At 40.6% G+C, this 72,089-nt stretch overlaps 3 protein-coding genes across 4 annotated transcripts in view; 2 read left to right on the top strand and 1 right to left on the bottom strand.

Annotated features, from left to right (window-relative positions):
* The window catches only part of LOC124255962 (ornithine decarboxylase-like), a 21,396-nt gene extending 11,433 nt beyond the window's left edge, over positions 1-9,963 (top strand). The window contains exons 9-11 of the mRNA XM_046689910.1: positions 7,692-7,798; positions 8,094-8,311; positions 9,689-9,963. Coding sequence (XP_046545866.1) covers positions 7,692-7,798; positions 8,094-8,311; positions 9,689-9,770 — 407 coding nt within the window. The 3' untranslated portion in view covers positions 9,771-9,963. The remainder of the gene's footprint in view (positions 1-7,691; positions 7,799-8,093; positions 8,312-9,688) is intronic.
* Positions 9,964-18,696: 8,733 nt separating this feature from the next.
* LOC124255969 (histidine N-acetyltransferase-like) lies at positions 18,697-39,416 on the top strand. Its single transcript, XM_046689919.1, has 4 exons — positions 18,697-18,899; positions 26,044-26,212; positions 29,032-29,271; positions 38,237-39,416. The coding sequence occupies exons 2-4, from the start codon at positions 26,051-26,053 to the stop codon at positions 38,759-38,761; spliced, it is 927 nt and encodes a 308-aa protein (XP_046545875.1). The 5' UTR covers positions 18,697-18,899; positions 26,044-26,050; the 3' UTR covers positions 38,762-39,416.
* Positions 39,417-39,783: 367 nt separating this feature from the next.
* LOC124255971 lies at positions 39,784-52,538 on the bottom strand. 2 transcript variants are annotated; one of them, XM_046689921.1, is made up of 6 exons: positions 52,409-52,529; positions 46,676-46,903; positions 45,228-45,385; positions 42,545-42,672; positions 41,986-42,148; positions 39,784-41,572 (listed from the first exon to the last, which is right to left on the bottom strand). In XM_046689921.1, the coding sequence occupies exons 3-6, from the start codon at positions 45,248-45,250 to the stop codon at positions 41,482-41,484; spliced, it is 405 nt and encodes a 134-aa protein (XP_046545877.1). In that variant the 5' UTR covers positions 45,251-45,385; positions 46,676-46,903; positions 52,409-52,529; the 3' UTR covers positions 39,784-41,481. The 2 variants fall into 2 exon arrangements, with proteins under 2 accessions (XP_046545877.1, XP_046545876.1); XM_046689920.1 differs by lacking the exons at positions 41,986-42,148; positions 42,545-42,672 and having other exon boundaries at positions 41,408-41,572; positions 52,409-52,538.
* Positions 52,539-72,089: the final 19,551 nt, after the last annotated feature.

The following is a 72,089-nucleotide window of genomic DNA, read 5'->3' as shown; positions in this document are numbered from 1 at the left end:
ATCCATACATGTGAGAATCCTATGTTGAACAATGTTTCTCGAATATCAGAATTCCAGTTCCTTTTTCCTACATCCTACATCAGCGAGTGACTTAAGAATCAGGTAACACTGATGTGCGTGGCGACCGGTTGTCATTCGTAGAACCTTTATCCAGTACTTGATGGCCGATACTTGTGTCGATATAAAAAACAAATGTCTTCAAGTGTCACCTAGAATTGCCTTGTTTGATGCCAATATTCAAACTTTGAGAAGGTGTTTAAAGGAGTTTACCTGGACTTTTTCAGTTGAAGCTGAATACTTGCATCCCCACACTTCTGCTCCATAGAGGAGTATTGGTAAAACTATGTTGGTGTCGAATATCGTACATGCAGTTGAAAACGTTATTTCTTTATTTTTCTGTAGGAATCTGTATATTGCGAGGCATGCCTTACTAGCTTGCTGTGCGAGAGTGTCACATGCTTTTGTAAATACTAGTCGTGATGAGAAGATAAGGCCATTCTATTTGTAGGATGTGACGGTGTCGATAGGCAGTCCTTTATAAGTCCATTTTTAATTCTGTGGTAGTTTCCACCGTTTCTAAAAACTACAATCTTGGATCTTGGAAACATCAGTTGTAGTCCTGATTCTGAGCAGTAGGATTCCAGTATGTTAAGCTGTCTCTGTAAGCCGATGATGGTAGACGAAAATAACACAATGTCATCCGCAAAAAGTAGGAGCATCAAGTCGTCAATATCGACGAATATGACGAATATTCCACTTGAACACGATCTATACGTGACTGTTACAAGTTCAACATTCCTTTCCTGTCCACAAGATCGAAGGCCTTTCGGAAGTCCATAAAACATCAATAAAATCTGCCCTTTGATCTACAAAGATATTTTGAGCATAGTGATTGAAGCGTGACTAGGTGATCTGCTGTAGAATATCCCTGACGGAATCCATCTTGACTTTTCGATAATATCAGTAAATATTTTACCCAATACGTTGAGAAGTGAGATACCCCTATAGTTGTTTGGATCCTGATTTGAAGATGGGGATAACCACTCCATTATTCCATTCATCTTGGATAGTTTCACTGTCAGTACTTTATTGAAAAGCATTTTCAGATGTTTCAGGAAAAAAACAACATTAGCCATTTTGAACAGTTCCGGGTACCATCTTGACCCGGTGATTTACCGTTGACAAGCCCGTAGATTGATTTTTGCCTTGTTTCTAGAAAGGCATCACTGTCGGCTAGACCATCACAGTCACATGAGTGTTGGTCTGTGAAGTGGTTTATAACACTTTGAGATTTGTCTCCTGTCGTGATATCGGGGTTCAGTAAGTACCTGAAATAAGTCTGCCATTCGCTTGCGTTTATCGTATTCCTTGCAAACGAGTCGAACTGACGTTTCAGAGTGCTCAAAAACTGTTTACAGTTACCGTTCTTGGCAGTGTATTCTACTTCGCCTGCTAAATATCTGTCATAAAGCTCCCTTTTGTGTTCACACACTGATTGAAATTTCGTTTTGCTGCTAAGGGTTGGTCAGTATTGGAAGCGCAGTTATATCGTCTCATTTTATGACCAATATGTATTTTTCGGATTTCAATTTCTGGCAATCCATATCAAACCACGCAGGTTTCTGCTGCATCCTTTTCTGTGCTGATTGCAGGCCAGAATAGATGGGTTTCCCATGTGTGGACACAATATCTCTTAGCTTACGTACTGCTCTGTTAACGTCATATTCCACAGAGCGATCTTCCATGAAGATCCACAAATTCACTACGCATATCATTCACCTTTGTTGTACTGTAGAGGTTGTAAAGCTCTGATATATCTTCTGTGATACATTTTAATTTAGGCACTTTATGGAGCGTAATCATACAAGCCTCTTTAACATGTGTAACATAGTCAATGACGTCATCCAGACTACACGACAAGGGTATATGATCAGATCCAGATCGTGGCATGACTGACATACCAGATACACTATCTATGAGCTTCTCCGAGACAAGCGCATAGTCTACAACACTGGTTCCAGACCTTGCTACATAGGTAAAGTTGCTCGGTGTATCTCATGGCGTACGACCATTGACGATACATAGGCTGAATATCATGCTGAGTTCCAATAGGCGCCATCCGTAGTTGTTCACATTAGTATCACTTGAATGACGTGGTTGACAATAGTCAAGTAATCACTGTTATGATCAATGCTGTTGTCTATCTCGTTTCCAGTCCTTGCGTTATAGTCGCTCGTTAGAACAAGATTAACATCAGGGCCATAACCATACACTATTTTGTTCAGTTTCGTGTTAATTCGTGACATTCTGTCACCTACTGAAGTATAATATTCAAGAGAATATTCAAAGATGAACATTAAAAAATCCAATTAACATCGGGGGAAGACTATCCTTCACACGAAACAATATCATACTTTGCCACTCATGATACACTCTCTGTACGTGTTCACTTATATCCCTTCTCACACAGATACTGCTCCCACCAGAGAATTTCCCACGAACACACACACGTTTGGCATCTACAGTATGGCACACAGCATCTCCAGGACTCGCCTCGAGTCTCTGGGATCCCGTGTATTATCAAGTTGTTGAGTCTAGAATGGGCTTCCGGTTGTCGACTTTATTTCCTAAATAAGAAACATTCTCTTGAAGGGTATTGTTTTCAGTCTTCAGCTGTGTTAACCTTTCGTCAATCTCGCACCTAAAATCATCAAACTTACGTTCAAGGGAGGAAAGCTGACTGTGTGTCATCTTCATCGTTTTATCGAGGTCGACTAGGGTTGGGGTGTTACTGTTGTCAATTTCAGTATTGACACACCTTCCGCTAACGCTCTGTGTCAACAGACTTGTCTGCATCGTGTCCTTGTTTGTGACAGTCAAAGTAAACTTGGGCTCAGTATTACTCGTTACACTGCTATACTAAATCTAACAAACCCTAACAGAAGGTCTGTTTATAATTGATAGGTTTTCCATCTATCTTTATATTGTCATTTAATCATAAGGGTTGGGATAAGATATCACATGCATTATTTGCGTTTTCTGCTTTTCTGTTTACGAATTTACCCCATGATTTCAAAGTGTCTTTCCAAAAGTGACTTGTTTCTTGTGTTATTACTGATTCAAGTATGTGTGTTTCGCATGTTTGTTTAAAGCTCTCGATGTCGCAATGTGTCTTTGTTTGTAGCAATTTCCTTACTTCTGAGTTGGTGAGTCTTTTTATCCATGATATTTTTTTGTGATCGAATAAGTCTTATTATCTCTGGGGCTCGTATTCCACCGTATTCGTAGTTATTTGTGATAGTTTCTCGACTGACTTTGTCTGGTTTGTTTTTCCCTATAAATTTATAGCAGAGCTGCTCAAGTTCCTTAATCCTTTGATAATTTGGGTTGGGTAGAGTTACAAATAAATGATTAAGCTGCGGTAAAAGTAAACTTTTCAATATGGTAGTTCTATCTAAGAGAGTTAGATCTATTGCTAACCATTGATTCATTGATATTTTGAGAGTCTTAGGTTTATCTTTATAGTCGCGTTCAACCATTTCTGCGGTGTTGTGAGTAAATACAATTCCTAATAGTGTAAACAAGCCTTCTCTCCCCAGTACTTAGATGACTCAAACTGTATTGACTTGTACCTGACATTATCTGTACATTATCTATTTAATGAATTATGCATGTTTATACATATAATAATACAAAAATATCACACCTGTACATCGGTACATTATCTATTTAATGAATTATGCATGTTTATAAATATATTAATACAAAAATATCTCACCTGTACATCATGTAGCCATATTACTTTAAGCCGTACGTATCAAGGCTTGGTATATCTGCAATATTGTAATCTTGGGAACCAATAAAAAAGAAAAGAAAAAAAAGAGCGTTAGATCTATTGCTAACCATTAATTCATTGATATTTTGAGAGTCTTAAGTTTATCTTTATAGTCGCGTTCAACCATTTCTGCGGTGTTGTGAGTAAATACAATTCCTAATAGTGTAAACGAGTCATTCTTCCAGTCTAGATTCCAGTTTCTGCAAAATTTTATTTTTGACTTTGTTTCTGAGCCTATCCATAATACCTGTGTTTTGTTTACATTTATTTTTAAGCCTGAAAATGAGACATGTTTACTAAGAATTTCTAATGTCGCCTGTAAACATTTTTCAGTGCCATTTAGTATAAATGAAGTATCATCAGCGTATTGGGAAAATTAGGTATTCTGTATCTCCAATTTGTATTGCTTTTATTTTGTATTATATCTAATCATTGTTGCCAAAATTTCTGCGCACAGTATAAAAATATAAGGGGAGATGGGATCTCCTTGTCTGCATCCTGTTGAGATATTGAAATAATTTGAAAGGAAGCCATTTACAACTACACATGATTGAATGTTATTAAAGAAGGTATTTATCCATCTTGTAATCGATGGTCCAAAGTTAAAGAATATTCCTGGTATATTCATATACTTTCCCAAAAAAGAAACGCATCATGAAAATAGCGATTTCATGTAGCAATGAATTAAAACGTGATTTATTTTACAAAAGGTTTTGCTCTGTTTATGCGCCCTATGGTGTTTATGTTTTGAAACATCACAACAAAACGCACCATCCGTAAAATATCCCGTATTTAACAGCATGATTTTCAATTTCGGCCTGTAGTGTCACAGAATACAGAATTCACATGCAATGCACGTGAAAGTTGGGGATCAGATAGTCTCAATGATGGGTATAAAAGGTTGATCGCTGTCTGTCGATTATTCACTGTATTTGGAATATTGTTGACGAACGCAAAATGCCACGTCTAAGTGAAGCCAACCGTCATATCGCCATTGGTTTGCTTGAAGCTGGACAGTCTCAACGTGCAGTTGCCCGACGCATGAATGTTCACCAAAGCACCATTTGACGGCTCTGGGAGAGATATGGCCGGCAGAATTCGGTAGCAGATGCCCCTCGTAGTGGGCGACCTCGAGCGACCACTGCGGCGTAGGATCGCTACATCCGGGTACATCACCTGCGTCATCGAACAGCTACGGCGACCAGTACCGCTCGACAAATACCCGGATTGAGGAGGCTGTCTGCACAGACCGTCAGGAACATGTTGAGAGAGGCTCGTTTACGTGCCAAAAGACCTTATTTTGGCCCTGTGCTTCGACAACAACATCGTCGACATCGAGTTCAATGGTGCACCAACGTTCAGGCCTGGAACCTACCGAATTGGCGTAGAATCTGGTTCAGTGATGAATCACGATTTCTATTGGAACGACGCGATGGAAGAATGCGGGTGTACAGACGTCGACGTGAACGTTTCGCCGACGCTTGCGTTCCCCAGGTGGACAGATTCGGCCGGGGAGTGGTATGATGTGGGGAGCGATCACCTGCCGTAGGAGAAGTGATTTGGTGATGATCCAGGGCAACCTGACAGCTCAACGGTACTGTGACGAAATCCTACGCCCACACCTCTTTCCAATCATTGATCGCCAGAGGGAGTTGTTTCAACAGGACAATGCCAGGCCCCACACAGCACGTCACACTAGAGACTTCCTCCAGAACCACAACATCAATGTGCTCCCCTGGCCCTCAAGATCACCGGACTCAAACCCGATCGAACATCTGTGGGATGCCCTGGACAGACGGGTGCGACGCCGTAACCCTCAGCCCCAGACACTTCAGCAACTCGCACAGGCACTACAGGCAGAGTTGGCTGCGAATGGGCAACACGAGATTCTGAGACTTATTCGTTCGATGCCGAGGCGATGCCGTGCAGTTCTGGATGCCCACCATGGTCACACGAGGTATTGACTTCAGCGCCACCACACCTCCATGTGACACTCAAACTGACTTTCCTCGCGTTGGTGCCAAAGACGGATAAGTCTGCATTCCCAGTGTGCAATTTCGCTATATTTCATTGACTCATAAAGCCTACAAGATGTTTCAAAATAAACATAATAATACAGTTGAAATTCCTATATGCGTTTCTTTTTTGGGGAGAGTATATATTCAGTATAGTCAATGATGTCGTATATTAGGCGAGTACATTCACCAATATATCCTTTTGTCATAAACCCTTTTTGATCCTCATTTATTATAGAGGGTAGGACTGTTTTGTTCTGTTTGCAATGGTTGATAATCCGATTTTATACGCTACATTCAGCAATGAATGGATTTACCTTTTTTTGGACAACAGGTTATAATGCCTTGCTTTTGAGTCAAAGACAATTCTCCTTTCTCGTAAGCTAAATTTAATGATCTTATAAGATACTCGTGAATATATGGACCAAAAAGATTAATACTTCTTCATATCTTAATTGTCCTTCTAAATTGTCCTTCTTACATCAGTAATGTAAAAGTTACTAGCACAACGCGATATCGTTATAACTTGCCACGTCCTTCGCCGTGCTCCCTGACAAAATGTTCTGATGGGCTGTCTCCATTGCATTATAGATATACCCATGTCGCTACGAATGTTCAGTAGTTTTTTATGTATCCATAGGTCTCAATATTGTACTTGGATTTTCATTCGTTCATGAGATATTTCAATTTCTTCATGAGAGATTGTCACATCTGTTTGACAACAGATGATCACGTGGTTTTGTTTGGCCAACAGCCGACTCTTTGATATGTGATATCAAAACATACAAGGGCGAGATTCTATTTATCATCTAACATCATTCTTCAAACTTGTGTAGTTTGCTAGTATAAAGGGATGGTGTAAATCCAGCTAGGGTCCATGCAGGTAGCAAAAGCAATGTAAGTCCCCATGGCTCCTAGTATGGTGATCTACCTTCAGTTGTTGGCGATCTATAGCCCCTGTTTTATATTGTATTGTCTTCTTTAATTAAGGAGTTGTAGTTTTACATGCTAGTTTTATATTCATATCTGTGCTGCTCTGGTATTTGTACTGTCCATCGTCGACAGGTTTTACTCTTCAAAATATTTTGATTATTTTATTGAATAAATTGTTTTCGTCACGATATGGCTGAGATATTGTCGATGCGACGATAAATATTAACTCACTTACTCACTCACTCACTATATGGGCCACGGTTGACACAATAGGCTAAGGTATGTTTTTTGCTTGGCATTTTAGAAGTGCAATAGAGACACACTTAAAATAATGGATAACCCTCCTTACTGAAAACGGTCTCACGTCGCACTCACACAATAAGGAAGTAACACAGTCGTTATCTATAAGGTTTGCCACAATTCACAGTATATAACATAGGACCCTTAGGGAATGACAGAAGCCAATGACCGTGTATCTGAGTCTTGTCTTCCCCCGAGCTCTGTTATTTGACGTGGTAAACGCCCCAAATATGCATCATTTGAGAAAATCTGACTCATTCAAAAAGAGGTTGAGTAACATCATTGTGATCTTCTCCATGCAGGAAGCAAATGTACTGTATGTCCCCTAGTATGGCGATTAACCTTCAGCTGTTGGCAATCAATAGCCTGTTTTTATATTTTATTGTCTTCTGTAGCTAACGTATTTTAGATTTACATACTAGTATTATCTTCATACCTGTCATATTCTAGTTGTTTTACTGTCCTTCGTTGACAGGCTTTTTATAATTTACATATATTTATGGTGAATTTTAAACTTGACTTAGTCACGATATGACTGAAATATTGCCGATGTGACTGTAAATCATAACTCACTGAGGAGTCACTCACTCACTCTCTGTCATCTTCAGATGGTGTTGAGGAAGAATTCCTTTACTTTCTGAATGACACTGTGTTTGGTACTTTCAACACCTCCTTTCGGAAATGCACTGAAGCGAAACAACCGTCGTTGCTAAAGGTAAGATTTTAATTACCGTAGCTGATTTATCACTTGAAGAAGATGAGACGAATTACTGATGTTTGCAGATCCTCAGAGGCGATAGCGGTCCATTCACATACCATGCCCTGTGACACAAGTAACACCTTGAACGTAGCTGCAAATTTGGCACGGTGGTGGAGCTCCTTACCTGATACATATTGTATTTACACTGCAAAGAAGAACACCCTCCACCCCCAACCCCCGACTTCCACACACGCACATACATGTTGCTGCACATGCTCCTTCCATAGAAAAACAAGTATTCGTGTTCCAGACTCCACTGAGTGAGGTGACTTTCAAGTGCAGTGTCTGGGGACAGACGTGTGGAGGTGACGACTGTCTTTTCAGGGAGTGTCATTTACCAGAGCTTGAAATCGGGGACCGGTTGTTTGTGGAGAATGTTGGCGCTTACCCAATGTCGTTGAACAAAGGCAGGGCATTTAATGGAATGCCACAACCGACACCAATGTATGTCTGCTCCAAACAAATCTGGTGAGAAACGTTCATTTTATGACTGAAAAGAAAGGATCTAAAATTTAGGATCACTTTACTAGACAATCTGTGTAACAAAGGCAGGTCATTTAAACGCCAAAAGAGAGCAATTCATACCTGGTTTCTTTAAACATCAATAAATGCGCCATCTTGTAACAGGATTATTGGTCCATCCATCTATTGTCTAGTTTGTTCAACAACATGTATTTACTGTATATGAAATACTTTTGTAGTCACGGCATGGCTGAAATACTGCTTATATGACTCTCAATTTTAACTCACTCCACTCCAGTTTGTTCAAATGTCGCCGTCACATGGCATGAGAACCACTGCGGCGGCGGGCAACAAATATACTTTTGTAACATATGATATATTTGGGATTACACTTTCTTAATAAAGTACAGATTCTAGTACTTTTGGGGCTGAGTCCCATCCGGGATTCGAACCCACACCCTCGGTGTCAGGCGCATAAACGCCAACACCAAAAGTCGCCTAACTGGCTCAGCCACCACGACTACCACAAAAATGGAAGTCGGACAACTGGTAGTCTAGACTGGGGACTTTTGTACCCCTCTGATAAGTGTAAATTGGCACCCACGGCCGAAAGGTATAATTACACAATGCCATTTTAGAAAGTGATCAAATGTAACATATGTTATATTTGGCATTACACTTTCTTAATAAGGCGGGTTAGGCGGCTGACTTTATTAAGATAGAAATATACTTTGTTATGGAAATTGTTTAAATGGGTGATGATCACTGGATTGTTTGGTCCAGACTTAATATTTACAGAGCGCCACCATATAGCTGGAATATTGTTGAGTGCGTTCAGCAACTGATAGCCAGTAATACAGTCAGATAATCTTCACTGTTGGTTTATGTTCCGTGGTGTAGTGGTTAGAGCGTCCGCCCGGAGAGCGGAAGGTCGCGGGTTCGATCCCCGACCGCGTCATACCTAAAGACGTTAAAATATGGTACTTGTTGGTTCCTGCCTGGCGCTCGGCATTAATGGGTACAACAAGGACTGGTCGGCTCGGAGTCAGTATAATGTGTCTGAGTGGGGTATTCATGCTTCACTGCGGCATGATATCTCAGTGGGCTAGCACTATAAAACCAGCTTAAGTCTGAGCTAGTACAAGCAGCCGCACATACACATACACACGCATGCATGTCGTCATATGGGCGAAATATTCTCAAGCACGACGTTAAACCCAATTTCACCCCACCTCACCCACTGTTTGTTTATCTTTTACGTTCGCTTCGCAGAATAACAAATCTCTGGGGATGACGTAATAAATTCCTGAAGTAAATGTGTCCAATGTAACAGACAAGACCAAAGATCTATTAAAGATCTTTATCGTTATGTCTGTCCACTAGGAAATCCCATTACTGTGAAACAAGAGGAAAACGCCGGATCAACAGCAGGAACGGGGACAGGTGTGTTCTTGCAGTAAAATGAACCAGTTAGCACGCGGATACACAGGGAGGGAGTAAGGATGCCGGATTGAAATGCCTCTGGATTGAAATGAACTTGTATTTGGAAATGAACTTTGAAATGTACGATCATACACTTTTGGATGTGCTACATATATGTTTGCAAAATGTACAATGTACAAGTTGTAAAGGTGTCGCAAACATATCAGGTTTTGTGATACGAACGTAATTTCCAAAGCAATTAAATTGCCAGATTGAGTTAGAGATTTTATGATAGTTTGGGCGCAAATAAACCCCTCATGTAATCAGAGTGTATTGATATCACCAAGACAGTAGCCAGTTTTACGCTTGACATACCCCTAACACCGGTGGCACACAACCGACAAATAAATCGTCGGTGGTCTTTCTTTCTGCATTTATATTTTACTTATCAATGTTATTGTTTCACAAGATGGAGTGAATGAGTGAGTTTAGTTTAACGCCGCACTCAGCAACATTCCAGCTATATGGTGGCTCACAAGAGGGAAAAAGTAATCGTTATCTGTCCGCTAATGGTTTGATCTGCTTTCTAGAAGCATGAGTCAACAACAACAATAAATAGCACGGGCCATGAAACCAGTTAGCAGGATGGATTTGGTAGTAATTACAAGCTGATAGGGTTCTAATAGAGTCTATAGCTTGACTAATTCTTCGTAATCCGATTATACACTCTTCAAAAATAGAAACGCACAGATGATTCTGAGAATATTGGCCTCATGTAGCTACGGTAAAAACAATACAAATATTCTGTTTCTTTCCGGGGCGGCTGTTGAAGGCCCGGGTTCAATTCCCCACATGGGTGCAATGTGTGAAGCCCATTTCTGGTGTCCCCCGCCGTGATATTGCTGGAATATTGCTAAAAGCGGCGTAAAACTAAACTCACTCAATCACTATTTCTTTCCAAAACGTCATCGTTGTGTGATTGTAAACAGCTTCAGCGCCAAATCGTGGCAATTCTAACTTTTTCCGTTAGACTTTGAAGAAATATTAGCCAAAACGTCACCAAAAAAAAAACAAAGCAAAATGCACGCGCAAGTAAGCGGGAAGCATGCGGTATCGATCATTATAAAAAGGCAAACGTTTTGTTTAATTTTGTCAATTCGTTTTTGCCTGGAAAAGAGAAAATCATCATGCCACGACAAAGTGCCGCCAATCGAGACGTGGTAATTGGCCGCCTTGAAGCTGGGGAGTTGCAGTCTGCAGTTTCCCGACATCTCAGCATTCATCAGCACATATTTTGCCTTTGGGATCACTTCCTGCAGACCAATTTCGCCCGAGAAGCGGCCGTTCAATAGTTACCATCCACGCCCAGGACCGCTACATTCGGGTTGCTCACTTGCGTCATCATCTTGCCACAGCCGTGAAAACTTCACAACACATCCCTGGTTTGAGAAGAATTTCCTACCAAACTGTCAGGAATTGATTCGAGAGCCTTCCATTGGCGTAATCACTTGCTGTGGTGTCGTTGAGTCCGGAACTGGAACCTTAAAGACTGGAGGCGAGTCTGGTTCAGTGATGAATCGCGATTTCTTCTTCAACGGCGAGATAGAAGAAAGCGTGTTTACCCCTAATTGCATTCGACAGGTCCACAGATTCGGTGGAGAAAGTGTCATGGTGTGAGGTGCGATATCCAGCACACAAAGATCTGATTTAGTGTAGGTTCAGGGGAATTTGACAGCAAATCGGTAATCAACGAAGTCCTTGGACGTCTCATGTTTCCGACCATGAACCAACAGAGGGAGTTGTTCCAACATAACAACGCTACTTACAGCACATACAGCACGCGTTACAGTCCACTACCCTGCCAATTCTATCGTCAATGTTTTGCCATGGCCTTCCCGATCACCAGAACTAAACCCGATAGAACATCTATGGGATGAACTCGATCGACGTTTACGTCAACGTCAAGACACGCCTCAGGCACTTCCACAACTGGCCATCGCATTGTAGGAAGAATGGGGAAGAATTCCACAAGAGTGACTTCGTCGACTTATCCAGTGTCATTCTGTGCATCGAGAGCTCCAACACCGGTGCCTAACAGTAATTGCTGCCAATGGTGGCCATGATATATATGTATGCATAATTAGTATGTAATAATGCAGGGTTTGTTGCAGATGTGTGTGTATATATGTGTTAGCATCTTTACTCAGAAGATGGATTTCACTTCTTGGGTTCCCTGGGCAAAAAATTAGATGTTGAAGACAGTAACTCTTCCAAAAAAAAAAAAAAAAAAACGCAAAAGCAAAACCCATGCTTGTCGTAAGAGGCGACTAACGGGATCGGGTGGTCAGGCTCGCTGACTTGGTTGACACATGTCATCGGTTCCCAATTGCGCAGATCGATGCTCATGTTGTTGATCACTAGATTGTCTAGTCCAGATTCGATTATATTTACAGACCGCCGCCATATAGCTGGAATATTGCTGAGTTCGGCGTAAAACTAAACTCACTCACTCACTCACTCAATTATATGTAAATCAACGAAAATAAAATTGTGTACAGCAATACATTGGTATCTCGTGCGTGCACATTTCACAAGAATGACAGTCATCAATATATTGTCCATGAGGTGGCGTTGACGTTACTACCTTGTATGACCACCTCGTACTGCTAAGACTGCACGAAACTTCGTTGACACAGATCGAATCAGTTGTTGGATGTTTCGTTGTGGAATCCTACTCCATTCCCCCTGCAGCATGTTGAACAACTGTTAAAGGGGCAATGGCGGATAACGACGTTGACGTACTCGTTTATTGATCTGATCCACAGGTTTCAGATCCGGGCATCGGAAGGGCCAGAAGAGGACATTGATGTTGTTATTGGCCAGGTAGTCCAATGTAGCACGTGCTGTGTGAGGTCTGGCGTTATCATGTTGGAACAGCTCCCTCTGGCGGTCGACAAGGCGATGCACGTGAGGACAGAGAATCTGGTCGTTATTTCGAGCGGCCGTTAGATTGCTTTGGACGAGCACCAGTTCCGATCTGCAGGTGTATGAGATGGTTCCCCACACCATGACACCGTCTCTACCAAATCTGTCCACCTGCCTGATGCAGTTGGGTGCAAAACGTTCATTGCGTGGTCTCCGTCAGACGCTTGAGGTGATACGCGATCTTCTGTCAGGTCGCTTTAGAGTTGTACAGTGATACCGCGATTCATCACTGAACTATAACTATATGTGCCTCCACTATCTGACTCGCGGACGTTGATGAAATCGTGTCAGAGAGGGGGCAACATTTGGACGTCTGGCACACATACCTGCCTCTCGGAGACGGTTCCTGGTTGTCTGGTCGGACATTCCCCGGGCTCCAAAATCGTTCTTGTGCTGTGTCCCGGCGGAACGATGGTAGTCACGTAGGTGGGTTACCCGGTTGTAGCGATCTTGGGCTGGTGTGGTGACTCGCGGTCTTCCTGGTCTTGTTGGTCATTTGTTGAATTGGAACGCACAAAACGATCCCACAAACGAGTTATTGTGCATTCGCCAGCTTGTAATCTCCAATGGCAATATTTCGGTAGGCACCGTTGAGACATCCAATTTTCTCAACCAGTATTTGCAAGGGTCTTGGATGAATTTGCCAGATGCATTTGGGTCTTTTATAGTCATAGGTTGTAAACTTGCTTTGCACGTGAAAAGCAATAATTGCGGCTTTTGGTTGTGTTCCATAATAGTCAAGCTCATCAAGTAGTATAGGGTTTGGTGACACGGGCTCAGGTCCCCTATAAGTGTTATTTTTGTCAAACTCCGTCCCCTGCGGGAGTTAAAAATTAGGTGTGAATGATGGCGTTCCATCATTCTCCGTCCATGCAAAATCGTTTCGATCACTTTAAAGGTTTTGCTGAACACCCTGAAACCATCGGATTATTTTACGGATTTACATTGATGTCGAGGAATCATCTCCTATGATCTTTTGGTTTGGGAAAGGAACACTTGCCGGGCCTGTTGCCTGCCCTGTTCTATGAGCTTTTTCTCATCTTCGCCGATGTCGCTCGTCTTCCGGACCTTGGTTCGAATCTCGTTTCATGCTGTGGTACTTGGCGAGTTCTCCCAAGATCAGACGGAACTCTTCCTCCGTGATCTTGCTGTCGGTGAGCGCCGTTGGTACGAGATCATCGATCGTGTTCAACTTGGCTTCGGCCAGAACCCTGATCTCAAGTGTTTTGGCTACTTCGTCCATGGCGGGATAAATCCCGTCTTTGTGTATTGATATCAGTTATGAAATAATATTTAATTGGTTTTCCGTCAATTTCTCGGGCGTATACTTTACGCTCATAAGGCCCATATGTTCGGATAAAAATAAAATCTTTAGTGAAAGAAGGGGAACCGATAAATCTTGAAAAACCCTGATCCCCTTGCGGCTTGTGAAGGTAGGTGTTCCTGGTCACACATAAATATGGCAACGTAGCCATGCATTGTTATGAATCCAACGTATTTTTAATCCATCCAGAATTTTAACATCTTCTGCGGGGGACGATAAAGATAGATTTCAATAATAAGTGTAGAAACTTGTATAACATTTACCCATTTATTGGGACTTAAATGGAGTTTAAGTGTGTTTTCCGGATGGGTGACTAACATTTTGCTCTTTTCGCCTACATATGTTGCATTTAGGAACGCTGTCTTCTTTTTTTTAGTTACTAAAGTACCGAGTAGAAGCCCACTGTTTTTTTATTTTGGTGACATACCCCTCATCATCTGTGACAACGTATGTGTGGGTGATGGTAATATTGATTATCCAGTTCAATTCGGGTGTCACTTCTTGTCGTTTGTAAACATGATTTTGCAAGTGAAATGCGTACAAGGCATTTTCCGTGCCGGGTTGATAAAATTCTCGCGTGTCCCCGAGATCGGAGAGCGCTAGTGCGGCGCATTTCATGATGCAATGTTCACCCATCATTATACATATTAATTACGAAATAGTTTTCAATTGGTTTTCGGAAAGTGTTTCGTGCGTGAACTTCAAGCTCATGAGATGTATATTCGTGGGTAAGAAAATTTTGTTGAGCGAAATATCCTTCTCCAACTCTCGTCACGATTTCAATGTCATCACCGGATGCCGGGGGCTCTCCGAGAAATACCTTGATGCATAGCGTCTTGGTCGATGGAATCCCTTGTAACATGTTCAATGATTCGTTGAATCCGGTCACCAGCTGCAAACTCGTGCCGTTTTGGAGGTTCGATCGACTTGATAGCATGTGGTCTGCTTTTCTCGGGACGACCCTCACGAGCACGCTCACGTAATGATCCTTAAACGACGTTGATGATCGTCACGTAATGATCCTAGACGACGTTGATATCGAGTAGCCAGTCGATTTTAGGCGAGATCATTCTCCATTGGTTATCATCGGTGCGTACGAGATGGTACAAGGTGTTTTCGGAGGTACCCTGTGTCTCGACATCGAATGCCGTGACCATCACCCATTTGTCGTTGTCGTTTCGATCGAGATTGTATGGAGTGTTGTTTATGGGTCCCCCGGTCTCTACATCGTCCAAATCTCTTAGGTTGCTGGCGCAACCGTCGCCACCGCTGGGCACTTCGGTGCGTTTGTAGACATTGTTTTCCAGTTGCAAGGAGTACAGCTTGCCTTCGGCTCTGGGTTCGTCGAATCCTCGTGTGTCCCCGAGGTCCGAGATAACTAGGGTGGCGCATTTTATAACGCGATGCGTTATGGTTGTTTTGGCATGTTCTTCTAAACCATACCAACAACAATATTCAACCCTCAAAACATTCTTAATTTGACATATACGCACAAACTTTCGATCATTATTTTCAAATTTCATTTTGCGTTTCTTTTTTTGACGAGTGTATGTTAAAGTACATGTACACAGAGGCGGAGGCCTGTTCTGTAACGAGGGCCCTTCGAGTTTCCAAGTTAGGAAAACATATGCGTAGAATTCATTCTTGTGTTTGTATGTCAAATGATTTCGGAGCTTGTATTTCAACAGCATATTTTGTTCTTGCAGGTTAATGACGGACTGATTCACAATGCAAGTTACTTAACAATGCTAAATCCTTGTAAAAATTAAAATAAATATACTACTACACAATATATATTGCACTTGCATACCCCACTTGTAATATGTACTTTTCTGTTCACTATGATATAATTGGTCTCTCCTGTCTTAATACATTCAGTTTACATTGACTGATGATTTGGCTTTATGTCATTTGTCATTTAATTACCCAGACACGAGTGTCAGTGTGTCAATTCTGATTGTACCGGTAGGTCTGATTTGACACTTGTGCATGCCAACTTCACGGTGCACGTTTGAGAGGCACGGCGTGAGAATTGGCTGTTCTGAATAGTGCTTTAAAGTATTTTTTCACTTTGTACAGTTGATGGGAACAAGTGAGGTCGAATGCACATGCAAAGATAAGATCACGTGTCCAGTGGCACGTGAAAAACACGTGTTAGCACTACTGTGGGATGCACGATGTTTGGACTGACTTAAATGTGCTTTGGTATACTCGGGGATTAATGTTATGGTACCTGAAAACTGTCTACTATACCCATATTTGTATTTACAAACATGAATTGTGAAGTTTCTATTTTGACTCAGTATATGTTAGCATTGTTAATAGAGCATTTCATTCTACAGTAAATATTGAGCAGTTATTGTAAATCTTGGAGATATGGTCCGTGATCCAACGACAGCAGCGCTAGCAACTGTGATACCATCCTTGGATCCATCAGTAAATATAGCTTTATAAACATCATAACATTTTCGTAATTGGTTATACACTTGCTGATAAATTAGTTGATTTGTATCTGACATCTTTAGCTTTGTTAATGAAAGATCTACCTGTTGCCACGGAGGAGATGACAGAATTTTGGCAGGAGAAAACAGTGAGTTCCATTTTTGCAGTAGACATTTCAGGTTTTAGTCTTTATTCCAAGGGGAGGGATGATGGATTGTTTCTAAAACTAAAGATCATCATATAGAGGATTAAATTACACATACAGTCAAAGACAGGATTAGATGGATTTGAAAACAATTTAGTCATATATTGAAAGGACAATTTGATGCGTGCGCCGATGTTTTAGGTATGCCTTAGCAGCGTCAACATATGTGCTATTAGCGAGAGATGTTCGAAGACACTCAGGACAAGCCTTAGACCTTGATGATACATTCGTCACCTGAAAACCAGAGTGTTCTAGGTCCCAAAAAACTATTTTCGAGAAAATCGATCGTAAAGTGCATTTGTAATTGTGTATATTTCCAAGTTAATGTACACGCAACAGAATTTAGGTTAAGAATCAATGAGCATCGATAGACTACTTGGACAATAGTTAACTATGACGTCATGCCATAAAGCAATATATGTCCAACCGTACCCTCGAAAGAAAACATGTGTTTACGTTGATTAGATGTGAATGGTTCATTACATTTTAAGACCTAAAGACGGAATATGCACCACATTTGACTTGGGGTTTCTGAAATTAATGAGAGGAAATACACGAAGAGCTGATATTCCATCTAAACTCTCTGACAAAAGAAAGTTATCTCTTTTAAAGTAAATGTACACAGAACAACAACGTTGGTAAGGTTTGAACCCGGGCAATCAACATTCGCCAAAACGCAACACGGTTCCATTACAACGCAGCAGTCTGAAAACTTCCTACCAATCGTGCATTTTTCAAAATGTGAAAAACGGAATTATGGTGCATAGGTCTAATGCCCGTGCATGATTATGGCATACATACTGATGCTGGATAACTCCCCAAAGAACCCCCCCCAAAAAAAAACCAACCACGAATATGCCAAGACTAACGCAAGCACAAAGAGACAGGGCGAGCGGTGTGGTCGATATGGGGGCTTCACAGCTGGCAAAAACCTACAACTGCAGCCAGGCCATCATCAACAACTTGATACACCAGCAAACAGGACAGGGCCGAAGACAGCTACATCCGGCAGATCCTCCTCAAGCTTTCTTAAAGGTTAAGTGATATTACAACACAATTTATAAGCGTGCAAACGACCCTCATATTTAATTGAACATTTTAATACACCTATAATTTCGTTTGGTGATTTTCTCTAGTTTCTACAGAAGAACTGTCTGAGATTGAAGAACCCGAAATCCACAAATGAATGGTTGAACACATCTGGTTGAACTGCATATATTCTTAAAAGAAGGATATTTTTGTTAAAAGTGAATGGGTAAGCCGTACCTCGCGATACTAATATCACAGGTGACTTTTCAATCGTTTCCCCAAACTGGATCACAATTAGTAGAGGGCAATTGTCCCCGATTCACATTTAAACAGACTTATCGGGATCTAGCAATAAATGTCATGAGACGATTCATAAGGATAAATACGATTTACTCCAAAACTAGTATGTATTACGTCATCGTAATTTTTCATAATGACTTATGATTCTGGAAATCCTCCTCGGAGGTTGTTTGATTGGGCTGTGAGCATTCGAGACCTGGTGGGGATTTCATAGGTTTCATTTGGGCTTGTTGACTCCATTTCCAGATCAGAATTACAAACAAGATGTCCCACACAATTCCCCTTTTTGAATTGTACCAAGTGTACCTGTGAATATCTTTTCGGGTAACTAATTGGCCTGCTGCAATAGACACTGAATGAGTTTGTTGTGTGTGCCGTCAGTGGGGCGAGGTGACCTCGACTTTCCTTGAGCACCCCTATTCATCAGATATTTGTTTGTAATTAATTCATGAGAGTTCATTGGTTGCTGGCGATCCGTTCAGTATTTAGTGTTTTGAATATTATCGGTGGAGCGGTTATGCTTTTGTTAATTGCTGAACATGAGAAATACATTTATTTTTCTAATTATAGTCATGAGAAAGCAAATTATGTAATTATATCAATGTTCATGGCCTTTTTATGATGTCATGTCCAACCAACCATGTAGCTTATTATAATAATGGACCTAGACGTACAGTAAGACGCTCTATTTCAGTATCTTTCGGTGACTATTGCGCATGTGGCGATCCTATTTATTACGATGCAACATTTATGAACATGAAATGCGACACAAACATTACTCTATGTGTTTGATTCAAAGCTTCAACACTCAGGTGTCTTCAGAGAGGATCTGAATGTGTCCAACGGATAGAGAGTGCACACACACAAATCAGGATTGAAAGATAAAGGTAAATGACTAGACAGTATGACATGATTTCATAAATAAGCTTATTTCAATGAGATTAATTATAAAGCAAGCTGCGTGCGCATATTGGATACGACATATAACATAGGTTTACATACATATCAAAGTAAAACGCTGACTATAAATGCCGTCCGTTTGATAAGATGATATCAGTCATCAAGTGTTCATAATTTCACCCGAAAACAGTCCCCTGATAAACGATGTGGAACAGCTTGCTACGTATTGGCTATGATATTATGTATTGATTGCTGTGTACTGATTATCTCTAGACTAAATCAGTGGTCGCCCTGATGCTTATAGCATCGTTATTCTAGTGAGGTCTCTATGTGTGCTTTTATATAGAGACACTAAACTAAAACCCATTTCTTATTCCTTCATAAATATGTATGTGACGAAGCACATGGTTAGACGAAGACGAGTGCCTGACGTTAATCAACGTTACCTACAAGCAGTTTGTGACAATGAATGAAAACTGCGGTCGCCGCTTGGTTCCAACCGCAACATACACGTCAAAACACCGTGGTTTAACACACTGACGTCATGGGGAATGGTACAAACCATACTCATACCAGTGCGTCTTTCAAATGGCTGCTTCTTTGTTAGGTGTCCACAGTTCACATTTCACAGTTACCGTTGTATGCAACCGTTGCCATTAACGCCAGGTTGAGGCACAAACCAGTGTCGGTATCTTGACTGTTTATTGTCGAAGGAAAAACACACATACTGTGTCAACACGAGACAAGAAAAAGATGGCGACCGGAAACAGCGCAAGAGTTGATGGGTGGACAACTAATAATTACTAAATACGCCTACACTGGCGTGAGGTCATCCAGATGGGGATTGGCATTTTTCAAGCAGCCGTCGTACCACGCATGGGGTTATAATCATATGAACTTCAGAATCAGTATAGTGAAAAGAAAAGGCTGTGCCGTTTCGTGATAGTACTTCCATTGCTTAACATTGGAACCCTGATATACAAAGATTTGAACATGTGGTTCTCATGTATGGATCAAAAGGCATTTTAATCACTAAGATGAAATATTTTCGTGAAATATATATAAAATATAAATGCCATTTTCAAATGTTAGAAGTCTAGGTTTGCCAGAGTATTGTAGACTTTCTTGGGACATATTTTTATCAAAAATTCATATAGGATAAAAGACTGTGTTGGTGTCATGAACAGAATATAATGGGTGTCATTGTGCAATCTGCAGCTAAATGAAGGTATGCCACTGAACCACCATAGTCGCTCATAACATCAGCTGTGAAACAGGGACTAGAACCTAAGCTTAAGATATACGTAGCAACTGAATCTACCGAGGTTGTGCATGCTAATCGCAATTAAAAAGGGATTACATATACAAACTATCGTACAAACAGTTTCTGACAGATCCCTCGATTATCTTTCGTCCAAGTCATATTGATATTTTACGGTTAATAATTTGCCGTGACAAAAGGTTTAAAAGTCCCCTTTGAACCAGCAAAATAGAACACGGGCAAGTCCGAAATATTCAATAATATATAAACAATGAGCAAGGTACAATGAATGACAATACATATTTCTAGTACAATGCAATTGAGTCACAAATCTAACATATTGGGTCACAAATATAAGATATTAACTCACCAGAGTCTTGACATTCACAGTGAGAACAGATATACTGATTGAAGGTTGTTTACAGTGACAGCAGTTGAATAGGCAAGCACGTTGAACAACTTGATGATGGCAGACAGATGTGTATAAATCCATTCATGTGAAAAGGCCCGTCGCACAATGCAACAACCAACCTTTATATAGCTCTTTCACAGACTCGTTTTAGCGTCCTTCCGTAGCTTTATTCGTCTTAAACGGAGTTTGTCTGATGAATATTTGGTTGTTCTACACCACGCCATTAGTTCACTTCAACACTAATGACTTGCATAGTACAAAATAGAGCGCAATAACGCAGAACTGGCAAAAAGTGATCCAAAGTTCACATCATCACTTACTGACGTTCCCGCTTCCAGCATGCCAACTTCACGGTGCACGTTTGAGAGGCGCGGCGTGAGAATTGGATGTTCTGAATAGTGCTTCAAAGTGTTTTTGCACTTGGGAACAAGTGAGGTCGAATGCACATGCAAAGATAAGATCACGTGTCCAGTGGCACGTGAAAAACACGTGTTAGCACTACTGTGGGGTGCACGATGTTTGGACTGACTTAAATGTGCTTTGGTATACTTGGGGATTAATGTTATGGTACCTGAAAACTGTCTACTATACCCATATTTGCATTTACAAATATGAATTGTGAAGTTTCTATTTTGACTCAGTATATGTTAGCATTGTTAATAGAGCTTTTCATTCGACAGTAAATATTGAGCAGTTATTTGTAATCTTGGAGATATGGTCCGTGATCCAACGACAGCAGCACTAGCAACTGTGATACCATCCTTGGATCCATCAGTAAATATAGCTTTATAAACATCATAACATTTTCGTAATTGGTTATACTCTTGCTGATAAATTAGTTGATTTGTATCTGACATCTTTAGCTTTGTTAATGAAAGATCTACCTGTTACCACGGAGGAGAGGACAGAATTTTGGCAGGAGAAAACAGTGAGTTCCATTTTTGCAGTAGACATTTCAGGTTTTAGTCTTATTCCAAGGGGAGGGATGATGGATTGTTTCTAAAACTACAGATCATCATATAGAGGATTAAATTACACATACAGTCAAAGACAGGATTAGATGGATTTGAAAACAATTTAGTCATATATTGAAAGGACAATTTGATGCGCCGATGTTTTAGTGGGTTACGCCTTAGCAGCGTCAACATATGTGCTTTTAACGAGAGATGTTCGAAGACACCCAGAACAAGCCTTAGACCCTGATGATAAATTCGTCACCTGAAAGCCAGAGTGTTCTAGGTCCAAAAAACACTATTTTCGAGAAAATCGATCTTGAAGTTTAGAACAACAATATTTTCAAAACTATTTGATCAAATTCTTTGGAATTTTGCACATACAGGTGTTATATAAAAAAGAAATAGCCCAAAGTTTGTTACAGTTTCTGAAATAAATAAGAAATTATCAAAACAAACGCTAGGAGCTAGATTAGTTTGTAATTTTGTTCAGAAATAGCGTGTTCTTTGTGTCAGAAATACAGCTGTATTATTATTGTACGATTATTTTATGATTACGTCTACCGTACCAGCTTGTATTTGTTGTTGTTTTAACTTGTTTCAATTTCATAGTTTAGGAATTCCATTAAATATATAATAAATGAGGCAATGTTCCAATCTTCTAGTTGTATGTCTATAATGATGATTATAACTTCCAGATTGTTCCATCTCCATGTCACGTGATCAAACTGGATTTGCTGATTGGTCCAAAAACCACTTAGTGTACAACGTAAACCCACTTTCAAGGTTATGTATCATCAAGCTCAATTTTCACCAAAACTAGACATAGAACACAAATTGAACCCAGAATAGACGGATTAGTGCTCTGTAAAATTGGAGGAGGGTTTTTGATCACCTCCCAACTTTGAATTGGAAATAACTTTCAGTAGTCTAGACCTTCAGGCATATATATTGTGGTTAAAAGGTCAAGTGGTGATTAAAAAAATTATACCAAAAAATTGGCCTCTTTTACAACTTTTATAGAGTGCCATCTGAAACTGAATCTCTGTGAGGTTTGTACTTGGATATAATTTGTTTGTCACTTTGAATATTTAAATCCATTTTCTAACGACCATTTATGAATTCTATTTAGACAAAATTATAACTGCTTTTCGATAGTATTCATAATATTTCTTTCCACGACATGAAAAAACCCACGACATTCACAAAAGTGTCATTTATAACCTTAGAGAGACTAGTAATTATAATACTGAACAATGTGACAGATAAATTACTGCTTTGTGGGACGCCCTGATCCTGAGTATGATGACCAGAACTGGTAGAATCCATGCGGACTTGAAATTGCCTTTCTGTTAAAAACTTGATATGAATCCAAAGCCATGTAAATCTTTTTAAATGCCATTTTTCAATGTAGTGTCGAATGTCATTTCTAAGTAAACAAGACAGACACTGCATGTTGGTTATCGACAATTGCATCTTTTAACAAATGACTCTACTCGAACTAATTGTCATTGATACTTTGGCCATATTTCAGCCATATCGTGACTAAATCAAGTTATAGATTAATAATAATTAAAGGTAATTTACCGAAAAAACCCAACTGTCAACGAAGGACAGTAAAACAACAATATAACAACAGGCTATAGCTTGCCAATAAATAAAGGTAGATCACCATACTATCGAACATGAGGACGTGCATTATGGATAAGATATCCACACCTATCACATCTAGGTGGTACGTGCCTTTGCCTTTGTGTCTAACTGTTTGAACATGAACCGGGTAATGACCCAGGTACATCAGTGACATCTCGTGTTGGTTGCTGTTGATCATCTGCAAACTGCCTAGAAGGGTCAAACGCAGGCTGACTAACCATTCAAACTCATTGAGCAGGTTTGCGTCTGTAATCAAGAGAAGATTATGTGCCGGTACCAGGGTGTAAATATGTTTCAGAATCATCATTCAAAACACATAAATCATTGGCGAACAGAATTCTTCCAGAATATTCCCCTACTGCTGGTATGAGTGCTACCCCAAAGATGATTGTTCAGATCTTCCATTATAATATTAGGCTTTGAAAGCTGGTCATAGAGTGTCTGAAGATCATTTTGCTGAAGAGAATAGGATGGAGGAACGTAGAGAGAGCACAACGAGTAAACAATGTACATGGTGATCCGAACCGCCACAGTTTGCAGAGAGGCATTGAGAGAGGTGAAAAGAAATTATAAGACACATATTGTCCAGTTCTCAGTTGATCTGTCTTTTTTAAGTATGTTTCCTGCAAGCAAAATGCTGATGGCTTCAATTCTTGTGATAATAACTGCAAATCGTTAGAATTGTTCCGAAGTCCTCTGCAGTTCCACAGTATTAGATGGTGAAAGCCGTTCATGGTGATTCAACTGGTGACAGTGAACGTGATGGACACCAACTCCTGTGAGTACAAACTGGAGGGTTGACCATTCGATTCGGAACCTTAGCATGGTCTGAGGGAAAAGACGGCAAAAGCCGCGCAACAGATGGCGCATGAGAGATTCATTTGTGCCATCGGAACTCTCACGAATGCCACTGCAACGAAGTAAACAGTATTCTTTCCATGATGGGATTTAGCTCCATGTCCAAATCTTTAAAATTTATAACATCTCAGTGGGTTTGGCACGTGTTCGTCCACTGCAATGTAGAAATAAAAAGCTTTAATAAACTTTGGAATGGTTGGACACCAATGTAAACAGGTAGGTATTTTTTTTCTTGCATTTTGATGAAACCCACACAGCTGTAATTCCACATAAGAATTTGTTAACAATAGTGAAACTTTAGTAGTGTTCGGATAATTATAATAACATGATGGAATATATATTTCTGTGAGTGGTAAGTATCATGGAAAATAAAAACAATTAAAAAGTGGTATTTGTCTTCAATCAATTTAAAGTTACATATACTGAACAGCAAAAGAAACGCAAGTTTCGAAAAAATGAAATTTCATGAAGGTAAGCGTTCATGTTTATGGAACTTTCATGGTAAAGTGACGTAATGATCCCAGATGAGATGATGTCATGCAATTTGACGTCCATACGAACCATTCGCACAAACACACCAACAGTGCAGCAAAACCATAATTTTAGCACGTGCGTCGACGGTTCTGGATGGAAAGCATGCATTTCACTCAGAGGTATTCTTTATAAAGGCTTGTGTCAAAACACAGTTCAGTATTGACGCTAGGAGGAGTACACGCCACACAAACGATGCCTAGACTAACGACTGAGGAGAGGGGAGTGGTCATTGGAAAGTTGCACGGAGGTAGCTCTGCAACCGCTGTAGCTACGCAATTGGGCTGTCATCTTACCACATTACACGACTTGCTCAACGTCATCACCAAATCAGCTGGAATCCACTGCCGACGGCCATATGTGGGGCCAGGTTTGACACGTCAACAACGCCAGCAGCCCTCACACAGCAAGGGTGTTGATGGATCATCTGGCTCAGAACAACGTTAACATTTTTCAATGACCGTCTCTTTCCCGGATATGGCTCCCTTTGAACATTCTGGAACGAAATTGGACGGAGGATTGGGGCAGGTAGACAGCCACTCACACTTGCACAGTTGGAATAGAGATTGGTGTTTGAGCGGAACCAGTTGCCTCAGGCAGTCTTTCAGACTCTAGTGAACTCAATGAGGCGAGGTGGCTATACGCGCTACTAAAGAGACTGTCACTTTTCGCGTTCAGGGGTATCTCCATTTGACGGACTGTGATCAATTTGAACTTATTGCAATTCAATGTGAACAGCAACTTTCAACTGTTAAATTGACAGTGTTTTCTATAGAATAAATGATTAGACATGATTTTGGTTGTCTTCTATTAAAAAGCCAGACTTGCGTTACTTTTGCTGTTCAGTATAGTTTGCACATTCTTTTTTCTCGGTTGATATTTGTATAACGGCCAGTTTCAACAAGGAGAGCATGGGATGAGCAACGGAGACGAGACAGCGCCATTTCTGCCGGCCAAATCCACGCTGTACATCCAAGTCTACCTCGGCGGCCCGCCGTTGTCGCGTAAGGTCGTCGAAATCGTGAAAGGGATCAAACTCCACTGGGCCAAACAACACAAATACCAAGTTTGCTCCGTTTACGTGCGGGTGAACGTTAACGCCTACACGCAGGTTACGCTTTAATAAAACGGCATTGGGAACACTCTCGATGACTTCATTAGATTAATTAAGACTTAATTACGACAAAAAGTTGGACATTTTGCCTTTTCCCGACCCACCCCATGCTCACTTAAAAGTAAATATTTCAGAAAATATTTTACCGAATTTCATCAAATTTTGCATGCACCTCAGTAGTAGTATACACACTGGGGTTACGGGATTAGGGACTTCCCAAGGGCTCAATTCTTTAAATGGGAGGGATCTGGTCCCGTAGCCCCATTGTGTATACTACTCAGCGACGTAAAACCATACTCACTCACTCACTCACTCACTCTTTTTCTAGCTGACTCATGTCTCTTTACAGGAAAGTCATGTCGGACTATCACATAAGGCTTGCCACGGTTGGTGACTTCGACGGCGTAATGGACATCGGGGACGTGTACATGGGCGCTGACTACTTGCGCCATCGTTACCACAGCTTCATGGACGACCGTAACGTCAGGTCGTACGTCTACATCATCGGAAAGCAGATAGTACGTAACTTGATAACCCACCTTTGTAACCATCTGTTGCTAAATGAAGCTTCGTGCACAGCTATAGTGATTCCCCATAAGCGAGAACTAATGTGGGTGAGTTACAATTTACGTCACTTGACAAAGCAATGAACATTAATGTATGTCTTTTACACCGGTCCGTTAGGGGAAAATAGAAACTAGTAACATATTTGTATCCTACAGCTAATTTGAAATATTGCAAAGTAATAAGTCTTATTTCGAAGTGGGACAATGCTGAGACTGATTGTTGTCATTCGCTATGTCGCCACATAAAGTTCCAGTCTGCAGTTGCTCAACATTTCAACGTACACAAGAACATTATAGTTCGAATATGGGATTGGTATACCGACCTAGAAGTGGTTGAGTCAGCACCCATGATTGCTACATCTGGGACTTTCTTCGACATGGACAGGCTACTGCCAAATCTGCAAGATATGTGCCTTACCAAACATTCTGGAGTTTTGTCCATATAAGGATCGACTAAAAGTGTGTGAGTGAGTTCACAATTATACCGCTTTTAGCAATATTGCAGCGGGGACACCACAAATGGGCTTCACACGTTATACCCATGTGGGGAATCGAACCCGCATCTTTGGCGTGATGAGCGAACACATTAACCACAAGGCTATCCCACCGCCCGCACTTGATGGGGCCACACGTAACAGGCATGGACTCAATGAGGCGGCGAGTATGGTGCAGTGTTGAATCACGATTCCTTCACAAACGCCGACATCGAAATGAACGTTTCTCGCTGAACCGCTGTCACACCTGACAGGAAATCAGGTACATCGACCAAACGCATACTGTCAGGTTCACCTGACGACCAAATATCAAATACCGAACTTCATACCTAGTCTTGTCTATCCTCAGAAACAAATTCCATATTTGGGAAAGAGAAAAAATATATGAAAGTTTACAGTTGGTTCCTGACTGCCGGCAGTTGTTATTTGGCGCACCTGTTATGATCTGTGATACTCCTGTTGGGTCATTTCTGTGTAAGACTTGACAGTTGGAACTGTGCTTCAGTTTGTGTCCGCCAAGACGTTCTTTGTCCATGTTGTTTTAGTATTTAAGCTGGTCACACCTACAAATCAAGACTGGATATTCTTTTGCGCTGACGTTTGGAAATGAAACCTCGTATTCTCCTTCTACATGCAGCCAAAAACGTGTTCTGCCACCAAAATACTGGAGTAACCAAACATATTCAAACCACTATAAACGAGCACCTGTCGCACATGTGATGCCCTTTTTACGTTGCCATTCTCATCTAATACCTTAACCACAGCACATCAGTACATGTTTCCCTTACCGGGGTATTTATAAACACACAACGACGTCCATTTTTACCTGAAATAGCTGCAGATTTACCTACACCAATGGGTATGCATCATAAATCTGGTCAGGTGTGGTGCATATTATCCTGTAACTCAGGAAGTTATAGAGAGGTTTCATCAGCCTCAAAAGGATTTACTGGACTGAGATGGATTAGATGATCCATTCGTGTGTGGTAGTTCGCTGTTAAGGATTTGTTTGTCATTTTGATCTTGCAGTTTGGAGATGGTGATGACGATAATTGTGAACTGGTGGCGTTGCTGCTTATCCTGGCAGATACAGTACAACCAGAAATTATTGAGAATTTAAGATGATCCATTATAATCGAAATTATTGAATTCTATAATGATCTTTGCTACTGGCCAATACGACATCGTCTTTTGCTGGTTACCCAGCCATGTTGGTATTTCTGGGAAGACAATGGCCGATTTTGCTGCTGAGGCAGCACTCAATAAATCTGTGACACCACTTCTTATTCTGTACTCCGATTACAAAGCTAGCATTAGAACTTATATCCGTGATCTGATGCAGCAGAAGTGGGACACCCAAGTAGGTATAAATAAATTACATGAAATAAAAACCCTATATTGGTTACACCTACTTTGGTTGTCAGTCCATATTTGAAAATATATACACACGAATACCTATTGAAAGGTGAGGATACTCAAGCATGTCCTGCTTGACTGTATTGATTTTCCCATCACAAGGGATAAATATTTCAATGTCAAAACAGTTAAGGATCTTTTTAATAATGTTAATTGTCAATTAATAATTGGATTTGTAAGGAAATAGAATTATTAGATTAATTTAGAATGATATGATTTGTAAATAGATAAAAAAAAATTAAACATGGGAGTATAAATTAGCAACTGCGATTGTTAGCGGCTGTATCCTCGAAGGGGTTACAGTATCGTAAAATTATTGTCCTCCTGAGAGGATACGTAAGTCCCAAAACTTAAAACCCATGCAGGTAGCAAAGGCACTGTAAGTCCACATGGTTCCTGGTATGGTGACCTACCTTCAGTTGTTGGCGATACTCAGCCCATTTTTATATTGTTTTGTCCTGATTTGAAATCCTTTTTTAGAGATAGATGCTAGTTGTAATTCTTGATACTGTGATATTCTGGTTTGTTTTACTGTCCTTTGTCGACAGATGTTTTAAAATGATTACCTTGTTTTCATCGCTATATGGCTGTAATATTGCCGATGCGATGTAAAATGTTAACTCACCACTGACTGAAATTCTGCCATTGTTCTTGTTTGGATAGGTATAGACTGGTCTATGACATACAATTGCAATCAAGTAGTTGTTAAAACATCAGTTCAGTAAAGTTCACTGTTATTGTGGTATGTTTGAAACTTGGGAACGACTGTTTAATATGGCACTTTATGGTACATAAACTCCAAAGTAATTTACAGATTCCTCAACGTTTACATTATAGTTAAAATGCCTTCTTCGTCCACAGGTAGGCTTCTGCAGCGTTCACCTTATCGACGATGGACTGACCTTTCTTGTACGAGCCGGTAGGGTGAAGGAAGGATTCCGGGGAAAAGGGGTTTACAGTCGCCTACTCAAACACGTTCACGCAGAACACAAAGACGTAGACAGCATCAAATACGACGTGATAACCACAAGAAATTACAACTTTGAAGCGTGGAAGAAAAGCCTTGAAAACACCTACATGTATACTGTATCGTCCAGAAAGGTTTGTAGCTAACCAATCAGTTTGTATATTTAGCGTAAGCGCAAAACAATGCATATATTTATCAAGGAAACCAAGTTCTATCCATCGAACCTGGTTTTCATTCATCTTTATAACTCTTAAATGCCTCTCAGAGAACATATTTATCAGTTGACGATTCTCGAACAGATAAAAGTCTCATTGGTCTGTGACTAAAACTCAAATAGCTAAGGAAGTCAAACAACAACCCATCTGAGAAATGATGTATTGTCTTCCCATTAGCCCGTCCACCCATCCTACAATCTATTAGAGGCAGCATACCCCATCTCACTCATAACATGTTACTTTTGCAATTACACTTTTACTTTAAAGTACAGATTCTAGTACTTTTATTTTGTTGTTAATGGTAACTGGAGTGGAGGGACTGTGTGGATGTTGGATGTGGGTTGCATGTCCCATATGGGATTCAAACCCGCACACTCAGAGTGAGTGAGTTTGGTTTTACGCCGCTTTTAGCAATGTTCCAGCAATATCACGGCTGGGGTCACCAGAAATCGGCTTCACACATTGTACCCATGTGGGGAATCGAACTCGGGTCTTCGGCGTGACAAACGGACGCTTTAACCACTAGGCTACCCCACCGCACACTCAGAGTACAGCACCTAACTGCCAGCGCACAAAGTCGGCTACCCCACTGAGCAACCGTAGCTTCCACGAAAATGGAAGTGTGGAAAGTGGTTTTGTAAGACGCTGACTTTTTGCGCTGGCGATAAGGTGCCTTACTCTAAGAGTGCGGGTTCGAATTCACGAATTTTTTGTGACTGATGCCTCAAGTTTGTCATCCACAAGTCAGCTGTTTCAACATTTTACTAGAGGCTTGTATGTTGGAGGTTTCTTCATATAGCTCTCACTGGATTCAAATCAAAACTGAAGACACATTTTTTTCCACATACACTAAACGCCAAAAGAAACGTTACCCTCCTACCTTTATGAATTACTGAAAAACTATCAAAGATATGTTAGAAGGTATTAGTTTACAAGAAAGCTTATTAAAACAGCTTTATGCAAATCACGAAAGAAAATTCTCAAATGCATTCATATTTAGGTAAAATGCATCTTTTCAGAACAGTTAAATTGTCCTATATTCGTCTATACCGATAGAAACGAATAACAGAGATTTTGATGTCCGAAAGAAAGAATGCAATATAATTCTGCTTTGGGACAATGATAAACCATTTAAAGTCACAATTTTTAACTATTAAAACAAGAAACAACTGTTGTAGAGTGTGTACAATTGTAAAATAATCATTCCTATGATTTCAGTCTTTTTAAAACATTCTCTACTGATTTGCATTAGTGAAAACAAGTAAAACGTGTTTTTTATATTGTGAAAATAATTTTAGGAACATCTAAAATTATCTTTGCTAAATGTTTTGCTGCAAAGTACCATTTTCTATTTTCTGTTTACACATAGTAATATCAATCGCCAAATCGCAGCAATATTCAAGCAGTATTTACATCCATTTCACATGTAGAATGATTCTATAGGTATGAAGAGAGCCTTGAATACATGATATGATACACAAGTACGAGAAATATGCCACGATTAACAGCTGAAGAGAGATAAAGAGCCTCTGAGATGGTACAGATGAGGTTGACATACAATGCTGTTGCCAACGCCCTCGGATGCCACCGTATCACGGTTATAAGACTTATTCAGGGCTTCAGACTTACTTAGGTCACCGTAGACAGACCAAGAAGTGGACGTCCACGCATCACAACGCCAGCTGAAGATAGGTACCTCCGTCATTAAAGAAGGAGGGTAACGGATTTTTTTGGCGTTTGGTGTATACAATGTACTATACTTGGACATTGTTACAAAGTGAAAATCTACATGTACAACAGACATTATCTTTCCTCACACGTATAAATGTTGTTTTCTGATTGGCTGAGCGCTCTTCTGTTATTTTCAATGTACCACGCTTACAAGCGAGTAAAACTTTCTATGTTACCCGCTAAGGATTGCCGAACTGCGGGAATTCATTTTGTACTTCGTGTTAGTAATTCTTTATCACGAATAATTGAGTCACGTATGATGTACTGAAATAACCGATGTTTTGCGAATGCAAATCGATGGAAGTGAGATAACTCTAAATTGGTTTTTCTTGTCGTCTCCTACATTCTATGTCATCTGAAAATCTAGTATTGGCTAATTTCCTAACTCTAGTACTCCTTATTATGATCGGATACCCGCTCTTTAAACAGTTCAAACTTAATATTGAGGAGTTAGGTAAAATACATACGTTGTTCGCTGGTTCCTCGGGGCCCATGGGTTGGTGTATTCTCTATTATCATCATGAACAAACATAGAGGGTACATCAACCCATGTCCCCATCGAGACCAGTGAACAACTTATAATACTAGTATGGTTGAGTTGAGTTCAGTTAGGCTTTACGTCACATCGGCATTATATTCAGCCATATACTGACGAGAACAAGTCTGCATTAATGATCATTGCAGGTACAGAGTCAAAATGTATTTTATTTCAAAAACATATATTCATTACATTGTCATTCAAAGACAGGAAAAGGCATAGCACCAAATTTAAAGGCAGACAATTTGTCAGTGACATTACACAGTTACAATTTATGATACAGATCAACTTCCCTCAGGTAGTTCACTATCAGATGAGCGCTCACGCGGGAGAACAGATCTTTCAGATTTGTTGCATCATAGTGTGAGTCCCATGCAGACCATAAGTCTACACAGTCAAGCAGAATATGCTTGATGGTGAAAACCTCATCGCAAGAGACACATATGGGGGGTCCATCCCCATCCGTTTTCAGCAGATAGTCATGTGTAAACCGACTGTGGCCAATACGACATCATCGTAAAATTACCTCATCACGTCTTGACTGACAACCCAAGTAGGTGTAACCAATGGTTGGCTTCAATTCGTACAGTTTATTTCTTCCTACTTGAGTGTCCCACCTCTTTTGCATGAGGTCCCGAGTGTAGCTTTTGATAGTGATTTTGAAGTCACTGTACGGGATCAGCAGTGGCGATAAGGGCTTGTCAAGAGCTGCTTTAGCTGCAGCATCAGCTTTTGTGCTACCTGCTATGACAACGTGACCCGGCAACCAGCAGAGTACGATGTCTCATGGCCATTAGAAAGGTCGTTGTAAAGTTCTAAAATGTCCAGAATGATTGGGTGACTTGAAGTAACGTTTTGAAGTGCTTGAAGGCAAGATAATGAATCTGTAAAAACGATGAAGTTTTTGGAATGATTCTGCTGTTTCAAGTAGGTCAAAGCTGAGAAGATAGCTTTGGCCTCGGCAGTGAGAATGGACTGTTGTCGGGAATCCTAGAAGAAACAGTCTTGAATCCAATGACTGTAGCACTAGCAACTTGGCCCTCATCATTGGATCCGTCAGTGAAAATGGATCTATGGGTGTCATACTTGGAACGTAACTGGTTGTGTTCCTGCTGGAACACCAAAGGATTTGTTTCAGTCTTTTTGAGTTTAGTGAAGGTAAGGTCGACCTGTGGTTTCACCATCTGCCAGGGTGGCGAAGCCGGTAATGTGCTATGATATTTGAGATTAATTTTAGCTGCAGATATGTGTGTTTGAATTCTGATTCCAACTGGTGGAACTAGGTTTGGCAGTTTAGGAAACAGGTTTTTATAGAGAGGGTTGAAAACAAAATTGTATGCTGTATTGGACTGATTTGAAACGTAATTTAGTGATATACTGCAGTGAAAGTTTAATGCGGCGTTGTTCAAGGGAAAGTTCGTTAGCCTCTGCACATAGACTGTCTACCGGAGAGGTCCTAAAAGCTCCCAGGCAGAGCCTCAGGCCTTGGTGGTGGATAGAATCTAATTTTTCTAAATTGCTTTGGCAGGCTCCACCATAAACAATGGAGCCGTAGTCTAGTTTAGAGCGAACCAAAGATCTGTACAAGTGAAGGAGAGTAGGCGGATCCCCTCCCCACTCTGTATTTGAAACGACTTTTTAGTAAGTCCAGAGCCTTCAAGCACTTAGGTTTCAGATATTTTATGTGTGGTAAGAATGTCAGGTGACGGTCGAATACGAGTCCCAGGAATTTGGCCTCTTCTACTACCTTGATGGGAGTACCATCTAAGGATAGGTCTGGATCCTTGTGTGGTTTGTATTTACGACAAAAGTGAAAACAATTTGCTTTGGATTTTGAAAACTTAAAGCCATTTTCATTGGCCCATTTTTGGATTTTGTTTAGACAGAGTTGAAGCTGCCTTTCTATTGCGTGCATGACATGAAATATTGAAATCGTCCACGAAATGGGACCCATCAACACAACTGTTCAAGATGTTAGTGAGGCTGTTAATTTTGATGATAAAAAGGGTGACAGACAGGATGCTGCCTTGAGGTATGCCCTGATCTTGGTGGAAATATTCAGACAGTGTGGAACCTACCCGTACTTGAAATTGTCTGTTGTTTAAAAACTGAGATATGAACTGAGGTAATCTGCCCCTCAATCCAAATTCATGTAAATCTTTTAAGATACCATGTTTCCACATTGTATCGTATGCTTTTTCTAAATCGAAAAATATAGATACTGTTTGCTGTTTGTTGACAATGGAATTTTTTATAAAAGATTCCAGACGCACCAGATGGTCAGTGGTACTTCGGTTCTTTCGGAAACCACATTGAAGGTCACTAAGGAGGTTATTGGTCTCCAAGTACCAGAATAATCGAGTGTTGACCATACGCTCCATGGTTTTACAAACACAGCTAGTTAGTGATATAGGACGGTAGTTTGAGGGATCAGTATGATCCCGGCCAGGTTTTGGTATAGGGATGATAATGGCATTGTGCCACGAAGGAGGAAAGTTGCCGGTTGTCCAAATGTCATCAAATATATTGAGTAGTGTTTCCAAACTTGAATCAGGGAGGAGTTTGAGGAGCTGATAATGAATATCATCAGCTCCTGCCGGAGTGTCGTGAGCCTGCCCCAGGGCAGAGAAAACGTTTCATTGTAATCCTCACCATTATCAGAGTTAAAATTGACTGATTTCTTTTCTTGTTGGGTTTGGTATTTCTGGAACTTGGGGTTACAATTTGTGAAAGAGGAGTGGTTTGCCAAAGTTTCGCCAAGTTTATTTGCAATTTCAAATTTATTTGTTAAAAGAGAGTCACCATCTTTGAGATGGCGAACACCAGATTTGGATCCTTTGGACACATATTTCCTCCATGACCGGCGTTTAGTTTGTTTAAATGTGCGTCTTGCCCGGCATTTGTCATTTTAACGGCATTCAGGTTATGCACAGTAGGATGTTGTCGGAAGTATTTTTCCGCCTTCTTCCTATTTTTCCTAGCTTGTTTGCAGTTTGTATCAAACCATGGTTTGCGTATGTGCGGGTTTGCAGAGGACTTAGGAATGGTTTCGTCTCCAATAGTATTTAAGATATCAGAAAATAGTTCCATGGGATCAGGAACATTCCTGAAGTTGTCCGGTATAAGTTTTTCAGAGCAGAGAGTTTGGAATAATGGCCAATTGGCCTTAGTAACATTCCATCTTGTTGAAGGTGGTTCATCCGCGGGATTGATAGGAGTAAGAATAGTTGGGAAGTGGTCACTTCCACAAAGGTCATCGTGGACCGACCATTCAAACTCGTTTAAGAGATTAGAATCCGTAAGTGATAGATCAAGTGCAGAGTATGTTCCAGTGGCAAGATGGAGATAAGTGTTTGATCCATCGTTGAAGATGCATATATCATTATTGGAGAGAAAATCTTCAAGGACCATTCCCTTATTATTTGTATCAGTACTTCCCCATGGAGGATTATGGCCGTTCAGGTCGCCCATGATTATGCAGGGCTTTGGGAGTAGATCATACAAGTTCTGAAGATCTGATTGTGGACAGTTGAGGAGGGCGGAAGATAGAGTGAACATAGTGTAAACCCTATGTTCAGAGTCATGCGGACAGCAACAGTTTGTAGGTTGGTGTTAAGTGGAACAGGGCTATGGAAGATGCCTCCTGTAGCTTTTACACCGGGGGGAGAAAGGGAGTGGTAGGAACTGTACCGACGGATGTCAAATTTATCAGTCCTTTTTAGGTAGGTTTCTTGGAGACAAAACGAGGATGGTTTGCAGTCTTGAATCAATAACTGTGATTCATTATAATTATTCTTAAGTCCTCTGCAATTTCATTGAATCATGTTTTGTGGATTCATGGTGCTTCCACTGGTGACATGTAACGTGAACGTGAGAAAGCGTTTGATGAACTCCTATTGGTGTCAGGTGGAGATGGAGTGACCTCCATATCCAGAGGGCCAATGGAGTTATGGACCTCGACGGGGACCTCTGAAGGAGAGGTGGCCTTTGGTTTGTGTTTGGCAGTTGCTCAAGCTGCTTTAGTCTCTGTAGCTTCTTTCTTTCCCTTTTTTCGCGCGCAGTTTCTGCTTCTGGTTTGGGCATTTGTTCTGGTGTTTGTGATTCAGAACTTTTGACTTTTATGTTTGGAGATGGAGTGGCTGAGTTGAGTTGAGTTGGCTGAGAAGACATGACCCATGTCAGATCAGTCTGACAGGAGATAGTTGCAGTAGTGATAGAAGGACGGGAGACAGCAGAAGAGTAGGTGATGGTTGAAGGGGCTACAGTTAAACTTGCAACCCTTTATTCTTAGCTTCATGAAAAGAGACATTTTCTTTGTTCTTGATTTTTATGATCTCTGATTCGCGTTGCCACATAGGACAAGATTTGGAGGAAGCCATTTGGACACTTCACTTCCTTAGTACAGTCATTGCTCTCATGCTTGTCACCACAGCGGTAACAAACAGCAGAAGAACGACAGGACTTGGATCCATGTCCAAACTTTTGGCAGTTGTAGCACCGGAGTGGATTAGGTACATACACCTCCACACCAATGCTGTAATAACCGGCTCTAATAGTTTCGGGAATCTTCGATCGGGCGAACGTAAAGAGGTAGGTGTTTGTGGGTTGAACCACACCGTCCTTCTTGATAGTGAATCTCTTCACAGCTGTGACAGACTGCTGGGAAAGTTCCTGGACAATTTGTTTCTCAGTCATGTCAGACAGGCACCGAGCTCTGTTCCGTACAATGCCTCTACACGTGTTCAGTGTTTTGTGCGCTGAGACAGCAACCTTTACATTGACAAACTCTTGTAATTTCAGTAGATTCAGATGGGGTGTTGTGGACCTATTCGACCCCGTGATACTAGTATGGTACACATACTAGTACTAGTTACAACACACGTAAAACAGCGATATTGCTGAACAGCAATGGTTAGAACTTTCTTTAGATTTCTTCCCATATATTATGTTTGGGGTGTGACGAGACGATCCCTGTGGCATGACGACAAACAGTTTTCCCAGAAATAAGTGAGAAAATGTTTGTTTCCAAATACTGATAATAGAATATTAAAATACAATGTAGGTGTTACAGTATGTATTAAGGTACTCAATAGGAGAGGCAACTTTTGTAGGCTTTAAAAGAATGAACCTTACTACATCAAGAGTTATCAAGAGTTATCTCCCGGTTTTGTTTGTTGACATGGCAGATGTGACAGCAGAAGACTGGTTCTAGATGATTTTGAAAGGGGTGTGATAAATGCAAAACAGTAAGCTGGTAGACATGACATTCCACTGTCTACAGTATTCAGAACTTTGAAGAATATTCAGTCAGGAGTTGGGATTGAGCACAAGACAGGGGCAGGGAGGCCAAGGAAGTTCAGTACTACGGATCGCCTGCTCTTGGTCAGATTCTGAGTAGGGGAAATTGGAAAAGCGTTGTGAATATCAGAAATGAGATGATTAATAGAGGAAGTCCTCAGGCATGTAATGAAACCCTTAGAGAAGAATTACAAAGATTAAACTGGGTGAAAGAGCGCGGAATTGCCCTCACCATTGATGAAAGATGCACAAAAAGAAAGGCGTTTAAACTGGTGTAGGGATCACGAAAATCATCATTGGGATAATGTTTTCCTTTCTGATGAAAGTTCTGTCTGGCTTTTCCTAACTGTGTGGGAATTTGGACAAAAGATGCCGTGAAACCTATATACCAACGCCCAAAACATAGCCCGAAATTTTACATGTGGGGTGGGATATCATCACGTGGAATGACGCTGTTGTGTATTTTCACTGGAAATTTGACGAAGGAACGATATGTTGACATCTTAAATGATGGCCTCCTTCCAACGGCCCGAACACTGTTGTAAGATAATTGGATAACGACCGAAAACATGATAATGACCCAAAACACACTGCCGGCACACAAAACAGTCGGACGAAAATGTTCAAGTTTTAGACCCAGCTACAGCCCAGATCTTAACCATATTGAGAATGTGTTTGGACTAATGAAGGACATGGCCCAGCTACAACCAGATCTTAACCCTATTGAGAATGTGTGGGGACTAATGAAGGACATGGCCCAGCTACAACCAGATCTTAACCCTATTGAGAATGTGTGGGGACTAATGAAGGACAGAATAAATAAAAAAGGACCTAGAAATATTGAGGATATGAAGAAAGAAAATTTCCTACAAACTTGGCTCGGTAGTGAACCAAGGCGCATGCAGAGAAACCAGGTCTCACAAAGTACTGAAAGGACACTTATCCTGTAAGAGAATCATATCTCAACATATTCATTTAAGTAAACCTTCCATTGTTTATATACATGTATTAGATATTTGCCGATTATTTTCAATAATTTCCGGGAATACTATACATATACATGTAGCTGCCTCCGCTAGATCATTAGGGCCAATATTTGGTAGACAGTGCTTAAAATGAGGTTTCATTTTGCGCAGCACATACCACCAAAATGTCTTGATCACACCTTGTACATGAGATACCACTGGCATCATACAACCATATTCTTATTCCGGGTAACAGCACCACCTCGTTCAACTGAGAGGCGAGGTAATTCGACTGTTGTTTTTGTCTCTTGATTTATAATAAATATCTGTCTGGTCTACTTTCCTGTTGCAGACCATTCTAAGTTACCAGTTGGAAACTGAAGACATTGAACGTCCAGGACCAACAAAAACGTCTTATCTGGAAGAAGTTACCTCATCAACTATGACGTCATTGCTTGAGGATGAGAAAATCCGAGACACACTGTTTCCTGAAGGCAAAATGATAATTAATTGGGTTCCTCTCCGTCTCTTCACATCAAATATGAAATACATAATGACACCGGACACGTTCGCTCTCCAGTCGATATCCGATAACTTTAATGTGTCACTTCTTACAGTTGGAACATCGACAGAATGTAAGCTGGGACTGTTATATAACATAGACGTTTTCGCAAATGATGTTACAGGCCTATGTCATCACATTATACGTCACTTTGAACATTTGAAGGCGTTGACACAAAAACAGATTGTACTTCAAATTGTCACTTCTTCAGATTTCTGTAAAACGGCGGATGACATAATGAAAAATCTACGAATTTCATCGTTCCATAAGAATCTAAGGACTGAAATTATCAGTCTTGAAAAGGGTTTCAAATGAAAATTCGGGTTCGGTCATATGCTTCAAATTTAGTATTTATCCTAGACAAACGGGACGTGCAGTTTCTAACTGAAATCAGCAGGATCTGCCTCATGAGTTTCAGGTTAAAAAACAATGTGTTGTACGTCAAATCACTCTTGCATACAATACCATCTTAAACGTTCTTCAGTTTGGTAAAGATATTGATCAGTTAGAAAACAATATCTTATTCACGATATTTCTACTTTTGACCTTGATTTTACTTTTAACTTTTGATCAAGATAGCAAATGTTATGTAGGTGCAGTATGTGTTTTTGTCTATCTGTGCACATGTATGTGTAACCCTTTTCATCGTCATTCGTTTATCTTTACTTAGAGGGGGGTGGGGTAGCCTAGTGGGTAAAGCGTTGGCTCGTCACGCCGAAGACTCGGGTTCGAATCCCCACATGGGCACAATGTGTGAAGCCCATTTCTGGTGTCCCCCGCCGTGATGTTGCTGGAATATTGCTAAAAGCGGCGTAAAAACAAACTCAGTCAGTCAGTCCTAATGTTAGAAACCGTACAAGTAAGTAATTTTCTACTGAAGAAGAATGACAATTGGTTTTGTTTGTTGTCGAAATATAACTGAAATAAATGCAACGTCAAATCTTAACCCAAATAAAATGTGTTACTCAAGCTGCATGTGTTAAGTTTGTCCATTGGTCCTTGACTAGCTATGGAATTAATTATCAACTTTATTAACAGTTGTGCAAGATTCTTTTACAAGACCTGATGCACAAGATTTTCTTGCACGCATCATTACGCAAGAAACATGGGTGTTCCCATGGACGATGAATCGACGATCAACGTCAAGCTTCGACGTATCGGACTGAAGCATACATATAGCTTTTCATCTGTGCTTGGCATGTCGGACTTGTTCCAGAACGATGAGCGGAGCGTTTTTTTTCTAATTTCATACTTTTCTCGTGTAAGCTAATGTCCAAAAGAAACGATACCGTGTGTTTGAAAGGACATTAAAAAAAAATAACGATAAAGAAATTTTCGATTAGCATATTTCATTTGAGAATCGTTTCAATAACACGTGTACAAGAATTCATTTCAATTAATCCTTTACAATCATTAGGACAGGCTTGTAAAGACGTGAGGGGTTCAAAATGAAAATTTCATTCGAACACACATGACTAGGCAAGTGTGGAATATGTCACAACAGACGTCTCCAATTCACGTTATTACAGGGTATGTTTATCGTGAGCGTCAATGTACACCAATACACGCCAGTACACGTCTACGGGTTTCATATCCGGTGAATATGCCATGGTAAAACTTAAATGTTGGCGTTGGCGAGGAAGTTCTGAGTCAGCCTTGCCGTATGTGGCCTTGCATTATCGTGTTGGAAAATGATTCCACGAGGCTGTTGTTGGATGATTGGCTGAACAACTGGTTGTAAAGTTTCATCTGGATAACGCTGTGCATTCGGGTTTCCTCGTTTTGGCGTCACCGTGTATTTCACCCCAAACCATTGTATGGCCGGACTTGATGAATGCAGTTCTGTGCCTAACGTTCACCAACTCGTCAGTACACACGCTGCCGACCATCGTTCCTGAAGATGCACAATCTGCTCTCGTCGGAAAACATGACCCGTGCCCAGTCTCGGCACGTCGAAGTCCCCTGCCCACACCAATCTGTTGGCTCGCTGTTGTGGTGTCAGGAACGCTTCGCTTTAGGGGCGACGTGCCTGCAATGGCCTGTACACAGTTTGTCGACTCATCACTGTCCAGTTGCCGCCCTTGCCGCGATGAAGCGGTTCCGGAGTTGAAGTACCCGGATGTGACGGTCTTCACCCGTGGTCTCCCGCTTCTCGGCCTGTCTCTTGTCCAACTTGTTTGAGCAAACCGCTGCATTGACCTGGTGAAGGTTATGAGCGCGCATCCGAACTTTCTGGCGACGTCGGTGTGCGTTGCTCCCTGATGGACCATTCCAACGGCACTCTATCCCTCTAAATCGCTGCCAAACATGGAATTTGTTTTGTGTGCTGTTCGTTGCAGTGATCTCAACGTGTCGAGTCAGCAGTTTTGTAAGTTGAACTGGAGTTGCATTTCGCTACGGGACGTAACATCATTTTTGCAAAATGTGCGGGTTTTTTCTCAACTGATCAAATGTTCCCGGATTTTTCGATCGAATACGTTTGGTTTGGAACACGGGAAACGCTCAAGTTTTCATACAAAAAAGAATACTTAATTAAAACATATATTGAAAAAATGTTTGGTATCGTTTCTTTTGGGACATTAGTTTATGCCATGCTTCTTGCAAATTACGTGAAATTGGAACAACATCTCAACGTGATATGTTTCAGCAGTATATTGGCCAGCAGAAGTCCATGGAAGCTGCAAGGTTGACCAGGTCCACTTAGGACCACCATGCACTGTGAAGAATATGTGCAAAATACAATGGTCTAAGACTGGTTCATGGGCAATTGGATAGCCTAATAGTCGAAGCGTTTGCTCGTCCAGAAGTCAGTCCTCTATCCAGAATGTACGGTGGCTTAGTATCTTGAGTGCACACACCGCTTGATTAATTAACACTGGTTCCAGAGAGAATCATATAGTGTTACTTTTGTTTAATAGCATTCACTCAATCTTCCCAACAAATATAAATACACGTCTTTGCATGGTAATCTAGTTTATTTTCCCATTATATGTTGAGATTACAGTGTCAGTTAACAGCGTGTGGATGAACATCGCCTACAGCACGAGAAGCACCTTCTTGCCGCTTCCAAGGTCAGGTCCAACGGTGGCATCCTGCTCGCCGGTGGGAGTCATCATCCTGACTCTCCTATACAAAGAAAGGTGAACAGTGTTAATACAAACACAAGTCTTCGTGGCATTTTGTTAGCACACCCATTTCCAAAAACTCTCAAAGAAAAGTATGCATGACCTTGTTGTACTCCTTTCTACGCATTTCAAAGGAAAGATGTCAATCCAGTACCATACATCCACGTCAAAGACATCGATGACTGACATAGGTACAACGTGTAAAACATATTCCTGGTGTCCCTCGCTTAATTGCTATACTGAACATAAACTCACAAATTCAGTTGGTGACATCCGTAGGTGAATCACGGCCAGCATTAGAAGAAATATAGATAATAACTGAGTTCAAGAACTATCCCAGTTCAAACAGGGATGGGAGAACTGGTTTGACTTTCTGCTACATTGTTGTCAACCCTACTCACGCCAGGTACTTACTGGATGTTGCCAAAGGAGTAAAACACTCGCTGTCTCCTTGGGTCATACACGATGTCATAGTCCCGGTCACGACGGTTTCCCCTGCTGTTGATCACCGTGTAGTCGAAGTGCGCCAGGTCGATAGCGTAGATACCATCATACTCTACCGTGAACATCCTGTTATCTGTCCATCAACAAAGCTTGAAATGTGTTGAGTTGTTTCGTGTTAAAGCTTGTGTGTTTGTTGTTTTACGCCGCACTCAGCGATTTTCCTCGTACGTTGTGGCTGTTTGTAAATAATAGTCTAGACAATGAACATAAGTTTGGGATGCGATGGCATGGATCAGCCAAGACTACATGATCGCGTCAGTCGCCTCTTCCGACACGCCAGGGTTGCTGCTGATTCTAACCCGGATCTCACACAGACATTACATGGTCTTCCCACATTACTGGGTGAAAGAATTATCTGCTTGGTTAACGCCGGACTCATCTTGGTCCAGCTTTGCAGCTGTAATTATAATAGCTACCTCTAGCTTCTCGACTTCTCCAGACAAACACGTGAACAATACGGACTACTTACTGACAAAGTCCATGGCCCGCGGTTTTGGCCCAAAGAACCGGAGGTCCTTGTGTATCGCTACAGGTCCTCCATCAAACCCCATCTTGTACAAATTATTGTCCATCCCTCGCTCACACCAGAAGACCATCCTGTCGTGACGATAAATGGACATACATTTAAATTAATCCATAATGAGCATGAATGGCAGTCCCGTTAATATTACGTGAATTGTACCAAGGCGAGTCGAACGTCACGCTGTTCGCTAACGCTAAACCAATTCCATTTGTATCACATGGGGAGGAAAATGTAGCCCACAATTAACTGGCTATAATTGTAGCGACTATAGTCTCCAAAGAAACCTGCGATAGCAACCACACTGTAAATGGAAATAACGACACACTATTTTGCTATCTAATGAAACTTTTATAAATCATAAACCCTCTATGCCTGATTTTATCGTTATATTTATGAATGCTGTAGATTTTATATCCGTTTACTAAAAAGATTCAGTTTGTAATTTAGATTACCCCACTATAGTCACACATAATTCAATGAAGAATGGCGAGGGTACTCTTGTTAACGCACATCATATGTTCATATTGTGTTCCCTTGGTGAGGCTTAAATATACTGTTCTTAACACTAGTTGTGACAATCTCGTAAAATATTCTGTGCTCATCTGGCTAATACGCCCCGAACATCAACTATTTGTAGAGATCTTCAGTCTTTCTTGTGCAAATACAATCTTAGAAACTACTTATATACTTATTTATACAGTGGTTCGTGTCCCCCAAAGCATCAGTGGAGACGAATTGTAAACAAACATGTTCATGAATATGAAGAACAAATGTGACGTAAGAAAGTATCCCTTAAGCCAGGACTGTTTCGAGCTCCTACATCACTGACATATCACATACTTTTGAACTTAGCATTTATATATCATGAACACAGAGCAGCCTTGCAATTATGTCTGTCTATAACAAACAAGACACCATCGCCATTAGCTGGTATCGTGATTATAAGAACGGGGCATAACTTCAGTGAAACTGCTGAAACAGTAGATCACACTGGGTTCCTTTATTCGGCCTGTAACTATCCTGTCACTAACCTTTCTGAATGACAAAATGCTTAAAATGTCTGAACGGTGTTTCTTTATCAGGTATCGAACTTGGCTCTCTTATACAGATCTTGTTTTGTTGTTTAAGGCCCCGGAGTCCCTGGTATGGTGACCGCTTCCTTGATGTAGTGGTTAGAGCGTCCTCCCGGAGAGCGGAAGGTCGCGGGTTCGATCCCCGACCGCGTCATACCAAAAGACGTTAAAATATGGTACTTGTTCGTTCCTGTCTGGCGCTCGGCATTAATGGGTACAACAAGGACTGGTCGGCTCGGAGTCAGTATAATGTGTCTGAGTGGGGTATTCATGCTTCACTGCGGCATGGTATCTCAGTGGGCTAGCACTATAAATCCAGCTTCAGTCTGGGCTAGTACAAGCAGCCGCACATACACATACACACGCATGCATGTCGTCATATGAGCGAAATATTCTCAAGCACGACGTTAAACCCAATTTCACCTCACCTCACCCTGGTATGGTGATCTACCTTCAGTTGTTGGCGATCTATAGCCCATTTTATACTGTATTGTCCTAATTTAAATCCAATTTTAGGAAGAGATGCTGGTTTTATTTCTTGATACTGTGATAATCTAGTCGGTTTTACTGTCCTTCAATGGCAGGTTTTTATAATTTGCATGTATATATGGTGAATTCTAAACATTGTTTAGTCACGATATGGCTGAAATATTGCCGATGTGACTTAAAATTTTAACTCACTCACTCACTAAGGCTCCGGAATGGCAACTGATGAGGACAGGTCCTAACCTCCGGTGTACGTTGATACGCTGTCAACCACGAACATCACGTCGCCCGTTACGACAACCGGTACTCGACAAGTATAGGCTGCGCAGGACCAATATTCTCATAACTCTTATACTTTAACATAGGTGAGGAATGTCTGTGGTATGTCTCTGAGTTGGCTGCAGGTCGTACATGATCTTTGTGCGATCGCCAGGTATTATTGTTCATAACAATAATAATAATGACCATTTATAACGCGCCTTTTCCACACATTTGTGCATGCCCAAAGTGCTAAAACATTATTACCCCGGATAACCCAAGGTGCCTGTGAGGCGCTGGAAAGTTATTAGTCACATGACTTGTCCCACCGGGTACCCACTTTCTGCTGGGTTAACAGAGGCAATTTTGAACAAACTCACTTGCCTGAGGTGGGACGACATGTGTCATCTGTGCTTCGTTTTGAGGCAGGACTGAAGTCCTAGAATCTCTCAGGAGTCAAGCTGCCCAAAACAGTCACCCATCCAAGGATTTTCCGCGGTGATGGTTGCTTAACTTCATCTGATTTGTAACCTGAGCTCTATGCACAGGACTGCATAGAACCACACGCCACCACATAACAATTTGTTCATTTTAGAGAATTACACTACTCGCTTACATAAATAAACAAACTTTATGGACAACAACGTTTCGATACAGATTCTTGTAAAGTTGTCAGTCTCTGCTTGACTACGGTACACAATTCTGTATCGAAACGTCGCACTCACGAAATAGAGAAGTTGTTATCCATGAAGTTAGTTCAATATTGTCCGTCCCAACTTCTAAAATGAGACTCATAGAAGTTACTCACGTACCTTGTGGTATGATCGACAGCCATTCTTTGAACCGTGTTCTGGCGGTTGACTAGTCTCGTGTTCTCCAGTGACACTCATTCGGACAACCTGACGGCCACTTCCACCGAAAAACACGAGTCGCTCATCACTAGCAACTGCCAGACTGTCTGTGAAAGGCGCTGAGAACAAAACATGGCGATATGAGTCGTGCGACATATTCAGCACACCGGACTGATGGCGGTGGACGGTGGGGTAGCCTAGTGGTTAAAGCTTCCGCTCGTCTGTACATCACGCTGTTAACTGATAAGGGAATTCTGTACATCACGCTGTTAACTCATAAGGGAATTCTGTACATCACGCTGTTAACTCATAAGGGATATTTGTACATCACGCGTTATCTCAAAGGGTATTTCTGTACATCAAACTGTTAACTCATTAGGCAATTCTGTATATCACGTTAACTCATGAGGGAATTCTGTACATCACCTATCTCATAAGGGATTTCTGTACAGGACTCTGTTAACTCATAACCAAATCTGTACATCACTTTATCTCGTAAGGGAATTCTGGACATCACGCTGTTAACTCATAAGGGAATTCTGTACATCACGCTGTTAACTCATAAGGGATTTCTGTACATAACGCTGTTATGTCATAAGGGAATTCTGTACATCACGTTAGCTCATAAGGGATTTCTGTACACCACGCTGTTAACTCATAAGGGAATTCTGTACCTCACGCATTTAACTCATAAGGGAATTCTGTACCTCATGTTAGCTCATTAGGGAATTTTGTATATCATGTTAACTCATAAGGGAATTTTATACATCACCTATCTCATAAGGGATTTCTGTACATCACACTGTTAACTCATGAGGGAATTCTGTACATCACGTTAGCTCATAAGGGATTTCTGTACGTTACGCTGTTAACCCGTAAGGGAATTCTGTACCTCACGTTAGCTCATAAGGGAATTCTGTACGTCACTCTATTAACTCATAATGAAATTCTGTAAATCACACTGTTAACTCATAAGGGAATTCTGTACATCCTGTAAATCATAAAGGATTTCTGTACATAACTCATAAGGGAATTTGTACATCACGTTAGCTGTACTCATCACACACACATTTAACTTAACTCATGTTAACTCATAAGGGAATTCTGTACACTGTCACGTAAGGGAATTCTCATAATGCTGTTAACTCATAAGGGAATTCTGTTCGTCACGCTGTTAACTCATAAGGGAATTCTGTACATCACGTTAGCTCATAAGAAAATTCTGTACATCACGCTGTTAACTCATAGGGGAATTCTGTACATCATACTGTTATCTCATAAGGGAATTCTGTACATCAGGTTGTTAACTCTTAAGGGAATTAAGTACATCACGTTAGCTCAAAAAGGAATTCTGTACATCACGCTGTTAACTCATAAGGGAATTCTGTACATGATACTACACTACATACAAGGATTTGAAGTCCAATCACGCAGGTAGGTGATGTTACTGCCGTCCATGTTGCAGGAAAAGATCACACTAGAGACCGCCACGACGATCAGTTTGTTGTCCACACGATCGTGGTCCACGGCGCTGATGCTGAAGATGCTCGGCTTGGGGAAACTAGTGGACTGACCGGTCGTTACGTCGATGTGCACCATAGCAGTTTGGGTGAATACAAGCAGGTCATTACTGCCGCCTGAAATTACACAAACAGCATCAGCGTCCAACTCCATCGTCAAAAATTGAGAAAACACAGGATCTGAGAAGTACCAATGAACACTGTCTGGAATAAAACGACATTATGATTTTGACATATCTAGTCACAGCAGTGAACAGTTTTATTCGGGACGTGAACTGTGGCATGTTACAACACTTTAATTTCAAAACAGAGTGAGTGAGTGAGTTTAGTTATACGCCGCTTTTAGCAATAGTGCAGCAATATCACGGCGGGAGACAACTGAAATCTGCTTCACACTTAGTACATTTGCGGGGAATCGAACCCGCGTCTTCGGCGTAACGAGAGAACGCTTTAACAACTAGGCTACCCCACCGTCCCTTCTCTCTTCCTCATCATCCTTACTGAGTTTAGGGTACACCCCCTTATTGTTTGCACTTGTCGTGTTATCACGCACACACTTGCTGGCATAAAATGGGTCACAGGGCCGTTTATTGACAACATATGTGGTCACGTGTTAGTTAGTTGTCATGCTACTATCACGTGATAACCACGTGACTTCCGTTATCGTCTGAACATACGCGCTCAGAACTGACTGAAATTGACAGTTTTAATAGTTACATCAAACTGAACTTCACATTTGGAAGATATGGCTCTGTGACTGCAAGGTTAAAAGAAAATGCATGCCCAAAATAAAACAACCCAAACTATTGACGTGTTATAAGGACAAAGTTCAGAATTCACTGGAGTAAACTGAAATCACCAAATACTGAGATATAGATACGCATCAGTTATTTGATTTTTTTTTGTCTCTGTATGCCGACATACGTGTTAGGCAGTCATAGCTGTCAGTGAGTGAGTGAATATGGTTTTACGGTGCTTTTAGCAATATTCCAGCAATATCACGGCGTGGGACACCGGAAAAGGAATGAGAGGAATCGAATCCGGGCTCTTGTGTTGGACAGAGCTTCATCTGGGGTCAGTGTTCTTCACAGCAAGGATTATGGGGGTCAGCTGTGTAAACAGAAAGGTTCCTGGCTACAGCTGTGTATACGAAAAGGTTCAAGGTTCACTTGTATACACAGAAATGAACCTTTTGCGTGTTGTGTTTACAGAAGGGAACCTGAGGACTACAAAGAAGTAGCTGGAACGAGTTGTGTAAACAGTTGCGATTTCGGAAAGGTACCGGGGTAGAATTGTGTATACAGATAAGTATGGTGAGTTTGTTTTGTGTATACAACTAAGGTACCTGGCGTCAGTTGTGTAGACAGAAAGGTACCTATAGCGAGAGGTACTTCTGGCGTCAGTTGTGTAGACAGAAAGGTACCTATAGCGAGAGGTACATTGGGTCAGTTGTGTAGACAGAAAGGTACCTACAGTGAGTGTAGGTACCCATTACATAGGGTCAGTCATTAGGGTCAGTTGTGTAGACAGAAAGGTACCCATAGCGAGAGGTACATTGGGTCAGTTGTGTAGACAGAAAGATACCCATAGCGGGAGGTACCTGGCGTCAGTTGTGTAGACAGAAAGGTACCTATAGCGAGAGGTACATTGGGTCAGTTGTGTAGACAGAAAGGTACCTATAGCGAGAGGTACTTTGGGTCAGTTGTGTAGACAGAAAGGTACCCATAGCGAGAGGTACTTTGGGTCAGTTGTGTAGACAGAAAGGTACCCATAGCGGGAGGTACATTGGGTCAGTTGTGTAGACAGAAAGGTACCCATAGCTGGAGGTACATTGGGGCAGTTGTGTAGATAGAAAGGTACCTATAGCGAGAGGTACATTGGGTCAGTTGTGTAGACAGAAAGGTACCTATAGCGGAAGGTACATTGGGTCAGTTGTGTAGACAGAAAGGTACCTATAGCGGGAGGTACTTTGGGTCAGTTGTGTAGACAGAAAGGTACCTATAGCGGAAGGTACTTTGGGTCAGTTGTGTAGACAGAAAGGTACCTATAGCGAAAGGTACTTTGGGTCAGTTGTGTAGACAGAATGATACCTATAGCAGGAGGTACATTGGGTCAGTTGTGTAGACAGAAAGGTACCTATAGCGGGAGGTACTTGGGTCAGGGTCAGCTGTGTAGACAGAACGGTACCTATAGCGGGAGGTACTTTGGGTCAGTTGTGTAGACAAAAGGTACCCATAGCGGAAGGTACTTTGGGTCAGTTGTGTAGACAGAAAGGTACCTATAGCGGGAGGTACTTTGGGTCAGTTGTGTAGACAGAAAGGTACCTATAGCGGAAGGTACTTTGGGTCAGTTGTGTAGACAGAAAGGTACCTATAGCGGAGGTACATTGGGTCAGTTAGCGGTAGACAGAAAGGCACCTATATAGCGGGAGGTACCTTTGGGTCAGTTGTGTAGACAGAAAGGTACCTATAGCGGAAGGTACTTTGGGTCAGTTGTGTAGACAGAAGGGTACCTATAGCTGAGGTACTTTGGGTCAGTTGTGTAGACAGAAAGGTACCTATAGCGAGAGATACATTGGGTCAGTTGTGTAGATAGAAAGGTACCCATAGCGGGAGGTACTTTGGGTCAGTTGTGTAGACAGAATGGTACCTATAGCGGGAGGTACATTGGGTCAGTTGTGTAGACAGAAAGGTACCCATAGCGGGAGGTACTTTGGGTCAGTTGTGTAGACAGAAAGGTACCCATAGCGGGAGGTACATTTGGTCAGTTGTGTAGACAGAAAGGTACCCATAGCTGGAGGTACATTGGGGCAGTTGTGTAGATAGAAAGGTCAGTTGTGTAGACAGGAAGGTACCTATAGCGAGAAGGTACATTGGGTCAGTTGTAGAGACAGAATAGGTAGAGTACATTGGGTCATAGACAGGAGGTACATTGGAAAGGTACCTATAGCTTACATCCAGTTGTGTAGACAGAAAGGTACCTATAGCGGAAGGTACTTTGGGTCAGTTGTGGACAGAAAGGTAGAAAGGTCACCTATAGCAGAAGGTACTTTAGGGTACAGGGTGTTATAGACAGAAAGGTAAATTACATACCTAGCGGAAGGTACTTTGGGTCAGTTGTGTAGACAGAAAGGTACCTATAGCGGAAGGTACTTTGGGTCAGTTGTGTAGACAGAAAGGTACCTATAGCGGGAGGTACTTTGGGTCAGTTGTGTAGACAGAAAGGTACCTATAGCAGGAGGTACATTGGGTCAGTTGTGTAGACAGAAAGGTACCCATAGCGGAAGGTACTTTGGGTCAGTTGTGTAGACAGAATGGTACCTATAGCGGAGGGTACTCTGGGTCAGTTGTGTAGACAGAATGGTACCTATAGCGGGAGGTACTTTGGGTCAGTTGTGTAGACAGAAAGGTACCTATAGCGAGAGGTACTTTGGATGAGTTCTGCATACGGGGAACTACTTGGAGTAGGTTGTGTCAGTCTAAGTAAACTTAGCCTCAGTATTATTCGTTACACTGCGTTTGATTGGACGGTCATAGGTCGCTCAAAGGTTAGCTGACGCGACCTTCCACAACGTTTTGTTAGACTCAGTATAGCAGTGTAACGAATAATACTGAGCCTAAGTTTACTTAGATTGAGGTTGTGTATGTAGATACCTGGAATGAGTTGTGTATACAGAAAGGTTATCGTCTGTATATAATCGAGTCTGGACCAGACAATCCAGTGATCAACAGCATGAGCATCGATCAAATCATTTGGGATACGATGACATGCGTCCACCAAGTCACGAGCCTAACAACCCGATCCCGTTAGTCGCATGTTAGCATGGGTCACTGAAGATCAATTCTAACCCTGATCTTCGCAGGTTCCGCAGGTGGTTCCAGGTGTACACAGAAAATTACATGGTTTCGCGTGTACACAGAAACACAGCTGGTTCCAGGTGTCCACAGAAAGGTAGCTGGTTCCAGGTGTACACAGAAGGGCAGTTTGTTCCACGTTACACAGAATGACAGAAAGGCTAGTGGTTCAAGGTGTACACAGAAAGACAGCTGGTTCCAGGTGTACACAGACAGGCTGATGGTGCCTGGTGTACACAGAGAAGTAGCTCGTTTTAGGTGTACACAGAAAGGCAGCTGGTTCCAGGTGTACACAGAAAGGCTGATGGTTCCAGATGTACACAGAAAGGTAGCTGGTTCCAAGTGTACACAGAAAGGCAGCTGGTTCCAGGTGTACACAGAAAGGCTGATGGTTCCAGATGTACACAGAAAGGTAGCTGGTTCCACGTGTACACAGAAACACAGCTGGTTCCAGGTGTCCACAGAAAGGTAGCTGGTTCCAGGTGTTAACAGAAAGGCAGTTTGTTCCACGTTACACAGAATGACAGAAAGGCTAGTGGTTCAAGGTGTACACAGAAAGACAGCTGGTTCCAGGGGTACACAGAGAAGTAGCTCGTTTTAGATGTACACAGAAAGGTAGCTGGTTCCAAGTGAACACAGAAAGGCAGCTGGTTCCAGATGTACACAGGAAGGCTGATGGTTCCAGATGTACACAGAAAGGCAGCTGGTTCCAGGTGATGGTTCCAGATGTACACAGAAAGGCAGCTGGTTCCAGGTGTACACAGAAAGGTAGCTGGTTCCAGATGTACACAGAAAGGTAGCTGGTTCCAGGTGTACACAGAAAGGTAGCTGGTTCCAGGTGTACACAGAAAGGCTGGTGGTTCCAGGTGTACACAGAAAGGTAGCTGGTTCCTGGTGTACACAGAAAGGTAGCTGGTTCCTGGTGTGCACAGAAAGGTAGCTGGTTCCAGGCACAGAAAGTGGTACACAGAAAGGTAGCTGGTTCCCGATGTACACGGAAAAAGTAGCTGAGGTAGCTGGTTCAGGTGGCTAGTTTTAGGTGTACACAGAAAGGCAGCTGGTTCCAGGTGTACACAGAATGGTAGCTCGTTTTAGGTGTACACAGAAAGGCTGGTGGTTCCTGGTGTACACGGAAAAGTAGCTCGTTTTAGGTGTGCGCAGAAAGGCTGATGATTCAAGGTGTACACAGAGAAGTAGCTAGTTTTAGGTGTGCACAGAAATACAGCTGGTTCCAGGTGTGATAACAGCAAGGCACCTGGGACATGGTCATGTAATACCTGTGCCGACAACAGCAGCTACAGAAGTAACGACAGCTACAGTACCGCAGTATACAAAACGATAATAATTAACAGCATGAGGCTCTCCAGAACACATTTTGAAAGAAATTGGTTTCTATCTGTTCAGTTTTTTAAGTTGTAATCTATATAAAGTCAGTTGGCAGGAAATAGTTCCAACGCTTCAGTCATCTTACTATGTAACGGTTCTGGAGTTAATTAACATTCTTTGTTTGGTCTCGTATCTAGCTTGAAGAAAACATCGACAGAAGAAGGAATGAGTGTACGATTTTGATGACATCCACGAGCATGAGCGTCGGCAAACCTAAAAACACAATCCACACAAACCGGGATTCGAACCCGACCACAGGTGTCTGGCGTGCCCTAATGGGGCGTCTCCAGACAGTGCGGTGTCGTGGACGATCCCTAAATATAATTACAGAAAACAGGTACCTAAAACAGTTGAGACATTCATCTTTATAGAAATAACTCACCTGTTCCTGTGGACGGCGCCTGCCCCGAACACACTCCGAGAAAAACAAGAGCTGTGACACTGTTGAGACAAAACATCGTCGTCGGCTTCTTGCTCCCGAAAGGAGAAACGTCTGTTTATATAGCATGGTTCAAGCTTACGAAATGCTAATAATAGATTCAACATGTCCAGACCTGAGTGGAGGATCGGTGTCGTACATTTCGCCTCAAGGAACAAAATGGAGGTTTGTACGGGAACCCATAGGGGCCCTGCCAATTACACGTCTGTGTTGTGTTGACGCTTCTGTTGACAGAAGAAATAAGAAAAGTTTTCTTTATGGACAGGGATACATTTCAGTCGCTTGACATCAAATCAGAAACTTCATAACATCGTAACTGTCAAATTTGCACGAGAACTTGACAGTCACGAGGACACAGGGAAAGTACAATGGTCACAAAAACGCGCAGATGAATGGCTATTCGTGGCAAGGAGTCATTGCGTGATTGCCTGGCAAGGCAATTATACCTACATCTGAGGAAAAAATACATGTAGAACACATTCAGTCGCTACGGTTGTATGTTCACCTAATCCAACAGAACAGGACAACTAAGCCGACATCCACATAAGAAGGTATGGCCTCAACAGAACACCGTAGGACCTCGGTTCCCCCAATTAGTTTTTACTGATAACCATTCCCTGTTCTGAAGATAATCAAAGTGACGTGACCCAATATCAACAATAATGTAGAGTGAGTGAGTAAGTGAGTTTAGTTTTACGCCGCTTTTAGCAATATTCCAGCAATATCAGGGCGGGGGACACCAGAAATGGGCTTCACACATTGGACCCATGTGGGGAATCGAACCCGGGTCTTCGGCGTGACGAGCAAACGCTTTAACCACTAGGCTACCCCACCGTCCCTAATAATAATGTAGAGGGAGGGGGAGGGATACGTAATACGTAAGGGTTAATAAGTCTTTTATTGCATCAATAGGAAGCTAAAGTGAGTGCACATGCCCCAATATATATAATATTGTCCAAAATATTGTCGAAAAAGCGAGACATTGTGCCTTTAAATGTATGGGAAATGATATGATCAAAATATGTTCGGATTCACTCATTCGCTCACTCACTCATTTACCCACTCACCACTCACTCATATGTTTCGGAATTATCGAAAACCGTGGCTTTAACAAAAGTATTGAAGGCTGACTATTTGCATTATGTCTTGTCTTCTCCTTGTCGAGACTGTCACTCAATTCTTTCGTATTTATATTAGTAACCTTTGATAAAATGCATTTTCAGTTGAAATATTTTGTGCAATTAAGGATAACTGACTGACTGACTGACTGAGTTTTACTAGTATTACAGATATGTCAGGGCATGTCAGCTTAGGCCTCTCATTTTCCAGTCGTGGCTTCGGATTTTTCTCTCTGTTACCGCTGTGATTAAACTAAATCTAAACTTAAAAACGTCAAGAGTTTTTAAAAGGTTATAATACAATGTTTGTTGGAAGAGTTAAATATAAAGACACAACTGACTGACTGAGTTTGGTTTTACGCCGCTTTTAGCAATATTCCAGCAACATCACGACGGGGGACACCAGAAATGGGCTTCACACATTGTACCCATGTGGGGATTCGAACCCGGGTCTTCGGCGTGTAAGGATAACTAATTTTGTAACAAGTCATGTAACGGGATCTCCATGTTCCTGAATTGGCACTGTGACGAATATATGTCATCGTATCCTAATTGCATATAGATCGATGCTCATGGTGTTGATCATTGGATCGTCTGGTCCAGACTCGTTTATTTACAGACAACTGCCGTGTAGCTGGAATATTGCTGAGTCACTGCTCTGTGCTATTGCAAGTTAAGGGGGCGGTGGGGTAGCCTAGTGGTTAAAGCGTTGGCTCATCACGCCGAAGACCCGGGTTCGAATCCCCACATGGGTACAATGTGTGAAGCCCATTTCTGGTGTCCCCCGCCCTGATGTTGCTGGAATATTGCTAAAAGCGGCGTAAAACCAAACTCAGTCAGTCAGTCAGTCAAGTTAAGGTCGGACAAGATCAAGTGATCGATATACCTAACGCATGTTTTGATTGTCCAATCTGACAAGGAATTCAATATAGAAATGAAACGAATGCATATATCAACATGGTGCAACAGAAACATTGCGTAATATCTTAAAATACACGCGGCGCATCTGAAGGAGGTGTTCCTACCAACATCCTTCAGTGTGAAGAACATTATGCCTGCTTTCCGCTGTTCTCAGGGGGCAGCACAAAAGTTAAATGTTTGTTAATTTTTTTCCTTACTATGAAAGTTAAAAGTGTTTTCCAGTTTCAAATTAGGTTTGAAGTTAAATTCAGTTACATTTCTGTCATATTCTGACGTTTAAAATATTTGCATCTGCATCATGGATCTGACACAAACAATATGACGTTAGTCGAAACCTCTGCCACATCATCAGTAAACAAATGTATCGCTTTGATACTGTCAGCTACAGGGTTTGACGGTTGTGACATGTTGATAAAATATAATACGTAAGAGAATAGTTAGAACTGAGTCAGACAGAGATTCCACTGGGCGCACCGCCAAAATAGAGAGTAAACTTGGGTGAGTAAACACCGAGTGAGTCAAAACAAAATATCAGCTGATCAATGATAATCCATCAATATCAAATGTAGGAATACGTGATAATTAGTGAGAACAAGATATCAACTGATCAACGAAAATAAGTGAAAATATATGAATGTATCACAGAAAATAAGTGACAATATCTAAATTATATCACCGAACATTAGTAACAACATATGAATGTATCACTGAAAATATGTAACAACATATGAATGTATCACTGAAAATATGTAACAACATATGAATGTATCGCCGAAAATATGTAACAACACATGAATGTATCACTGAAAATATGTAACAACACATGAATGTATCACTGAAAATATGTAACAACATATGAATGTATCACTGAAAATATGTAACAACATATGAATGTATCGCCGAAAATATGTAACAACACATGAATGTATCACTGAAAATATGTAACAACACATGAATGTATCACTGAAAATATGTAACAACATATGAATGTATCACCGAAAATATGTAACAACATATGAATGTATCACTGAAAATATGTAACAACATATGAATGTATCGCCGAAAATATGTAACAACACATGAATGTATCACGGAAAATATGTAACAACATATGAATGCATCACCGAAAATATGTAGCAATATATGAATGTATCGCCGAAAATATGTAACAACATATGCATGTATCACCGAAAATATGTAACAACACATGAATGTATCACCGAAAATATTTAACAACATATGCATGTATCACCGAAAATATGTAACAACATATGGATGTATCGCCGAAAATATGTAACAACACATGAATGTATCACCGAAAATATTTAACAACATATCCATGTATCACCGAAAATATGTAACAACATATGAATGTATGACCGAAAATATGTAACAACATATGAATGTATCGCCGAAAATATGTAACAACATATGCATGTATCGCCGAAAATATGTAACAACATATGGATGTATCACCGAAAATATGTAACAACATATGAATGTATGACCGAATATATGTAACAACCTATGAATGTATCACCAAAAATATTTAACAACATATGCATGTATCACCGAAAATATGTAAAACATATGAATGTATGACCGAAAATATGTAACAACATATGAATGTATCACCGAAAATATGTAACAACATATGCATGTATCACCGAAAATATGTAAAAACATATGAATGTATGACCGAAAATATGTAACAACATATGCATGTATCACCGAAAATATGTAACAACATATGCATGTATCACCGAAAATATGTAACAACATTTGAATGTATTACCGAATATATGTAACAACCTATGAATGTATCACCGAAAATATGTGACAACATATTAATGTATGACCGAAAAAATGTAACAACATATGAATGTATCGCCGAAAATATGTAACAACATATGCATGTATCGCCGAAAATATGTAACAACACATCAATGTATCCCCGAATATATGTAACAACATATGAATGTATCATCGAAAATATGTAACAACATATGAATGTATCACCGAATATATGTAAAACGATATGAATGTATCGCCGAAAATATGTAACAACCTATGAATGTATCGCCGAAAATGTGTAACAACATATGAATGTATCTGTTGTATAGGGGTTGGAATAGTCCCAAATGACGTCATCGAACACCTGGCTGATCTCATTTCACAGGGGTCAATGACCGCGCGCCCCGTGGGAAACGGATCTGGCGTGACATCATAGCATCACACCATGACATCACGCCACTATTTTGGACCAATCGGCGTAGAGCAACTATCGATCTCACTGGACCACTGACCACAAACTAGTTTCATCCGGTTTCAATTCTACCTATGTAAACCCCCTCTGACAGTCAGTTGAGGTTATCACTAACTACGTCTTTTCACAAAATGTTTATATTTTCGATACTCAATAACCTTTTCTGTCGCCTGTGGAGAAAATCTGTTTTCTCAAATCTCAAAGCGTGCGCCGTTGAGGCATGGTGAATTAAACTCGCTGCCTCTACACTTCCCTCGTCTCACTCAGCCAAGGTGCAATATGATACCTCCTCAAGTTGTATTCAAAATCGTTGGTCTAACATAAGCCTGTCTCCAAGTCCCTGAACCATATTATTTTCCTACAGCCTAGCCCTCCCTGCAGTGCTAAGGCTCTGCATGAAGTCTAGATTTCCCCAGGCCTTCCGGGACTCCTTTTCAATTTAAATAGGTTTGTTTGTTACTATCAAAATTATATATTCACCTGTGGCAGGGGGAGGGAAGTTTCTGTCGACAGTTAGCCTGGAGATTTTTCGCGAGTGTAAACAACCTATGTTAATATGATGATCAGCCCATGAATTACTCCCTACTCTCAAACTAAATAGAATGATTTTGTATTGAATGAATGCATCATGATAAGACAATACTTGATGTACTTTAAAACCAAAAACATCCATAAATAAAATGCTACATGCTCGCTAGAATCAACCCTAGCTAGGGCGTGTCAGCTTTGACTGTAGAAATGTGTGTTCTCGTCATGGAGATTGTATGTGCGCTTCCCAACCTGTTTAGGAATGCAACTTTCATGGAATTCATCTAAAATTCCATCAGGAACGGGGTGTAATTGTATAGTGTTAGCATGAAAGAGTAATCATATATGTATGAATGACAACGCACTAGTGTATATTATTATTATATGGGTATGTATATAGCACTATAGTCCATCCCGTATGCATGCTCAAAGCGCTGGTAAATGTTTCCTTGGATGTCAGTCACAGCCATATTACCATTCTAACCTCCCTGGGGATCATCTTGCTGCCACTAGGCGCACCATGTTAAAGTGGTTTTCCCATCCTAACGAGGTATACATGACAAAAATCAAGATATACTGATTTAATTGTTTATTAGCTCCGTTTCAAAAGAGTAGAACTACGGGATAGTAGCACTCCCAGAACTAGAAGCTGCTTCACTAAGTAGGTTTTCCCACAGGAGGTGGGCCCTGAGACGATCATGGCGAATGGGTGTATTAGTCTAAATTCTTCCAAAGACTGAGTAGTACTTTCTGATGAATGTGGTTGTACTGGTTGCTGCTGCTGCTTTTGCTTTTGCTTTTGCTGCTGCTGCTGCTTTTGTTGCTGCTTTTGCTGCTGCTGCTTGATATCTTCTCCTGAATGTTTTGTTCGAATATGACGGGACAAGTCATGAGCCCAAACATATTGATTGGAGCATACAGGACAGAGATGCATAATGATGTTCACACGTCGACAGTCCTACTACAAATGACATATTTAGCCTTTTGTCTCTATTTAAAAATCTGTTTTCATTTGCTTTGTTGACACTGCTTCCATTGTGTTTTCCCTATGGACGACACTTTCCCTTTCTCTCTTCAACTTGGCTTTAGCCTGTTGAACGACTTGTTGTGTGGGAGACGTGAGAGCAAACGTGTCTGTAGAAGGGGGTAAGTCCATCTTGACGCCTTGCTTCTCATAATAGATCACATTATCATCAACGTTAGTAAAGGGATTGGGATATCCTTTAGACTGCAAATAGTAATATTTGGTCCATTTCTTAGGATCGTCCAGATAGGGTCTCCAGTATCTCCTGTTCATTTTCTTGTTCCAGTTGAATACTGACTCTCACACAGAGGTTTGAGAGGAAGTGTCACTATCACTGGTCCACGGCTAAATAAAGCTAAATCACTGTTTCTGTCCTTTATATAGATGTCTGCTAGCCCTAATTCTAACTCCTCTTGTGTTAAAAAACACGTTGTTAGCAGAGCGTGGTTTCGATCCATGGTCCTCTGGGTTATGCGCCCAGTGCGCTTCCACTGTGTCACTCTGCTCTCCCTTCACCTACCTTTTGTTAGGACTTTTATACACCACATCAACCAATGACAACCAATATTGATTTATTCTCAAATAGTCACAAATACACACAGAACAATGAACATCACACTCTTACACATGTAAATCCACATGACTACCCCAGCGGACCACCTCTTTCTGAGGTACTCCTACCAGGGCCACATACGGACAGTTTGCAGACCATTTTGCATGTTCGACCCAAGGATCATCCTCTACGTCCAAGTTCTTGAGAACAACACCACACTGAACACACTTGCAAGCGTCTCCTCTGATTAAGTACATGAATCCTGCCTGGGCCATTTGACTAGGACTCTGTTTCATCTGCACAGGCCAAGACTGAAAGGAATTCAGCCGTTCTTGGAACCGTGTTTGAGGTTTGAGAGGGATACTGTCCATACATAGGTGCCCACCTAGATCATCATGCCCATGAGGATACTCTGTCTTGTCCGTCTCTAGTCCCAGTAATGTCATTGCTTGTATCTCTCCACATTCCTCAAGTGCTTTACAGAAGGGGGTGTAAGTTTTGGGCCCTCGCCGGGGAAGGGTATCTAATAAAGCTCTGACCCAATCTGCCTTCATGAAGATGGTAAGGACTTAAAGCTGCACCAGTTTGTCGACCACCTCTTCTACCTGCTGTATAGCTTTCACAAGTCCGGAGTGATTCTTCCTCAGGATATCACGGTGAATAGCTTCCATTTTCTATCTTCGAGGTAAACGGCTACCAGAACCAGTAGAGTCAGGAGCATAGTTTTTACAGAGAGAGCAGACGTTCTCTCTCTGGCGACTGAAGTCTGAATGACATGGGGACTGTTCGGGAGTCTTATATTGCCCACACGAGTCTCTAGGAAAGTTGTTTGTCCCAAGGTCAGCTCAGTACAATGTCATTGAAACCCCTTTGAAATATGGTCAGCCAGGTGTTCGATGACGTCATTTGGGACTATTATAAGTGACAACATATGAATGTATCGCCGAATATATGTAACAACATATGAATGTATCGCCAAAAATATGTAACAAGATATGAATGTATCATCGAAAATAAGTGACAACATATGAATGTATCATGGAAAATAAGTGACAACATATGAATGTATGACCGAATATATGTAACAACATATGAATGTATCATGGAAAATAAGTGACAATATATGAATGTATGACCGAAAATATGTAACAACACATGAATGTATCCCCGAATATATGTAACAACATATGAATGTATCCCCGAATATATGCAACAACATATGAATATATCGCCCCTTGGCTATGAAGGCGATCCCTTTAGCATTAAAGGTTTAAATTGACGCCTACCAACCAGACATTGTACTGAGATGAAACTAACCAGAACTTTTCAGGCCGCTCTCAGATTCCTGTAACGGGAAGTCTACTTGCTACGGCGGTGATCAAAACCTCAGAAACATGTGTCTGGACGATATTATTGTACTCCTCTAAAGGAAAGAACATGTTTTTACTGTAAAGATTTTATGAATGTCATGTTTTACTGCACTGTCAATTGTATTCCTTAAAAGAGATGTCCTTTTTAGTAAACTTGAGTAGCTTACTGTTAGGTTTATGTCATTTAGTGACCTTGATAAGATTAGAGTGATACTGTCCAATCCACAAGTGTCTCTTAAAACAGCCAGAACCTGCCTTCCCATCTTACGGCGGCAACATGCCCTTATAAAACTCTTAACTTCGTACATAAAATATGTATTATATATCATATTTTCTTTCAGTTTTGTAGTTTTATATGTATATGTATATATATCTGTAAAGATTGGCTCAACGTTTTATTATTTGTGTGTGATGTTGAGGTCAGACTCAAATATATTACATGTCTGTTTGTCTATATGTCTCTGTCCCGGACTACCGGGAAACTGCGGTTATCTGTCAGTGTGGAATCCGGTAACACGGTGTTGCTGTCAGTCTGTCAGGCAATTTAAACACAATGGTTACCTGGAGAAACATCAAGCCGTTAAACCTGGTAATAACGTGCTCCGATCTACCGGACATTAACCGTTAATTTAACATTGTTACGACTACATAGTTAATTCACCTTTGATGACAGCAGAACGTTTTTGTTCTTGGTTTTATCGCCGCACTAAATAAGGAGACGGCGGGCTGAAAATGCAACGTTTTGATTTCGCTTATTATATTTGACTCTTCCTTCCAAAAACGTCCATGTGGATCTGTGAGTTTTCAATACAACGAGAATATGTCAAGTTCGTTGAAGGTACGCCGAATGTCAGACTTCTCACTGAACCTTTTTTAAATAGGATGTTTTTATAGCGCACATATCCACGCAACTAGTACATGCTCAAGGCGCTGGTATTGTTCCCCTTGATTATTGGATGTCAATCTCAACAGCATATCGTATTATCTATCTCAACTCCTTGGAGATCATAAAACTCGTACAGCCTCTTGGTGCACTGAGTTATTGTGGTTTTCCAATCCTAACGACGTACCCATTCACAGCTGTGTGGACTGGGACACATAGTCACAGTACTTTTTTCAAGTTTACTGCACGTTGCTGTACCCGCAACTAGGTGTTTGCAATTATTCATGTGGGCACCATCTGGTCACTGACCAACGGATTCGTGGGTTCTCTTAAGTGCACAGGGTTGTGTTTGTGACAACAAAGAAAGAGTGTGCACACAAAGTTGACTCCAAGGTTTTTTACAACCGGTCACAGGTGGGCACCTCAAGCTCGCTGGATCACGAGCCTGGCGCCTTAGACAGCTCACGTGTGTGAGTGGTATGTGCGATTCACACGTTTAACCGCAGATGAGGTCTCTGAGAAGCGTTCACGTGGTTTGTATTAATACTCATGCCAGTACGTTAAAAACAACATTTGAAATCTCCACACAAACTGAATCGTGTCAGGCATTATCCGGTCTTGCCGTTGTTTTGTTGAGATTGTAGAGCTGCTTCACGTAATGTGGCCGTAATCCTACATCAAGTATCTCCAATAGAAAGGGCAAGTTCCAACGTCCAACCACGTGTCAATGTAAGGGAATGACGATCCTTACATTTTCGACCAATAACTCGGGATAGATCGAGAAGCCTCAAAGATTATGAAGACCTTCAACTCTCTCCACTAACAATATGTTGACAAAAATACATTGTTTTATTATTGATGATCGACGTCTCACAATATGGCCAGTACTTCAGACATTTTCCACGTGAGAGTTGAGAACATTGTGAGGAATGAGCTTGACCTTGACGCTTTAGCATGCTGTGTCCAATGCTCAAGACAGCGCCCCATGCTTGTCGGAAGAGGCAACTAACATGATCAACATAATTTGCACATGTCATCGTATCCCAATTGCGTATATCGATTCTCATGATATTGATCAGGGCAGCATGTTTATTTTTTGTGTTTCTCATCGCCCGACGGACCCTTCTAATTTTATTGCCGACCCAACCTAAGAAAAGTATTTTTCATTCCAACACCGCCGACTCGAACCTAAAACGTACCGCCTCGTCATATAAAATGTTTATCTATCTAAAATGTTATATTCAGTCGCTGCTACAAGTCCAAAGAACGCGAGAAATTGTAATAAGAATTACAATAAATGAGAATCAAGAACAATATTCGGATAATTTTGTCTTTATTAATGTCTTCTTATATTTAGATTTGGTTTTCCCCGACCCACAGACCCATGTACAGAATATGGTGGCTACGTGAAACACATAAAAGAAATGATGTCCTCAATGGATTGTCTGGTCCTGACTCAATTATTTACAGACCCACGTCATATAGCTGGAATATTCACAGGACCAAAAACCGGATAGTAAGAAGGCCGGGTGGGACAACTTGGGAATGGCCAGCGAGTCCTAACTTGACACATAGAAGGAAGCGAGCTACAAAGACATAATTTATATCATTGGAAAGATCTCGAGGAGATGAACCCAAAAAGTTCATGTGCCAGTGCACGCACGTGTTCATAATCTCACAAATGGGCTCTGAAAATGCATTTCTGCAGAAATTACTGGCAGAATTAATTTTTTCCGCAGAAATTTCTGGCAGAATTTTTTTTCCCGCAGAAATTTCTGGCAGAATTTTTTATTTCACTACCAGAATTATCTTAATTGAAAAATATTAGACACCATTTTAGGATAATTCAATATGGACTTTATTTAAATGATGTTACTTTCTCCTGTAAACAACTTCAAGTTGGAGGGGATAATGGTTCCCAGAAGTAGATCGCCGCACAAATCTTACAAGGCATATTTTAACATCTTATCAAGACGAAATGAAAATAAAAATAATATGGTGATTTTTTTATACATCTTTTATTCACGTTTTGTATAACATGAGTTTCACTGGACGAAGTTACAGTCATTTCATGTTAGACATGAGCCCTGTTGCCAAATGTTTCAGAGATAGATCCTCTCGGAGAAATATGTGTCCTATATATATATATAAATATTTGTCAGGGTTGAGATTGCGATCTGATCGGAGATTCTACCAGTAGAGACTTCGCAGTCTTTACCAGTATCCTACTAGTAGAGATTGAAATCGGATCCTACCTGTCAGATCCGATTCTACCAGTACAATTTCCAATTCAACTGGTAGAAACCCTGATTGTTCTGTAGGCAAACAACACTTTATTTGCTGAACAATAATATTCATTTGTTATGCATGTTATTTTAATATGTGAAAAATGTAAAGAATTTCAAATAATTCCATATCAATGTATCTCACTTTAATACAAATTGCATTAATTGATAATGTCCTAATCATGACCATTTTGTTGATACAAACTATGGTTTCACATATGAAAAAATCATATGTAAGATCAGAATGGAGCTTCCACTGGTAGAGATTGCAATTGCATAGGTTATTCTATATAATAAGTTTCTACCAGTACAGACTCCGCTTGCAATCTCTACCCTGGCATATATATCATCTCTCTATATATACATTGTATATAGTTTAGGTGAATTAATTCATGTATTCAAATCATTGAACGCTTATTATAAGCATATATTCTGAACAACATGAAAAACCCTCAGTCTTTTCCTATAAATATAAATGCATTCAATATGTTTGGACACATACTAGATACATAATAACAATATTTGATCATTTACATATTCCTAGAAATGCCTCCATCAACACGCTCAGCATGACCAGCGTACCGAACTGAGATGATAAACAATACCTAAGCGACAATGTATCACTGTTCAAAGTGACAATACCAGAGAAAATCTAATTGTTTTCACACCTGATAATTTGTTGTTTATGGGGCTGTCCCTACAAGCGGCCACCGTCCCGGTTCGGTTGTCCCTGGTGGCCACAGCAATTAACAATTGCGTAATCCAGAGAGCGGCCACTCAGGGAAAACACCAAAACAATGTCGGGTGGTGCCGCATGGACAATACACGTCTTTTGGGTTCTATCCAGTAGGTTTTATCGGTTCAGTTAAACACCAGATGATGATATTTTGTTGATTGTAGGAAGACATTAACAGAGAACTTTGTAATGAAACATACATTGGGTCCGCACAATTAAATTTCACAAGATATAACTTTAAAAATATTCTCTTTCATGTATTCAAAATACTTTTTTTCTAAACGATGCATAGTTTGATAGTTTATGCATGTATATTGTGGTATTACACAAATATGATATTAAGCAGCATGCGCAAACATATTTAAGTCATATGTCTGCACCCCCAAGTACTTACAATGTCGTATCGGAAATATTCATTGTCCTGCAGCAACAACAGGTGTGCATTGTCTGCCGATTTCAAATAACAATATCAACCGGCATACCATGCAGATTTTATGTGGTACAGGAAAAGGTAGGCAACGGCTCAGTGTCCAAGCAAACATATGTTGCTGGGTAATCTACGATAAGGGTTACTATAATTCATTGCAAATGACAAAACTCTATTAGAGAGGGGGTAATCATAATTATCAAAAGGAGCAGGTGCCCACTCTTTGCACAGATCAGACTTTACAGGGAATAAGTAAAACAACATGTAGGCGTGCATCAAAGGGATTAACAGCAACAACTATAGGATAGGGTAATAAAGCAGTGACAACAGGGGGAAGTCAAATGTCCAAGAGGTAGAAAATATACATGGCTGGAATGCTCTGCTAAGTTGTTGCTATCAGTTCATTGTATGCAGATGGGATGAGATATCCTTCATCTCTGTTGATGGAGGGCTTGTGTCCGCGGATTTGAACTGCTTAATCCATGTTGATGTATATATAAGTCTGCTACAGCACCTCAGTCTCGCTTGACAACGGTATAATAATCTATACTGAAACGCCGCATCCTATATAATATAGACGTTGTCATCCATGAAGCGAAAATGTGTTGAAGGAATGATATGAATGTAAGTCACTAACGTGAGGCTCTAAAATCATATGGTGGTGTGCAAATCATATGCGTTTAATTCGTGATTGGTATATTTTCTCATGATATTATTGTATGAATAATCGTTTCCTTTCACACTCGTATTACAACACAAATCATAAAATAGATAAGATCTATATATTATGATCTCGGTAGCAACAGCATGGAGCGTGTTGTTCAGTGACAAAACAATGTGAAAATTCATCGAGGAGATACTTTGTCCTTAACCACCTCAGCATATACATGTATACTATACTTCACGGCAATGACGATTTATCTCCTTTAGACAATGAAAACCTTATACAATCCGTTCAGAATTATATAACTGAAACTAACCGCTTTACGGAATTCAAGTAACAACCTATAAACATAAAATGCACTTGTTGTCTTGTTCTTTATTTTCTTTTCTTTATTTTCTTTTGTTTTGATTCATTCATTAATGTCCTAATGTCTGCTCCGTAGAATTAAGTCAAGATAATAACGAACTATATGCGGAGAAGCATTGACATAGGCCATATGGCCTGTTTGCTAATCCTATTTTCATTTTGTTATGTCGTGTATTATGAAAAATGTAAACATTAATGGAAATTTTAAAAAATACTGTTTAAATCACAATACTGTATAAATCTCGAACAACCTCTGCGTTTTGCAGGTATATATCGTAGCTCTTTCCAAACGTATTCATCAAGTTTCATTCACCATTTTATCCAAGAAAATTTTGATACCTTTTCGATAGAACGTAGACATTATAGTTTGTTGGACCACTGACTTCAAAATACTGACTTTATGCATTTCATTTGTGCAATGGTACATTATGTTTAGCACTATCTATGTGCACAAACCAGCCGTTTCAACACATTACCTGAAGAGATATTTTCATAAGCAAGTTTTGCTCTTTTACTGATCCAATGTATAGGTTGTTTATTGCAACGGCAGTGTTAGGTAAACAAGAGATGTGGATGAATGAATCATTAGGACTGGTATATTTTCAAACAATTTAACACGATATTTTGTAGGAATCCTGGGTGACTAACATCATTTTAAAAAAATCAGTGGTGACTCGACATTCACAATTGTCTCTAATTTCCCAGGAATGCGACAGCAAAATTTCTAATAAAAGCATACGGTCTTTTTGATAGCAACTTCTTGTTAATTGCATAGAGCAACGTTTCTGTGTAGGTTCTCACACCATGTTCAAGCTAACGGTGACAAAAACCAAGTGATTAGAATGATCGAATGCTGTGACAAACATCGTGTACTTGAATAACAAGGGGTAGATAATTGGACGAGGCCAGGTGGGAAGTAAGAACAATAAATAGCACAGCCATGAAGCCGATAAGCAGGACGGATTAAGTTGTAAAAACAGTCATAAAAAACGGGTGCTGATTGAAGTCTATAGCTTGGTTAGCTCTTCGTAGGCTATGGTATGTAGTACCCTTCGTCAGTCACTACATTCACAGCGCTCGTCACACGTTGCTTTATGCAAAGAACAAGAAGTTGCTATTAAGAAGCCGCATGCTAGAATGCCAATGAAACATACAATCATAACTGCAGTTCATGACGTTGTTGTATAATTTGTATATATATTTTTTAAAACCATTGAAATGAACGTAAATACAGTAGGAAATACATGCCATGACCGGATTTACGTATGTTTTCAGATATTTCCTAACTTCGGGCATATATTTCATATGAATCTATACCTTTGAACCATATGCTCATCGTACATTTTCGTATGCACAAGCACCTCGTTCATGTATGCCATGACCGGATTGTCAGGTATTTCCAAACATGAATTGCAAAACAGATACCCCAGGAAATACATGATCTTACAGTATTTCTGATGCATTCCTTTGAATTTCAATGGGTGCTGAAATTTACGATTTCGTTCTAAGTTTACCCAGGTTGGAAACATGTAAATTTACTTAGGTGGGGAAACACTTGTAAATTTTCACATGTGCAAGTGTTTACACACCTTAGATATTTATGTATCATACCGGATTTCAGGGGTATGTATATGAACGGTTCATACACCTTCATGTTACCTGTACTCAAGCAAGATGATCATTTGTTTCCATCATGTGAATTACTTGGTTCATGTAATTTCATTTTCACACATTTTAGTACGTTTGAAATCAACGTTCACGTGACCTCATTATTCTTATCATCAAAAGAGCCTGACTAAGAAAGTGGTATTACGCAAGCTAACATGGCTTATTAAGCTGCGCTCGCACTTGTTGCCAGTATCAGTTACGCTTTGTCTGCGGTGTTGGCAAATTTTGTGAGTGGTGAACAAAAGGGCGATGAGCTGCCCCTTCGTCCTTGCAAGAGTCCCTAGCTGTCCCAACAGAATAGCACTTTATCTCTCTTGTAGTCTATCTCACAGTCCCTGAACCACATTATTTTCCCTGCTGCCAAGCCCTCTCTGCAGTGCTAAAGCCCTAAATAAAGCAAGTCTAGATTTCCACAGGTTCTGAATCTCTAGTCTCCCTGGGGCGCCTTTCCATTTAAATGGGCTTGTTTGTTACTTTCAAAATTATATATATTCAGAGACTAAGCATTAGTCTATCTCTCTTTCAGCACGGCAAAATACGCTACACGAACCAACTCGTAATTTCTTAAGTCTCTTCAGTTCGCGCATCAGTACTGTAAAATAAGTTTTGGCAGTACATAATTGGAATATTATTGCACTGCATGTGACCTTTCTTAATAGTCTCACAGTGCCTGAACCATGTTATTTCTCCTTCCGCTCAGCCTTTGCTGTAATAACGCAACACAAAAAATAGTTTTTATCGTGTAGCGATTATGTCCGGATGGCACAGGCGGGTGCGTTCTCTGAGTATACCATTGGCATGTTGGGCCTCTGTGCCTTTTGTAAAATTTGTCTTGATTGTCCTGTTTAAATTGACGATCCATAAACCCAGAGTCCGAAAGCAAATGTCACACAAGTAAATGTGATGTTGCATTGCTGCAATTTTCCATGTCGGAGAATTCCTTCTAACAAGATATATATTTCGTTGTTTGGAGCAGGCCTATGACTATTACGCCCCAGTTTTGCTAAACATCTTGCAGACCTTTAACCTGACATAGACGCAGACCTCGCATGTTCAAGTTCAGATCTGACAGGTGCCGAAAATATTGATTCCGGCAAGAATGCAATATCTCAGTGGGTTAATGTTTTCCTAAGTACGTGGAGTGCTTTCTACAACATTGGAGATAATGGTATCGTTGTCTTCCTGATATTCCCCCGAACGGAAGCTCTACCCATTTAGGGTACAATGTGTAAGTTACAGATTTGTAGGGAATAGTCTTAAGACTTTTCTACTTTGACCAGGATTCTTCGAACTTGCAACAGTCGTTTGAGAAGATCAAGAGAGAAAGGGGTAGTGTGCAATGTATCTGGCAAACGTATATGGAAAAAGTTCGAAGAATGTTTCTGTATAAATACAATAATAGAAATATCGGTTATGTTTGAAACGTACCCTCAATCTGATAGCCAGTGAGATTATTGTGAAATATCGCAATATGTATCATCATAAACGGGCCCAGATAAAAGTACATGTCATTCATTCCCACATTATATCCCCTTTATAGACTCGGGACATGGTTGTTACAGGTAGGGCAAACACTTTCTTCTATAGGTATCTGCCTGTTTCACGCTACATGCATGTATTCAGATTACTGAGAAAAGTAGCGACGCAGGTTCTCCTCCATCACACATATAATTGTATAGATATCCAGTGATTAGGGATAGCGCTGCAGCAACTTATTGACATTTACGACATACACTATCATCTGCAGTAGTACTGCTATACCCAGCATCGTATTTATTTCTCTCTTACATAAGGTGAAATGTCACAGGGTTGTCATGGTAACGATAATTTGGCATACTATTTATTGTCTTATTCTTTTATCTGCGATTAGAATTTAAATCAGTTTTGGCGTGAGCATCTTTAGAGAAAAGAAGCTGTAAAACGAATATTAATGTGATCGAACCTATAGGCCTTTGTCAAAGCGCGTTTCAAGCCACCTACATAAAAAACCTTCATGATAAATATCTGCTAATCCATGGCACGATTCCAACCATATCATGAGCATGTGTTTGTGAATCATAAGCAAATAGTGATGTTACGGGGCGTCCATGCCGCGTCAACAACACATGGAAACGCACGAGAATTGCAATACGGGCCCCTAAACCACTGATGCTCCGTGACCTGGAGACACAATTCATGTGATTGAGCGTATGTAGGCAAAAGACAAAATGGATACTCGTGCTGTTATGCTTTTGAATTATTAAGTATTCGTTCTTGTCACGGGATACAAGTATACTTTCCAGTTTCAACCAAATGTACATTCGAAGGATATCGAAATCTAGGTTAAGCTATTGGAATCATATTTACAATTAAAAGACCCAAACAATGGTCTGTTGTCGAAATATTTTGTTTTCCATATCTTGTCCCAATCTGTATCCAGAGACCATGCAATAGTCTATTATAAAGTCTCTGTTTTATCATAGTCAGAGAACGATATTATTTTCCCTTCCGCCCAGCCCTTACTGTAATGCTTACACCCTAAATGAAGCATATCTAGATATTCCCAGGTTCACCGTCTGTTAAAACGGGTTCGGGTTACAGAGTAAACAATACCAAACACCGGCGGCTGGCGGGGACCAACATCTTCACTAACATTTACATCTGCCAACGCCTAATTCGCAAGTGGTGAGGCAATAAGCTAATGAGACTAAGGGTCCTACCATGCTTGTGAAATATCTATGATGCCTTATATGAAGTCTATAATCTACGCAAGTCTAGCTATGTATGGCTTTAAGTCACTGCTTGAAGAAAAGCTCCTTTAGAATTTGATTTGTTAAATATTAGTATTTCACTGACTCAATCACATTCGAAAACGCGTAGCAGCCTATAATTCATTGTGACTATGATTAAGCCATCACTGTAAAACACAAGGGTTATTTCCTTTGAGTTAACTGACAGGCTTTCGGTATCAAATATTTAGAACTCCAGCCAAAGGTGGAAATATGGCGTTTTTGTAATGCTTTTGTTGCACTTAATGATAAGTGATTGTTAAATGTACATATGATGTTTTTGAAGGATAATCTCAGCTGACTCAGAGACTTTGCACGTGTTTTCCCCCACTCTTTCCACACCCATCCTTCAGTTTTTATGTTTGTGACATGATCTGCACACTGATAATTTAAAGCAGGTATATAAATAATAACTGTTTGCAATCTTTACCCAATGTAGTTTTTCCATTTATTTAGCAATTTTCAGTTTCTATTAATTTCTGGAAATTTTGTACGGAGGTACATTTAATTAACAGTTTCACCCAATAACAGTAAAGCATACTTAAAAAACGTTTCGATACTTTGATAGATTAATAAGTTCACATTATATTCAATGATATTGGGATGCCAAAATGATTAACATTAGTATATAATGTATAACAAATCAGACAGCAAAAAGCAAAATTAAAAACGCATAAGCAACATAAATGATGTCAGGTAGTAAGCTTTCAATAATTACAGAAACTGCTTAGTCATCTAACTTTATGAACTAATTGCAATCACTACAGTTTTCTATAATCTACCCAAGAGATGGATTCCAAATAGGTGTACAGTATATTCCGTCGGGTAACTGAAATGTGAGAAAACGTCCGTATGGGACAACATCTGTATTCCGAATCAAAAGAGGCTATCTGACGTAGTGGTGTAACGATTCATCGATAGTATCGATGTTTGCATAGTCAACTATGCGATACGAATGCATCAATACAAAACACATTTAGGCAATAGATCAGGATATTAATATCGCAAGGGCTGTGATACATCGATGTATCGCCACAAGAGACGAAATATCCCGATACTACTTAAGTACTACTGAAAGTTGTAAGGAGTATTGCATTAGGAAAAGGAAGGGAGTCTCTTTGAAATTCTTCTGAAGTGAACCTTGTACTGTGAGACGAACTTAAGAATAATGCCGACCTGTCATTTGAACCCGTGCATCTGAATAGCGGTGCAGTCCATTTAACCATTAAGGTGCCGATTGTATGTAAAGCGATAAACTGTCAGTGTTGGCATTGTCTTGGTTACTGTGTAACAGTGTTGAATGTACTGGCGAATTGCGCATTTATCAAAATCATCAAATTCAATTTTCCCTTCGGTACGAGTACGCTCTTTCCCTGGGCTTGTGAACTTACTGCTACCCATCGCGGGAACGCATTTACCAGGCGCGTAGCAAGCCAATTTTTGTCGTGTAAGCCCGATAGGCTGCAAAGCTGTATATTTAGTTAGTGTTGAGGCCTTGCCCAACTTTCATTTTCAAAATCATGTCTAAGCCCGGGTCTTTTTTCATGGTGATAATGTCAAAAACCTAAATCACTTTATTAGGCATTGGGCTAAAAATGGAATTTTAACAATTAAGGACCTTTGTAATGAAGATATTTTAAGTCTTTTGAAGATCTGAAACTCAAATTTGATATTGGAGGAACATATATGGTTTTTGGAATGTTGATAGTGAAACTTTATGTCATGTACAGTGAGACCTCGGAAACCCGGAACCCGGATATCCGGAAACCTCACCTTCCGGTCAATTTTTAGAAAAAAACAATCTCTTACGTTATAAAAGTGACTGTCTATAACGGATATTCGGTTTCCGTTTCCGGATCAAGGTATTGGTGGCCATTAGAAGGCCTAGCTGACACTGATTTAACCATTGAGTTCTAACTGTTAAGTTGTTTATTCAGTCAAAGCAAAAAAAGTGCAGTGTGTCGATATTCAAGTAATAATAATTGATTTATAGAGCGCCTATTTCCAAAAGATATTGCTCAATGGCGCTATGAAGAGAAAAGATTGT

The sequence above is a fragment of the Haliotis rubra genome, unplaced genomic scaffold (genome assembly GCF_003918875.1).
Source record: "Haliotis rubra isolate DU_JTF1 unplaced genomic scaffold, ASM391887v1 Scf614, whole genome shotgun sequence".
Lineage (NCBI taxonomy): Eukaryota > Metazoa > Mollusca > Gastropoda > Lepetellida > Haliotidae > Haliotis > Haliotis rubra.
The sequence above is the reverse complement of the archived record's forward strand: the minus strand, read 5'-3'. Positions and strand labels throughout refer to the sequence as shown.

Excerpts from the sequence above, each read along its gene's own strand:
- LOC124255969 (XM_046689919.1), top strand. The coding sequence starts at position 26,051 with ATGTCGGACTATCACATAAGGCTTGCCACGGTTGGTGACTTCGACGGC. Across the intron at positions 26,213-29,031 it reads ACATCATCGGAAAGCAGATA|GTAGGCTTCTGCAGCGTTCA; the intron begins GTACGTAACTTG and ends CTTCGTCCACAG. Across the intron at positions 29,272-38,236 it reads ATACTGTATCGTCCAGAAAG|ACCATTCTAAGTTACCAGTT; the intron begins GTTTGTAGCTAA and ends TTCCTGTTGCAG.
- LOC124255971 (XM_046689920.1), bottom strand. The coding sequence starts at position 52,484 with ATGTTTTGTCTCAACAGTGTCACAGCTCTTGTTTTTCTCGGAGTGTGT. Across the intron at positions 46,904-52,408 it reads GGCGCCGTCCACAGGAACAG|GCGGCAGTAATGACCTGCTT; the intron begins GTGAGTTATTTC and ends GTGTAATTTCAG. Across the intron at positions 41,573-45,227 it reads GCTGTCGATCATACCACAAG|GAGAGTCAGGATGATGACTC; the intron begins GTACGTGAGTAA and ends TTCTTTGTATAG.